The sequence below is a fragment of the Sceloporus occidentalis genome, unplaced genomic scaffold (genome assembly GCF_023333645.1).
Source record: "Sceloporus occidentalis isolate IW3139 unplaced genomic scaffold, rSceOcc1.0.p SCAF_131, whole genome shotgun sequence".
NCBI lineage: Eukaryota > Metazoa > Chordata > Lepidosauria > Squamata > Phrynosomatidae > Sceloporus > Sceloporus occidentalis.
The window spans coordinates 2,594,016-2,654,451 of NW_028317111.1; the positions used below are offsets into that span (position 1 = coordinate 2,594,016).

At 40.9% G+C, this 60,436-nt stretch overlaps 6 protein-coding genes across 6 annotated transcripts in view; all 6 read left to right on the plus strand.

The window, feature by feature from the left end:
• Window positions 1-3,482, plus strand: part of LOC149281524 (cathepsin B-like) — a 4,199-nt gene extending 717 nt beyond the window's left edge. The window contains exons 2-9 of the mRNA XM_089499245.1: window positions 977-1,062; window positions 1,352-1,466; window positions 1,557-1,675; window positions 1,966-2,051; window positions 2,372-2,518; window positions 2,777-2,893; window positions 3,036-3,164; window positions 3,406-3,482. Coding sequence (XP_089355371.1) covers window positions 977-1,062; window positions 1,352-1,466; window positions 1,557-1,675; window positions 1,966-2,051; window positions 2,372-2,518; window positions 2,777-2,893; window positions 3,036-3,164; window positions 3,406-3,482 — 876 coding nt within the window. The remainder of the gene's footprint in view (window positions 1-976; window positions 1,063-1,351; window positions 1,467-1,556; window positions 1,676-1,965; window positions 2,052-2,371; window positions 2,519-2,776; window positions 2,894-3,035; window positions 3,165-3,405) is intronic.
• A 3,807-nt stretch (window positions 3,483-7,289) lies between these two features.
• LOC149281525 (tubulin tyrosine ligase 3-like) lies at window positions 7,290-14,204 on the plus strand. Its single transcript, XM_089499238.1, has 15 exons — window positions 7,290-7,304; window positions 8,182-8,361; window positions 8,585-8,713; window positions 8,944-9,058; window positions 9,211-9,291; window positions 9,642-9,795; window positions 10,040-10,188; window positions 10,415-10,658; window positions 10,869-11,304; window positions 11,452-11,607; window positions 12,283-12,400; window positions 12,886-12,966; window positions 13,301-13,454; window positions 13,588-13,736; window positions 14,014-14,204. Exons 1-15 carry the CDS (start codon window positions 7,290-7,292, stop codon window positions 14,202-14,204), a joined length of 2,352 nt encoding a protein of 783 aa, XP_089355364.1.
• A 5,558-nt stretch (window positions 14,205-19,762) lies between these two features.
• On the plus strand, window positions 19,763-22,111 carry LOC149281526 (cathepsin B-like cysteine proteinase 3). The gene is made up of 7 exons (XM_089499239.1): window positions 19,763-20,035; window positions 20,183-20,370; window positions 20,634-20,719; window positions 21,042-21,188; window positions 21,396-21,512; window positions 21,658-21,786; window positions 22,035-22,111. The coding sequence occupies exons 1-7, from the start codon at window positions 19,763-19,765 to the stop codon at window positions 22,109-22,111; spliced, it is 1,017 nt and encodes a 338-aa protein (XP_089355365.1).
• A 6,714-nt stretch (window positions 22,112-28,825) lies between these two features.
• On the plus strand, window positions 28,826-33,189 carry LOC149281527 (tubulin tyrosine ligase 3-like). The gene is made up of 13 exons (XM_089499240.1): window positions 28,826-28,840; window positions 28,986-29,046; window positions 29,233-29,342; window positions 29,717-29,896; window positions 30,120-30,248; window positions 30,455-30,569; window positions 30,721-30,801; window positions 31,150-31,303; window positions 31,437-31,585; window positions 31,863-32,106; window positions 32,317-32,752; window positions 32,900-33,007; window positions 33,106-33,189. The coding sequence occupies exons 1-13, from the start codon at window positions 28,826-28,828 to the stop codon at window positions 33,187-33,189; spliced, it is 1,866 nt and encodes a 621-aa protein (XP_089355366.1).
• An 8,895-nt stretch (window positions 33,190-42,084) lies between these two features.
• Window positions 42,085-43,700, plus strand: LOC149281528 (cathepsin B-like). Its single transcript, XM_089499241.1, has 6 exons — window positions 42,085-42,098; window positions 42,223-42,308; window positions 42,631-42,777; window positions 42,985-43,101; window positions 43,247-43,375; window positions 43,624-43,700. The coding sequence occupies exons 1-6, from the start codon at window positions 42,085-42,087 to the stop codon at window positions 43,698-43,700; spliced, it is 570 nt and encodes a 189-aa protein (XP_089355367.1).
• A 6,694-nt stretch (window positions 43,701-50,394) lies between these two features.
• LOC149281529 (tubulin tyrosine ligase 3-like) lies at window positions 50,395-57,282 on the plus strand. Its single transcript, XM_089499242.1, has 15 exons — window positions 50,395-50,409; window positions 51,287-51,466; window positions 51,690-51,818; window positions 52,049-52,163; window positions 52,316-52,396; window positions 52,747-52,900; window positions 53,145-53,293; window positions 53,520-53,763; window positions 53,974-54,409; window positions 54,557-54,712; window positions 55,361-55,478; window positions 55,964-56,044; window positions 56,379-56,532; window positions 56,666-56,814; window positions 57,092-57,282. The coding sequence occupies exons 1-15, from the start codon at window positions 50,395-50,397 to the stop codon at window positions 57,280-57,282; spliced, it is 2,352 nt and encodes a 783-aa protein (XP_089355368.1).
• The last annotated feature ends 3,154 nt before the right edge of the window (window positions 57,283-60,436 follow it).

Genomic DNA, 60,436 nt, shown 5'->3' on the forward strand with positions numbered 1-60,436 from the left:
GGTGTTTGAGCCGGGAAAGTCACCCAAAATATCACATGACCGCCAGCAACGGCGGCTCCTGGTCTGCGGATAAAAGGCTTGTTTCGTCAATGCCAACCAGCATTGCTGGGGGTGATATATTACAGTATACAGAGCTGGAAGGGGTGCTGTGTTCTGTTATGCTGTGCGGGGGGCTGAGTGTATAAACGGTATGCTGCTCTGGGGCTTATGCTCATAGAAAAAAGTTATGGACTTTGGCTTTAAGGATACACCTGGTTACTTTTGGTAGCCTCTTCTCAAGGCATTACGCACCTCACTTAAACAAGGAATGTATAAGAATCCACTCGGTCATATTCGCTCAGAAGCTGCCCGGCTGAGTGGCACTTAAAGACTGGCCCATCACACATGAGAGCGCCTGATCTGTAGCTGGCTTATGGATTGGATGAGAGCTGCTGCCTGTGGTAGCTGGGGTCCCGACTGGGATGATGAGGGCTCTTACCTCATTACTTAAGGTGGAAGCGTGTCTTCAAAAAAATCAAACAATGACTATTCTATTAACCAAACAGCCCCATCTTATGGTATTTACAGGCTAAATGAAGTGGTGTCCAACAAATCCACCTTGTGCTTATACCATGGGAGCAATCATTTTAACTGGGAAACACCCAGATCCTCGAACCTTTTCAAGCTCTTGTAGAAGCAAAGCTTCTAGTATCTAAGGAGGCTTTTTCCGTGTGACTTTAGAGAATTTGCAGGCATTGAGCTGATGAGTTCTACTCACGGTTCTATAGTCATGGTTGAAAAGGTGTATTCTTGATGGTATTACCTGTAGCCATCTGATGCACTTAGGGAAGTCACCTCTAGAGTCCCCCAAGGCTAAGGTTTCTTTGTTGCCCAAGGCAATTCAATAAGCCACTTCTAACAGTTAAATAAATCTGCCCCAACTTCTGCCCTTGAAGGACTTTAACAGGAACTCGCCCATTTAACTTCTTTCTTCCAGGCCGGGCATAACTTTATTAATGGAGATGTGAGCTACGTGAAGAAACTCTGCGGAACTTTTTTAGGAGGTCCCAAGCTCAAAACGAGGTAGGATATGTGACATCACCCTGCTGACTTCATGTCTGTTCGGTGGAAGTTGATCCGTTCTGGCATTTTTTGTAAGTAGTAGGGATAAGCGTTAGGGTTTCAGAACAAGAAATTGAATGTTAGATTAGTTGCCTTTGCCAGATATCACTGCTTCTCTGGGGCAAAATGGAATGGTCAGTTGGGTTGATCAGAACTTACAGATGGACCTTTAGCATTTTTATATTGCTTGGAGTTGACTTTTTGAAGACCTTGGCAGTTTGTAAATCCTATTCACATCTGCTTCTGAAAGGTACTCCTTTGCTGGAATGATGAAGCTGCCAGAAAGCTTTGACTCCCGGGAAGCTTGGCCAAACTGTCCGACGATCAAGGAAATCCGAGATCAAGGCTCTTGTGGGTCCTGCTGGGTATGTCAAAACATTCTGCGGGTTTCTCAATCGCTTCATTAGTGAAGGTCATCGGGAACGTGGCATCTAAATAAATGCTCCTGCTTTCAGGCGTTTGGGGCGGTGGAAGCGATTTCTGACCGCGCCTGTGTCCACTCCGGTGGAAAAGTAAATATTGAGGTGTCGGCAGAAGACCTCCTATCCTGCTGTGGCTCAGAGTGTGGAATGGGGTAAGAAAAGGTTTTATTGGTAATACTATGGACTGTGCCATTGGATTAGAGGAGCAGCTATTGATTTATATTGTGCTGTATAATGGTTTATAATCCTGGCTTCTATCTTTATTTAGAAAGCATTAACCTTCTGCCCCTAGTAAGACCGCCTTGCCGATTATAAGTCTGACATTAACCGGGGAACTCAATAGGGGCAAATACATGGGGGCTGAAGCAGAAGTGTATGTTACGCAGTTTGTGTACAGTGTGGCTGCGTTTACATTTTGATGTTGGAAATGTTTCTTCCTTAGATGTAATGGGGGATACCCCAGCGGTGCGTGGCAGTACTGGACTGAAGATGGTCTTGTTTCTGGGGGCTTGTACGACTCCCATGTTGGTAGGTAAACCCAATGCGCTCTGATATGTCACGTGGCAATTCCCCACCCGCTGTTACATGGGATCACGCATCGAAACGTTGTTTAGCGAGTACATGTGGATTCGCACTCGCTAAAGACTACTAGGCTAGTCCGGAAAGGCTCAACACTTAATCGGCACTTGGTCTTGCCTTCAAGAACCATATGCCTATCCCATGCACGTCTAAATCCCCCACACTGAATTAACCTCGACCACTTCTGCTGGGAGGCTGCGCCACTCTACCACCCTCCCAGTAAAGTGAAATCCTTTACATGTCTGTTTCCATTCTTGTTCTTTGCGCAGGCTGCAGGCCTTACTCTATCCCTCCCTGCGAGCATCACGTCAATGGCTCCCGTCCTGCCTGCAAAGGAGAGGAGGGCGAGACTCCAAAATGTGTGCGGAAGTGTGAAGATGGTTACTCTCCGTCCTACAAGAGCGACAAGCACTTCGGTGAGTGATTGACTGGGGCTGGGCGTCAACAGGGTTTAACTATAGATAATGCCTATAACCCAATCTAACTGGAAGTAGCAGTAATGAAGCTCAGAGTCCAACTGGAGGACCTCTATGGTCACTGTCCCAGACCCCCCCTCAAGAGTTTTACTGGGGGTTTGCTCCTGATGCAAGGCTAGGGTTACATTATGACGCTTGTCACTTGTAACACTTCTGTCACGGTGTTAACCAGATGTGGTAAATCGACTTGGCTTGCAGGTGTCGACTCCTACAGCGTCCCAAGCAGTCAGGAAGAGATCATGGCAGAGATCTACAAGAATGGGCCTGTGGAAGGAGCGTTCCTGGTCTACGCGGACTTCCCGCTGTACAAATCAGGTGAGTTTCAACTCCTCTTCTTGTCTCAAGCAAAACATATTCATTTTGTTTTAAAGACCACTTTTATTCTAAAGCTCTATGGCTACTATCTGTATATAAAAGTGGTTTCTTCCTCCCCACTCGTTTCCTTGCCTTCTCCCAGGTGTATACCGCCACGTGACAGGAGAGGAGCTCGGTGGACATGCTATTAAGATCCTGGGCTGGGGTGTAGAGGACGGCACCCCCTACTGGCTGTGTGCAAACTCCTGGAACACAGACTGGGGTGCCAATGGTATGTATCGATCGCCACTCTCCATATTCCTAGGCAAACTGATGCAGGAGGAATTGGGGAGTCATTGAATATTCTAGCCCCTGTTTCTAATGAAGATCTAATACAATATCTTGGTGAAAAAGGACCATTGCGACAGCGTTAGTCTATTTTTTTTCCCCCCATACGAGGAAGTGTTTGCCCTTTGCTTTCTTCTACCACCCCCCTGGGAGATCTCTTATCTGTACTCCATGCTGTCTTGCAGGCTTCTTCAAGATACTTCGTGGGGAAGACCACTGTGGAATAGAGTCTGAAGTCGTTGCTGGAGTTCCCAAAAACTAAACCACTCGGGCTGGACTTAAGTTTTCCTGGCTGGCTTTATTTTATTTTAATTTTTTTTTTTTAAGAAAACTTACATTATAGAATATGGTTTTAATTGATGGATTATTTTATTGCTCAATCAGATAATTAGATTATATATACTTTTTTGCCCAGGGAAAGTTATGACTACATCTACTGCTGGGGTCGGTTTGGGGATGTCTGCTTATGAGTGTAGCTGAGGCTGGCTAGCGTTCCATAGGCACCCCTAGGTGCCAATACTGAAGGCAGGCAAAGACTGTAGCTTCACCCAGTTCATGCCCTACCAATGCTTGCCCCTGTCTAGAGTGCCTTATTGGAAATTACCCCCCCTGAGGCAGATAAACGGGGAATGCTCTAAAAATTGGCACAAGGACTCAATTTCTTAGAGCATCCGGCCCTTTCTTGCAAAGCCACGTTAAAAAGTTCAGGGATATTGTGTGTTTTCCGTCTTAAATTGATTTTTTTTTTTTAAAGGTTTTTTTAATAAAACATTTATGTGTTTTTTTTTTTTTCTCCAATGAGGAATTATAAAGCTGCTTTAGGAATTTTTTTATGTACATTGGATTTTTGGTTTGAGAGCCAGGTCCCGTCTAGCTTTTTATCTGAAATATTCTGCGCAAATCTCACGTGGACTGTGGAACCTACTAAACTTGGATGTTGTACAGGCTGGCTTTTATTCTTAAATCCTAAGGAGATGCTACTGGTCTTAATGCAGACATTTAAATCCCGGTTCTGAAGGCTTGTAGCTTCTATTATGTTGTAGATAATGGTACATAACGGCTGCCACATCTGTATGTTCATGGTTTGCGTGTGATCACCAATTTTGTTTTGGATGGTGTCTTAGGTATTTTTATCAATTTGGAATGTTGAAATGTCTTATTTGCCAATAAAATGCCTTGTCTTCCTGTATCGTTTCATTTTTCTTTGCGTTATATACACACCTGCTGTTATCGAAATTAACCCAGCCACAGAAAACATACATAAATACATACAATCAGACGAGCTGCTATGCTATCTGGGATAGAAAACACTTGGCTCTACGCAGTTTTTGAGACAATCTTGGAGACCGTGATGATTATGGTGGAAATGTTACCTCTTCTGGTACGGCTCCCTACTAGTGGCTATCAATCCTATTGTATGCTTATTTCAGTCACTTGTGATGTCACCTATCAGTTTACACCTGCGTCTCAGAGGACTCCTACAGAGCCCTGTGATCACAACTTGAAGCTCCATGACCGCTCTGCCCTAAGGACCCAATCTCTACTGACCTGCATCTCCATTGAATGTCAAGAGTGCTGTCAAATACAATATGCTGTTGAATTTTGGTCCCACCCCAGATTTGTTAAAGACCCACTTACAAGATTCATTAGGGATTGTGTGACAAAATAAAACTTATCTGGACCTTCTCTGTAGGTTTTCATAGGAGCATCTCTCGTATGATGGTCTTTCTCTTCAGAATAGATGGACTCGGAGTCAAACCTCTTAGAATTGGTCTTTTCCCGAAAGTATGCTTGTTCCCCAGAATGTCTCTGTCCCAGGGAATTTGTATCATCCCAAGATACTTTGTTTTATAAGCAGTTCTGGCCACCTGTAGACTTTCTCTTAATTCTGGGTCCAGGATGAAGTTCCATAAACAATGGTGAGTTTCTGCTCATGGATTTTGAACGAAGGAAGCCCGTATCTACTGGAGACTTTAATGTGAAGCAGTCAAATAAGTGTGCGGCCAAATTAATAAATATACATGTAAAACTTTAATAACTATAAATTAACCAATGATTAGCCTGCCTCTGCCGTGTAAAGATTTCCTTTCTATGCTGGCTTATCTGAAGGCTACCTTAGTGCAGACGTTCTGAAAACACGAAGATTCGCTTCGCAGGACGCTCCCTCTTCTGGTTTTGTCTGTGACTCCTTTCCTGCCCCCGTAAATATGGTTAAGGGGGTTATAATACCGTCTGGAGCGTTCCAGTTCTAGCAGATTTGTTTTGTAATTGAACAAAAAAAGTTCTAGAAAGCTAACATAGTGATCCTACTGAATAGCCAAAGCCTTGCTAATACACGGTCGTCGTAGGGTGTGCCGATCTATTTTCGAGGGGGCTTTATGTAACATTTTAGCCACAGGGCCCCACTTGAATTTGATCTGCCCCAACCTTCACCATAACTCACTACACCTTCCTGATTTCAGTAGGCATAAGACTTGTACACGAGGTCCAACATGGATTTTAGATAAAGTTTTTGTATCATTTTTACTAATTTGTTCTTTGGGCAACTAAATTTGTTTCTAGCCCTTTCATTTAGAACTAATAACATTCAAGGCCACTCACCTTCTCCAGCCATACAAGGAACACTTACTTTAATGAGAAGGGGGTGGATATGTGGAACAGCCTCTAAGAGAAGAACTTTGAAGTCCACAGGACCCCCCTAAGATTTCTATTTCATGTAATGTATGGAGGATGTACAGTACCGTAGGGGTGGTGGATATGTGGAACGCTGCCAAAAATGTAAACAGCAGGCAAGCGAATGAACAAATATAACAAATTTTCAGCGGTTTTGCAATTCTTTTTCTTTAGGTTCGTCTAGGATCGCTGTTGTTTTTTTGAAGTTTTGTATGAATGTAGAAGAAGTCTTTAATAAGACATTTACTCAATGAAGACCCAAGCCTTGTGTTAACCTGAAGCCATTATACGTCGTTGGTGGTGTTTAATGCTACTAACCTCCCGTCCCCATCTTTTTTCTGTACCCCCCCTCCAAATTATCTCCTAAAAAAATAAAAACCTTTGATTTGGAAGAAAAGTCATTATGATTTTTTGGTTTATATGGCGCCGTCATGTTGTGCAGTGCTGTACAATGGGTCAGCACGACATAACAAATACGACATAATCATTTCCACCCAGAAAAATGAAAGATAAGGGACCTGCTCAAACAGGCTTACAATCTAGACGCAGTTGGGGAATATTATAGACAAAAACTTTCACTGATAATAATTTATACACTTTGGTTCACTTTGGGAAGAAAGGCTGGAAAATCCAAGACAATATTTATCCGTCGTCATCGATATTTATTATGCATTTACGTATAAATACACATTTATTGGTAGCATGGGCTTGGAATAATTTTTTCACTACGTTCCTAGGGGTATCCATGAGGTGCAGTGAACCCACAGGCAGTAAGACAAGGGGTATAATACTGCTGCATTCAATAGGGCAGGGGTACAATTAAGGGGTATAATAAATAAAAGACAGTAGGAAAGGGGGCACACTAAGGGGGTAGAATAGGCTGTAAGTGAAGGGTACAGTCTGGGGGTACAATCAGTGCACAGATAGTTCCTCCTCAAACCTGCATTATATCTTCACATATCTGCACATCGCGCTGGCACTGCAGGGGTTAAACATCCTGGGAAATGTCCACAAGAAACTGCAGGTGAAATGCTGCTGCCCGTGATGTCACAATGGTCCTGGTTTACCTCAGACTGCAGAGGCAATGTTGCTGATGCAAGAAGAATGTTGCTGTCTGTGATGTCACAATGCACACAAGCCACAATAAAAGGGGCGGCATTCCGCAGAGCCGCCAGTGTCAGTTACAAACTGAACGCGATTGGATAGTGTCTAGTGTTTGTGCAAACAGCTAGTGATCCCCCGAACTTGGGCCAAGCCTGAGTCCGGAACTACCCGTCATACCCACGCAGGTGGGTGTTTTTACCCTGTATCCCGGTGGATTGTGTGTCTCTTTCTAAAAGAACACATATTTGGAGCGTCCAACATACTCCCATTACCGGTTGAGACAGCCGCCACCATGGTGGTGCAGAAGGTACCGTTCACTTTTATTATTTCAAATAATCTATACATTCAATAGTGAAACATTAACCCCTCTCCTCCCTCTGTTTTTCTATTTTATTAATCATCAGGATTTTTTTTGTTTGTTTTAATTTGCTTTCAATTGTTTTTCCCCCAGATTTCTTCTGAATCGCAGAGAGGAAGGGGGAATCCCACTGGGAAAGGAATACCCGTAACAGGTAGGATTCATTTCTATTCACATGATCTGTACTGTATTTACTAAATACTTTACTACCGCTATACATAATAAATACTTATCTACGGATATATTTACACCGACGCGTATACTCATATACAGAATTATTCCACGGAGTGTCATTTAAAAGGCAAAATAGAAATAATTTTATTGTTTTTTGTTTCTCTAGAGATAATAACATCTTCTTCTAATGGGCGTCCGTTGAAAGGAACCCTTCCCTCGAGCGTCAATCCGGATCAACTGAAACAGGCCAAGCTCCTGGCGGATAACGCCATGAAGGTCAGCAGAAGTCACTGTAACTGGTTTAGTTAGATGATGTTATATACAGAAAGTCATCTATAGAAACATTTCCATACATTATGAGGCCCAGGGTGTTGCTGTATGATCTGTGTTCTAAATTAGAACTCTAAGGTCTATGATGTCACAAACTGGTTTCCATGGTGATTTCGCCACATTTCATCCCAACAGTACTTTATTTCTGGATTAATTGATATGTTTCTCGTTTTGTTACAATTTCTAATTTGTTTTGGACTTAAAAAATGTTTCATTTTCATTTATTCTGAGGAAGGCTGATGCTTTTCACATGTATGTAAAATGTAGCGTGTTCAGAGTATGATATTTCAAAGTGCATTAACACCCCCCCCCCTCCGTACAGGAGAGAAAGATCTTCACCATCCACGGCCCGTACCCAGTGATCCGCGCATGTCTTCGGGAGCGAGGATGGGTTGAGCGCGAGCTCCCCAACCTTACAAAGCGTCCCAAGAAAGACAAGGATAAAGGCGTCAGAAGTTGGAACGACGTTGACAGTGATCTGGAGGATTCCCACAAGCTTGCGGTAAATATTTCATTTATATATTAACAGAAATGACAGATTCTTATCTCTACTTTAATCATCTTTGGGGCCCTTTTAAAGACTGAAGGCGGATAAGAATAACTGTATCCGTTATACATTCCCTCTTGTTGTGGCTTTGAGTTCTTTGGGTGCTTTGAATAACCTTTGGTAATATATATGTATATATATGTATGTAACCCGTGGCGTGTTTTTCCTCCCCATGTAGTCATGGCTTGTCCGCGACGAAGACCCCAGTTTTTTGTGGACAGTCAGACGCGACTCGGTGGAGAGTCGTTACCAACAAAAGGATCAGATGATGAACCACTACGCACACGCCGCCGCGATCACAACCAAGGTGAGCCACGCCGGGGAGCTGCCCTGCCCCCACTATATTATTCCTAAATAACCTGTAGGTAATTGTTTGCCCCCCTTGTTCCGGAAACACTCCCTACACAGAAAGATCTGGCGGCTGCTTATTTTTGGGGTGAAACACGCTGAATGTATCTATCTCTGCTCACTCGACTGAGCTAATAATTTAGTCTGGGATGAGAAATGAGAAAATAAAATGAATGACTTTTCTTCTAGGTCGGCTTGTGCGTGAATTTAAGAAATCTACATTGGTTCGCTGCCGCTGATCCCGACGCCTTTTTCCCCCGTTGTTACCGACTCGGGGATGCCGACGAGAAACAAGCATTTATGGGTAAGAATACTTATCGTGATAACCGTGTCTTCTCTGAATTATGATACGTGGGTCAGATCTGGATGTAATTCTAGAGCACCGATACATCGTGTAGATCACAGCCGCGTATATTGCTATTCATTTGTGAAAATCTATTTTTTTTCCCCCATTAGACGACTTTTGGATAACTGCTGCCCAGAGTATCCTAAAGCTGGTTTCAGGAGGTCACCACAGGAGCGCCATCAGTCTGACCGGTAAGTGGGGTTTAATAAAATGTATGTTTGGTGGTATTTGATATTTACAATCATACGATACACCACATCCCAATGAACAGCGGGGTATCAGGGCGACTGATTACCCGCTAGGATGATCCGTCCCTGGCCATCGTAATAAGTTGGACCTTTTATTAGACCAGCATAGCAAAAAAAGTAGTTATAAAAGCTTTCTGGACCTCAGTGGTCTCTTCTTCAATCCACGTGAAAAAGAGAGCACTAATGCGTCGAGAGTCTTTTGATTTTAATGGAATATCTAGAACTATTATACTGATGAAAATGCAAAAAGCTGCAATTAATTAATGTAATTTTGCATTCCTTCTTCTACCCAGAAAACCGCGTCCCGGCTCAGGTTATCGTCACTGCCCTGCAGGCCTGCGAATCGTATCTCGCTACATTGGAACATCGAGATATCGATACAGAGACTCCCGCCGTCACCGAAGCATCGCGGAACGAGTTTTTACGCAGCTACTATCATATCATCCAGTAAGTGACGCCGCACGGCGCCGATCTATTACCTATTATCATAACCATAATAACATAACGAGCGAACATGTATTATCATAACCATAATAACATAATGAGCGAACATGTATTATCATAACCATAATAACATAACGAGCGAACATGTATTATCATAACCATAATAACATAACGAGCGAACATGTAGAGTTAAGACCTGATTCTTGTTTGTTTGTTGACTATGAGCTGTACCCTTTTATTGTTGCAGTGATGGGGCTGCGATTGAAGACTCGGATCTGTTTGTGATTCGGTGCAACGATGTGCTGCAGAAGTTAAAAGCAGTGAATCCGCAGCTGGACATTGATGGCGTCCGAAACATCTGGATCGTGAAACCAGCAGCAAAATCCCGTGGCAGAGGTGAGAAGGTTCAGATTTTACTGATACAGAGACAGAGCCTCAGCTATTGCTGAATTATATCCATAAAAAGGGGGAAAAAGTACCGAAATTCTACGTCCTTCTAGACCGGGGAATTAATTAATGGCCCCCATGGTTTTATGATAGCTCCCCATATAATTGCATCTTTGAAGCCGTGCATGTTTTCCATCTGTGATGATTCTAAAGTCTACTGTTTGTCCCTGCGTAGGTATTGTCTGTATGGATCACTTAGAAGACATTTTGGAGCTGGATCAAGGTGATTCAATGACTGCGAAAGAGGAGAAATGGATCATCCAGAAATACATCGAGAGGCCGCTGCTCATTCACGGCACAAAGTTCGATGTGCGCCAGTGGTTTCTGGTGACCGACTGGAACCCTTTAACAATCTGGTTCTACAAAAAGTGTTACATTCGCTTCTCATCGCAGACATTCTCCCTGGAAAATCTCGACAGGTAAGTTAGCGATGGAATCAACGTTATTTAAGTATTTTATTAACGTATAGTTTCCTTTAAAATAGAGCATTTAAGGCATTTTGCTGTGAATGTTAGAGAAAGGTCGTTTCCAACGTCCCGTAACATACAGCCTAAACCTAAACATGTGTTTTTTCATTGACTTGAGCCTAAAAGCTAAATACCATCAAATGTCTTCTCTTGTTACTACAGCTCCATACACCTCTGCAATAACTCCATACAAAAGAACTACGAGAACTCGAGGAGCCGCCACCCGCAGATACCTGCGAGCAACATGTGGTCCTCCTACGAGTTTCAGAAATATCTGGAGAAAACGGGAGAAGGTCGCGCCTACAAGGAGGTGATTGTGCCAGGGATGAAATCTGCCATCATCCATGCTATTCAAAGTTCCCAGGATCTGGTGGAGCATCGGAAGAACAGCTTTGAGTTATATGGGGCAGATTTCATGTTTGGAGAGGACTTCAAACCCTGGTTAATTGAGATTAACGCCAGTCCAACCATGGAACCATCAACGGCAGTGACCACCAGGCTTTGTCCTGCTGTTCAGGAGGACACTCTGAAGGTGGTGTTAGATCGGAGACGTGATCCAAAAGCGGATGTGGGGTCATTCGAGCTCATCTATAAACAGGTATTGCCCTAACTGAGTATCCTTTCTATGTTTTGGTAACCCAACACTTGGTCTGTGGGTTAATGTGCTTTACAGGACAAACATGTTTTACAACACAAACCCCTTTAACATTCTTTAACCATGTTTTGCTGTGTTTTGTTCTTGTAGGCTCCTGTAGATGTTCCCCATTACAAAGGAAGAAATGTACATGTGGTTGGATCCGCTATTAAGATGCCACGTCCCCCTCCTCAGAGACCTTCCCGTGGCGGCGTTAATGTGGGGATTGCTCAGAGGATAAGACAGAGTTCTCCAGCGATGGTGCAGGCAAGAGTCCCAACAGCTCCTTCTCAGGCCAGGCAAGAACCTCGAATTAGGTCAACGTCAACTGGGTCATCGAACAGGCCAAAGACATCGGTACTCGGGAGAGAAAACAAAACATTAACTCCGACGCCACCTAAAACACCTAGAATGGACCGTAAACATGAGACAGGACAGGTATACGGTGGTAGATTATACAGGAGAGGAGTATCTGCCTCCCATGGTCATTTACCAATTGACCTTAAACTGCCCCAGTCTGAGAAGCCGCTACGCCTGCATCATTCCACCGGACTCAGAGATAGAGGCTGCATGGATGCAAAGAACCCCCGCCTTAACTCTAATGTCTTACCGATCCTTGACAAAAGGGCAACAACAGGTAAGAAGACAGTAGCTTCCGTTATTTGATGCATTTGTATCTAGAAGGCTATTCAAGACGTGTTAGAGAATGCTTTTCAATAGTTCAAGTTTCTTTAAAAGAATGAAGTGCTTTCCTAGAAAACGCTTCCTAGTTGCTACCCCATCGTAACACTTTTTCACGATCTTCACAAACGTCATGTGAAGTGGTCCTGAAATCTTTGGGGTGTAGAGAACAATTTTAGGGCATAATTGTCAAGTATAACCAAATAAAAGTCACATGACTCAAGCTTTTCCTAAAAACATCCTTATTCCTTTTATCCACAGGTCCCGTTTACCAACAAAAGGGTCCACATCCCCCGAAGATCCCGCGTGCATCAGGTCCGAAAAGTGGCAAGCTACCACCTATATCCACCTCTAAAAAGAGCCACGGACGAACACCAGCGTATGCGCGGAATCCAGTGATCCCCGAATCCCTCTTTCTGTAAATGCCATGTTTCCTGATACTGCGGACAAGTTATCTACCGCAGAAAAAATTAGACTTTCCATCATTCATGTTTTCAGGACAAATACCTTATTTTACAGACTTGAATAACTTACTTGGGATATTTTCATGTCAGATACATTTTTATAATCGCTGCCACACAGGTAACCCTGTTATTGATGCCGGTGCTTTAATATCTTCAATGGCAGAGGGACAAAAAACTCAACAATATATACCTCAGGTTTCTAGAAAATCATTTGTTGACCGGATGTCGACGAGAAACAAGCATTTATGGGTAAGAATACTTATCGTGATAACCGTGTCTTCTCTGAATTATGATACGTGGGTCAGATCTGGATGTAATTCTAGAGCACCGATACATCGTGTAGATCACAGCCACGTATATTGCTATTCATTTGTGAAAATTTCTTTTTTTCCCCCATTAGACGACTTTTGGATAACTGCTGCCCAGAGTATCCTAAAGCTGGTTTCAGGAGGTCACCACAGGAGCGCCATCAGTCTGACCGGTAAGTGGGGTTTAATAAAACGTATGTTTGGTGGTATGTGATATTTACAATCATACGATACACCGCATCCCAATGAACAGCGGGGTATCAGGGCGACTGATTTCCCGCTAGGACGATCCGTCCCTGGTCATCTTTTATTAGACCAGCGTAGAAAAAAAGAAGTTATAAAAGCTTTCTGGAACTCAGTGGTCTCTTCTTCAATCCACGTGAAAAAGAGAGCACTTATGCGTCAAGAGTCTTTTGATTTTAATTGAATATCTAGGACTATTATACTGATGAAAATGCAAAAAGCTGCAATTAATTAATGTAATTTTGCATTCCTTCTTCTACCCAGAAAACCGCGTCCCGGCTCAGGTTATCGTCACTGCCCTGCAGGCCTGCGAATCGTATCTCGCTACATTGGAACATCGAGATATTGATACAGAGACTCCCGCCGTCACCGAAGCATCGCGGAACGAGTTTTTACGCAGCTACTTTCATATCATCCAGTAAGTGACGCCGCACGGCGCCGATCTATTACCTATTATCATAACCATAATAACATAACGAGCGAACATGTAGCGTTAAGACCTGATTCTTGTTTGTTTGTTGACTGTGAGCTGTACCCTTTTATTGTTGCAGTGATGGGGCTGCGATTGAAGACTCGGATCTGTTTGTGATTCGGTGCAACGATGTGCTGCAGAAGTTAAAAGCAGTGAATCCGCAGCTGGACATTGATGGCGTCCGGAACATCTGGATCGTGAAACCAGCAGCAAAATCCCGTGGCAGAGGTGAGAAGGTTCAGATTTTACTGATACAGAGACAGAGCCTCAGCTATTGCTGAATTATATCCATAAAAAGGGGATATACGTCCTTCTAGACCAGGGAATTCATTAACGGCCCCCATGGTTTTAGGATAGCTCCCCATATAATTGCATCTGAAATGGAACCCCTGCGCATTTCACACGTTCGGTTACATTGACCAGTGTCTGCTTCTACTGTTACTTTGAAGCCGTGCATGTTTTCCATCTGTGATGATTCTAAAGTCTACTGTTTGTCCCTGCGTAGGTATTGTCTGTATGGATCACTTAGAAGACATTCTAGAGCTGGATCAAGGTGATTCAATGACTGCGAAAGAGGAGAAATGGGTCATCCAGAAATACATCGAGAGGCCGCTGCTCATTCACGGCACAAAGTCCCGTTTACCAATAAAAGGGTCCGCACGCCCCAAAGAACCCGCATGCATCAGGTCCGAATAGTGGCAAGCTACCACCTATATCCACCTCTAAAAAGAGCCACGGACGAACACCAGCGTATGCGGGGAATCCAGTGATCCCCGAATCCCTCTTTCTGTAAATGCCATGTTTCCTGATACTGCGGACAAGTCATCTACCGCAGAATAAATTAGACTTTCCATCATTCATGTTTTCAGGACAAATACCTTATTTTACGGACTTGAATAACTTACTTGGGATATTTTCATGTCAGATACATTTTTATTATCGCTGCCATACAGGTAACCCTGTTATTGATGCCGGTGCTTTAATATCTTCAATGGCAGAGGGACAAAAAATTCAACAATATATACCTCAGGTTTCTAGCGAATCATTTTTACAGCCAACATAATGTGAGTAATTAGTGACATAACTTGTAAAATATACATTTTATAAATGTGTTACGGGAATATGGGTAAAAATCAGACACTAATTGTATGGATAAAATGCAAAAACTTTCTTTCATACCCGACGAGGTGCTGTACACAATGCCTAGAGGTGTGAGGATAAATGTAAAGGAAAAAGCTACAAAAGATGTATAGAAATATATAAAAATATATAAATATAAAGATATTAGAATACACTCTACCACATCAAACGAGAAGATTATAAAACGTTGTAAAGATCAAACTCCGTATTTAACCCTTCTGGTTTCAATGTCCCCAATTCAAACACCCTTTTCATTTCTCGTTGTCCCATATTTTTTATGCAGTTACCACCTCGCCAATATCTCTGTACTTCCTCTATAGCATAAAAAATTAAGCCTTCTGGATTTTTATTATGATGGTCTAAAAAATGTTTCGATACTGAATGTTTTTTTTATATTGCGAAGGTGTTCATTTATTCTACGTGACGTACGGCCTACATGTTGAAGTCCACATGGACAAGCTAATAAATATATCACATTAGTAGAATGACATGTTCGTAATATTTTTAGATCATATTTATTTCCATTACTGTGTGATATAAAATTCTCCACAGGAAATTTTCGTTGTTTCGTTACCTTACATGCATTGCAGCATTTACAGCCGTAGAAACCCACTTTTTTTTTTACTATTGTAGAATGTATTTGAGGAGCTTTTTTTTTTGTGTCTCTTATATGACTTTTAGATAATTTTTGTTTTAAATTTGGAGTACACCTAAAAATAATGACATCACCCATAAATAGAATGTGCCAATGTTTTTTTAATAATTTTCATAACTTCTTTTGACTTTAAAAATTAAAATATAAAATAATTGGGGGGGCATTCAAAATTTATTTCTATTCCAATAAATCTAACCTGTTCACATTTTCTATTTGGAGTCTAGTTCTATCAATATAAATCTTCTTTATAACCTTTTTCTAGAAACCTTTGTTTGAAAATTATAGTTTGTTCCTTGTACGCATCTACCTCAGTACAGTTATGTCTTATACGTAGCAAGTGACCTTTTTGGTACCCCTTTCAACCACGGACTGTAGTGGCGACTCTTTTGATCTATAAAATTATTTGCATCAACTTCCTTGAATTACGTTTTTGTTTTAATATTCTATTCCTCTATATATATTTCTAGGTCCAAAAATTTTATATATTGTGTACTATATACGGAATTTAAAATTATGTTCATTCCATTGTTATTTATATTATTTAAGAAAAGATTAAGATCCTCCTCTTTTCCTTTCCAAATGAAAAACAGATCATGAAAATATCTGTAAAAAGAAATTATATTTGCCCTCCACTTGTGTTTGCTGCAAATAAATTGATCTTCCCATTTCGACATGAAACTTGGCCCCCATAGTTGTGCCTTTTTTCTGCAGGAAGTATTTGTTGTCAAACCAAAAGAAAATGATGTTGCAAATTTTTTTTTTGAAATCGTGTATTACATGTATAATAACCATACATGGTCCCTTGCGGGACGCGGCCAGGACTGCCCACTGACGTCAGCAGAAATTACTTAATATATTAATCATTGTTTTTCTATCATTCAAAATAAAATAATTAACCAATTAAACTGGAGGATTTTCACAGTGTCAAATTAAATATATGCTTTATTTAACTTAATTTAACCACTAGAGGTTGGCCAGGATGCCTCCATATGAAGTACCAGCTAAATTAAAAAACTAAAAAACAATGATTAATATATTAAGCCTGCAATACACTCCTCCATCTTCCCCACAACAACTGAAGCCTAAGCAAACCTCCATACTTTGCTAAAAGCCCTCAAAGCCTGCAATACACTCCTCCATCTTCCCCACAACAACTGAAGCCTAAGCAAACCTCCATACTTTGCTAAAAGGTATACAGACTGGACCAAGAGATCTCCATAATTATCTGTTATTTGTTTTCTGTATTGTTATTATAATTTTCCTGTTTCTATACCCTTTTCTGTCTATCTGTGCTTGATAGCCTAGGAATGCCTATACTGGGAATTGCAGCATTTTTTCACTGATTGTTATTAGTTGGTAAAATTTATGTGATGCCTGTCACTACTTAAGTCTGTTATATTTTACTTTCTATCTTTCTGCTCCACTAACCCCTTATCTACTATATCTGCCCTCTTACTGCCCCCGTCCACTTTAACACTATTTAACACTCTCTATTACAGCCCTCAAAGCCTGCAATACACTCCTCCATCTTCCCCACAACAACTGAATTTTTGCCCGCCCTCCCTGCCCCTCTCCCACCCGCCCCAGTGTTGTCCTAATACAGGGGCGTCCAACCTGCGGCCCTCCAGCTGCTGCAGGACTACATCTCCCATCCTCCTCAGCCAGCCCCTTAGCTGAAAGAGCATTATGGGAGATGTAGTCCTGCAACAGCTGGAGGGCCGCAGGTTGGACGCCCCTGTCCTAATATATAGACAGGTAATTACCAGATCTATTTAAACATGCCAGTAGAGGGCACCAACTCTTTGGATCCCTTTAGTACCCACTTGTCCCCATTAAACCATTCCAAATACCATCCCTCTCCATCTCTCTGCCATGACAGCTATCCCAGTACCTCTACACTAATCTTTATATGTAAAACCTGCCTGTGTTTGCTCTGCTACTTCTGTCCCCCACATATTCCTCCCTATTCCTATCACTCGCAACCACCAAACTTAACCAACATGGTCAACCTAACCAATTTTATTCCTATCATCTCCAACCATAAACTCCCTCCAGTCCTTAACTGTTTCCTAACAAAGGCTCTCCTCCTCACTTATCACCTCTTCCTTTTCCCGTCTACAAGATTTCACTCAAGCTGCCCCCATATCTTATACCCCCCACGCTACCTCTCACCCGTCACTGATACCCCCCGCACTACCTCTCACCCTTTTTCTGTGCCTTATACCCCCCACACTACATCTCACCCGTCACTGATACCCCCCGCACTACCTCTCACCCTTTTTCTGTGCCTTATACCCCCCGCACTACCTCTCACCCTTTCTCTGTGCCTTACGTTTGTCACCCCATTCCCTCAAGATTGTAAGCTTGCGAGCAGGGCTCTCTCCACCTAATGTATCGGTTTGTCTTAGTCTGTCAATTCTCGTCTTGTCATACCCCTTGAACTTATGTATTGTATTAAGCGCTGCGTAAATTGTTGGCGCTATATAAATAAAAGATAATAATAATAATAATAATAATTAATGCCCAGGGCAACCGAATGAAAAGAGATGGATCAAATAGCTGCCAACGGTCTTTACAGTTTTGCTAACTGTAGTGTCTTCTGTGTGTAATATTTAACATGGAGAGCAGCAGCCAGCACTACTTGATAGAAGTTACACAGAGCAGTTCTTTATCCAGCTCAGATGCAAAACATAACATTCAAACTGTCAACTGAACTCAAACTTAAAATGGCTGCCGACCATAGAGTTCCCCACAAACAGTCCAGAGTGTCCTTTCTTAAAGCAACAGTATACCACTGAATATGTCACAGGATGGCTAGGCACTTACAGAGAGCTAATTTTCCTGCAGTTTAGGTCCCTCACTCGATTACTGATGTCCCACAGAGTCTTTGGTTTAAGATGATAACGATCTACTGCGCCAACATCCAACAAAGTCTAACACTCACTAAATCTCCATACACCGTTATAAGCAAGCTGTACACTAACACCCACTAACTGTAACAACGTGCACTAACACCCAACACAGTTTAACACTGACACAACCCAAAAACACACCTACTGACACACATACAGTGGCGTCGCTACAGGGGGCAATTGCCCCCCCAGGTTATTCTAAACAGATAAGTTTTTTCAGTGGTATGATTTAATGGTGGAAATTATTAATGCCCCCCCACCCAGTTTGACAGTGGTATCTTGTGTGCCCCCCCTATATATTGTTTCTAGAGTCGCCACGGTCATACTGCATGTGGTATACAATAGAATGGCTCAGTCTCAATCTCCCAGTCAGGCACTCTGACTAATTAAAGCCAATAGATGGACTTCATTTGCATTATTATAAAGAATAACTCACCAAACTGGACTCTCTGATTAATGAAAGTCTATAAAGGAATGGAATTCATGAGCATCGCCATAAAGCATCAGCTCAGTGGGGTGTTTGAGCCGGGAAAGTCACCCAAAATATCACATGACTGACAGCAACGGCAGCTCCGGGTCTGCAGATAAAGGGAGTTTATTGGAACAAAATAAATTTTCGTCAATGCCAATCAGCATTGCTGGGGGTGATATATTACAGTATACAGAGCTGGAAGGGGTGCTATGTTCATTTAAGCTGTGTGGGGGGCTGAGTGTATATACGGTATGCTGCGTGGGGGGCTGAGTATATATACGGCATGCTGCGCTGGGGAGCTGAGTGTATATACAGTATGCTGCGTGGGGGGCTGAGCGTATAAACGGTATGCTGCGCTGGGGGGCTGAGTGTATAAATAGTATTTTAACTTGCTGTTCTCAGTATCAGCTTCTACGGAGTGAAACGCGCAGCGGGCGGATTTTAAACTTTTAGCGGATGGATTTTAAAACTTCTAACGAATTGGAACAAATATTTATTTATCTTATTAGAGTACGGTCTTTTTCTTCCTTCCTATCACGGAGGTCTGGAGATGTGGAAAGCTGTCCTTTGAAACGGAGCCCGGAGTTCCTGTATCATTTACTGGAGACAAAATCCCCGGAAAAGATCTCTTGAGGAGCCTACTTTGATTATGAAGCATGAGAGTGCAATGGTTGTTTGATCAACATATTGTTTTCTGATTTACTGCACCATTATGTGCTTTTTGTTTTTTCTCTTATTTTAAGATATTATACACCAAGATACCGTTGAGAATCAAAACACACACAGGTTGTGTATATATATAATTTTTATTTTTGTCAATAGATACATGCTAAGCGTACTCTATATACAGTATTTTTTTTATTTTTTTTCTGTTTAAATTTCACATTTGCATGTGTATGGGAAATCACATAAATAAGGTGCTGCTGGGAAGGGGAGAGCGCAGAAACAGTCACTTTTTTTTTCTTTGTGACATTAAACTATAATGCGATGGATATGATGATGGTCTTTGTCTTCCTGTTATTTCTTTGACGTTGGATGAGAAGGTCGCGCCTACAGGAAGGTGATTGTGCCAAAGATGAAATCTTCCATCATCCATGCTATTCAAAGTTCCCAGGATCTGGTGGAGCATCGGAAGAACAGCTTTGAGTTATATGGAGCAGATTTCATGTTTGGAGAGAACTTCAAACCCTGGTTAATTGAGATTAACGCCTGTCCAACCATGGAACCATCAACGGCAGTGACCACCAGGCTTTGTCCTGCTGTTCAGGAGGACACTCTGAAGGTGGTGTTAGATCGGAGACGTGATCCAAAAGCGGATGTGGGGTCATTCGAGCTCATCTATAAACAGGTATTGCCCTAACCGAGCATCCTTTCTATATTTTGTTAACCCAACACTTGGTCTGTGGGTTAATGTGCTTTATAGGACAAACATGTTTTACAACACAAACCCCTTTAACATTCTTTAACCATCTTTTGCTGTATTTTGTTCTTGTAGGCTCCTGTAGATGTTCCCCATTACAAAGGAAGAAATGTACATGTGGTTGGATCCGCTATTAAGATGCCACGTCCCCCTCCTCAGAGACCTTCCCGTGGCGGTGTTAATTTGGGGATTGCTCAGAGGATAAGACAGAGTTCTCCAGCGATGGTGCAGGCAAGAGTCCCAACAGCTCCTTCTCAGGCCAGGCAAGAACCTAGAATGAGGTCACCGTCAACTAGGTCATCGAACAGGCCAAAGACATCGGTACTCGGGAGAGAAAACAAAACATTAACTCCGACGCCACCTAAAACACCTAGAATGGACCGTAAACATGAGACAGGACAGGTATACGGTGGTAGATTGTATAGGAGAGCAAATACATGGGGGCTGAAACAGAAGTGTATTTTAATCAGTTTGTATGCAGTGTGGCTGCGTTTACATTTTGATGTTGGAAACGTTTCTTCCTTAGATGTAATGGGGGATACCCCAGCGGTGCGTGGCAGTACTGGACTGAAGATGGCCTTGTTGCTGGAGGCTTGTATGACTCCCATGTAAGTAGATAAACCCAATGCGCTCTGATATGTCACGCGGCAATTCCCCACCCCGCTGTTACATGGGATCACACATCGAAACATTGTTTAGAGAGTACATGTGGATACGCACTCGCTAAAGACTACTAAGCTAGTCCGGAAAGGCTCAACACTTAATCAGCACTTGATCTTGCCTTCAAGAGCCGTATGCCTATCCCATGCACGTCTAAATCCCCACACTGAATTAACCTCGACCACTTCTGCTGGGAGGCTGCGCCACTCTACCACCCTCCCAGTAAAGTGAAATCCTTGCATGTCTGATAATACCATTCTTGTTCTTTGCGCAGGCTGCAGGCCTTACTCTATCCCTCCCTGCGAGCATCACGTCAATGGCTCCCGTCCTGCCTGCAAAGGAGAGGAGGGGGAGACTCCAAAATGTGTGCGGAAGTGTGAAGATGGTTACTCTCCGTCCTACAAGAGTGACAAGCACTTTGGTGAGTGATTGTATTTGAAGCCCTGTTGACTGCCAGCCCCCCTGCCCTATGAGTCCAACTGAAGGACCTCTATGGTCAGACTGTCCCAGACCCCCTCAAGGGTTACATTATGATGGTTATCCATAGTCTGAATAAGCCCTCCTTTCTCCCCTTGTAACACTTCTGTCACGGTGTTAACCAGATGTGGTAAATCGACTTGGCTTGCAGGTGTCGACTCCTACAGCGTCCCAAGCAGTCAGGAAGAGATCATGGCAGAGATCTACAAGAATGGGCCTGTAGAAAGAGCGTTCCTGGTCTACGCGGACTTCCCGCTGTACAAATCAGGTGAGTTTCAACTCCTCTTCTTGTCTCAAGCAAAACATGTTCATTTTGTTTTAAAGACAACTTTTATTCTAAAGCTCTATGGCTACTATCTGTATATAAAAGTGGTTTCTCCTTCCTCCCCACTCGTTTCCTTGCCTTCTCCCAGGTGTATACCGCCACGTGACAGGAGAGGAGCTCGGTGGACATGCTATTAAGATCCTGGGCTGGGGTGTAGAGGATGGCACCCCCTACTGGCTGTGTGCAAACTCCTTGAACACAGACTGGGGTGCCAATGGTACGTATCGATCACCACTCTCCATATTCCTAGGCAAACTGATGCAGGAGGAATTGGGGAGTCATTGAATATTCTAGCCCCTGTTTCTAATGAAGATCTAATAGAACATCTTGGTGAAAAAGGACCATTGTGACAGCGTTAGTCTCCTTTTTTTCCCCATAAGAGGAAGTGTTTGCCCTAGTGTGACTTTGCTTTCTTCTAATACCCCCCCGGGAGATCTCTTATCTGTACTTAATGCTGTCTTGCAGGCTTCTTCAAGATACTTCGTGGGGAAGACCACTGTGGAATAGAGTCTGAAGTCGTTGCTGGAGTTCCCAAAAACTAAACCACTCGGGCTGGGCTTACATTTTCCTGGCTGGATTTAATTTTTTTTTTTTTATTTCTTAAGAAAACTTACATTATAGAATATGGTTTTAATTGATGGATTATTTTATTACTCAATCACAGATAATTAGATTATATATAATTTTTTGCCAAGGGAAAGTACCGACTACATCTACTGCTGGGGTCGGTTGGGGATGTCTGCTTATGAGTGTAGCCGGGGCTGGCTAGCGTTTCATAGGCACCCCTAGGCACCAATACTGAAGGCAGACAAAGACTGTAGCTTCACCCAGTTCATGCCCTACCAATGTTTGCCCCTGTCTAGAGTGCCTTATTGGAAATTACCCCCCCTGAGGCAGATAAACGGGGAATGCTCTAAAAATTGGCACAAGGACTCCAGTTCTTAGAGCATCCGGCCCTTTCTTGCAAAGCCACGTTAAAAAGTTCAGGGATATTGTGTGTTTTCAGTCTTGATTTTTTTAAAAGTTTTTTTTTATTTTAATAAAACATGTTATGTTTGTTTTTCTCCAATGAGGAATTAAAAAGCTGCTTTAAGAATTTTTTTATGTACATTGGATTTTGGGTTTGACAGCCAGGTTCCGTCTAGCTTTTTATCTGAAATATTCTGCACAAATCTCACGTGGACTGTGGAACCTACTAAACTTGGATGTTGTACAGGCTGGCTTTTATTCTTAAACTCTAAAGAGATGCTACTGGTCTTAATGCAGACATTTAAATCCAGGTTCTGAAGGCTTGTAGCTTCTATTATGTTGTAGATAATGGTACATAACGGCTGCCACATCTGTATGTTCATGGTATTTTTATCAATTTGGAATGTTGAAATGTCTTATTTGCCAATAAAATGCCTTGTCTTCCTGTATCGTTTTTCATTTTTGTTTGCGTTATATACACACCTGCTGTTCTTTATCATGGAAATTAACCCAGCCACGGAAAATATATACATACATACACACATACAATCAGACGAGCTGCTATGCTATCTGGGGTAGAAAAGACTTAGCTCTCAGCAGTTTTTGAGACAATCTTGGAGACCGTGATGATTATGGTGGAAATGTTACCTCTTCTGGTACGGCTCCCAACTGCACCCTTGAGTGGCTGTACAGTGCATAGCACCAATCATATTGTATGCTTATTTTAGTGACATGTGATGTCACTTCTGACATCACCTATTCTTTTACACCTGCGTCTCAGAGGACTCCTACAGAGAGCCCTGTGCTCGCAGTTTGAAGCTCCATGACCGCTCTGCCCTAAGGACCGCAGCGCATACCCTCACAACCTGTGATCAGTCAGTGAGATACTGTCAGGGGACCCAATCTCTACTGACCCGCATCCGTCAAGTTCAGTATGATGATTTTTTCCACCTTAGATGTGTTAAATATTGTAAAAAAAGAAAAAAACCCACTTACAAGATTTGTTCGTTAGGGATTGTGTGACGAAAACATTTACCTGGACCTTCTCTACAGAACTTCAGTGTAGGTTTTCATAGGAGCGTCTCTTAGGATCGTCTTTCTCTTCAGAATAGATGGACTCTCAGAATAAAACATCCTAAAATTGGTCTTTTCCCGAAAGTATGCTTGTTCCCCAGAATGTCTCTGTCCCAGGGAATTTCTATTATCCCAAGATACTTTGTTTTATAAGCAGGTCTGGCCACCTGTAGTCTTTCTCTTAATTCTGGGTCCAGGATGAAGTTCCATCATAAACAAGAAAGGTGAGTTTCTGCTCATGGATCTTGAACTAAGGAAGCCCGTTTTTCTTTTTTATATATATATTTTCACAAGTTTTTTATTTGTGCCACAAGACACTTTACACATTATTATAAAATATTTAAAAGAAGCTAAAAAAGTCTTGTTGGGTATTTTATAGTTTATACAGTCACCCTATGAGGTTGTTATTAAATACCTGACTGTCAAGTGCATATCTAGTACATATACTAATATAAAATATCTAGAAGAAGCTAAAAATGTTTTGTTGGGTTTCCTATAGGTATCACAGTCATTGCTATGAGGCAGTTATTAAATAATGTATAGTTAAGTGCACTTTACTCACGACACAATTTTTTATAAAAGAAAAGAGAAAGGAAAAGAAACCCAAGAAATTGGTTTTTTTTAATTTTTTTTATTTTTTATTTTTTTTTCCCCTTTTTTTATATATATATATTTACACAAGTTTTCTATTTGTGTCATAAGACACTTTACATATTATTATAGAATATTTAAAAGAAGCTAAAAAAAAGCCTTGCTGGGTATTTTATAGTGTATACAGTCACCCTATGAGGTTGTTATTAAATACCTGACTCTTAAGTGCATATCACTACACATTATAAAACGGGCTGGCTATTGCCTTTATCACATTAAAAAAAAAAGTGTTTTTATTTAATTATTATATTTATTATATATTAATATAAAATATTTAGAAGAAGCTAAAAATGTCTTGATGGGTTTCCTATAGGTATCACAGTCACTGTTACGAGGCAGTTATTAAATAATGCATAGTTAAGTGCACTTCACTCAGGACACATTATAAAATGAGCTGTTTATTGTCTTTATTACACACAATTATTGTTTTTATTTAATTATGTTTTTGTTTTGTTTTTTTTGTTTTTTTTTCCTCTGGCAAAGGATGGGGACATAACTTTATGCTGCAATCGTAGTATATACTATAATGTAGATACGTAATATTATTATCATTAAAATTTCGGCCCAATCCAAAATACTGTTATTAACGATAACGTTTTTGAATCTTATTGAGTAAATATAGCCTAATAGGGGAGTATTGGTTATGTTTTGCTATTACTGTTATGTAACAATTTATTATTAAACCTTGATTATTGCATAACAAAATTATATGATAAGAGTTTTTTGGTTTTTTTTGTTTGTTTTTTTTCGAATGAGCATCTCCATGTCTGAACAGTCTATATTTTTTACCATCTATTGCCACAACCCTAAGAAAAAACTCACCAGCCATGAGTTCTATATTTAGACCTCAGGACCGAATTTACTGATCTTTATTCAGTAAATTATCGTAGAGCTATGACTAACATAGGAAGAGTCAGGCCAAATGTGTTGGAAAGAACCATTGAGTGTATATTCAAAGTTCTTGTTTTTAAATGTTGTGTTTTTATGTCTTTTGTTATATGGAAGTGGTCAGTAGAGTGCGGGAAGGCTATGGATAAGAGAGATCAAGAAAAAAATTTCCTTTATACATCTTACAAGAGATGATTAAAGGCGTATCAGTAAACGTTCAGGGTTTGAACACATCATTTAAAAGAAATAGAATATATGCTTTTTTGAAAAAAGAAAAACTAGACATTGCTTTCCTACAGGAAACTCACTGGTTAGATAACGACAATAGAAATTGGGGAAGCAGACCTTTTACAAGATTTGTTCATGCCTCTTTGACACAAAAAAAAAGGGGAGTAGCAATTATTTTTTCTGATGCGTTAAATATAGATATTCAATACCAGGAGAAAGATAAAGAGGGTAGATATATTATCTTAATAGTAAACATAAATGAAACAATGTTTACATTTGTAAATCTATATCTACCTAATAAGGCTCCATCTAATCTTTTCTCCAAAATAATGACGAAAATAGACAAAATTAAAAAAGGCAATCTTTTGATAACAGGGGATTTCAATTGTGTTCAAGACGCAGATCTGGATAAAAAACTAATGGGATCAAACACAGTAGATACAAGATTAAAAAAAGAAGCAAGGACACTGACTAATGAAATTAGAAAAAATAATTTGTATGATCTATGGAGACTATCGCATCCAGATGTTAGAGAGTATACACATTTTTCTAAAGTACACTGTTCCTATTCCAGAATTGACCTAATTTTAGGTGACCTCTCTACACAAAAATGAATAGAAAAAACGTATATCAAAGAGAATGTATGGTCTGACCATAGCCAAATATTTTTTGAGCTTAACGGTAAAAATATACATACATCAAAAACAACCTGGCGCTTAGAGGACTCTATGTTGTATAGTGAGGCCAATAAAGAATATATCTCAAATACAACTAAAACTGTTTTCCAATAAAACCTAACAGAAGATATTTCTGTACAAACTGTTTGGTGCGCATACAAGGCTGTCATCAGAGGACACTTTATCAAATTAAAAAAAAATCAGCAAAAACAAAACAAAGCCTTAGCAGATCTTTATATAAATCTATATAAATTAACGAGAGATAATAAGGAAAATCCTACAAAAGGAAGCCCGTATCTACTGAATGCTTTAATGCAGAGCATTAAAATAAGCAAATTAATAAATATGCATGTAAAACTTTAATAACTGTGTTCTGTTCTATAAATTATCCAATGATTAGCCTGTCTCTGCTCCTATAACATAAGTAAAGATTTTCTTTCTATGCCGGCTTATCTGAAGGCCACCTTGGTTATGTTTAGACATCCTGAAAACACTAAGATTTGCTTCGCCTGATGCTTCCTCTAGCTTTGTCTGTGGCTCCTTTCCTGCCCCCGTAAATATGATTAAGGGGGTTATAATACTGTCTGGAGCTTTACAGTTCTAGCAGATTTGTTTTGTAATTGAACAAAAAAGTTCTAGAAAGCTAACATAGTGATCCTACTGAATAGCCAATGCCTTGCTAATACACTGTCATCGTAGGGTGTAACAATGTTGCCACAGGGCCCCACTTGAATTTGATCTGCCCCAACCTTCACCATAACTCACTACACCTTCCTGATTTCAGTAGGCATAAGACTTGTACACGAGGTCCAACATGGATTTTCGAAAATAACATTTAAGGCCAAAAACACATCTGTCCCATGGTACTGTCTGTGCCCCTGCACCCTCTCTCTACTTTGTATTTACCCTCCCAACACTTGGCCACTCACCTTCACCAGCCGTTTTCTCATCTCCACTGATTTCTCTGATGTAGAGGCCATGATGGGGGGGGGGGGGTCAGTATGTGAGACAATGTCCTGCTGCATAGAAAAAAAACCACAGGTAAAGGGTAGAGGCATGTAGTGCGCACACAGTGCCTGCAATACAAGCTGCTCTAAATGATAATATACTCCTTGCTTGGCTGTAGAGATACATTAATGCATAGCTTTTCTTACAGACACTGAGATGGTTACAGAATTATTATGCTCCTCTTGAGATTTTTATTTAATTTAATAAGGTTTTACTTTATATAAGGATGACTTACTTTAATGAGAAGGTGGTGGATATGTGGAACAGCCTCTAAGAGAAGAACCTTGAAGTCCACAGGACCCCCAAGATTTCTGTTTCATGTAATGTATGGAAGATGTACAGTACCGTAGTGGATATGTGGAATGCTGCCAAAAAATGCTAAACATCTTATTTAAGCCTGTATGACCCCAGAAAAAGCAACAACTTGTAATTACTAGCAAGCATCCCAGAAAATGTGAGAGGGAGAGATGCCTCATCTCTAGCGGGCAAGCGAATTAACAAATATAACACATTTTCAGCGGTTTTGCAATTCCTTTTCTTTAGGTTCGTCTAGGATCGCTGTTGTTTTTTGAAGTTTTGTATGAATGTAGAAGAAGTCTTTAATAAGACATTTACTCAATGAAGACCCAAGCCTTGTGTTAACCTGAAGCCATTATACTTCGTCGGTGGTGTTTAATGCTACTAACCTCCAATTCCTATCTTTTCTCTGTACCCCCCCCCATATTATCTCTTAAAAAAATAAAAACCTGTGATTTGGAAGAAAAGTCATTATGATTTTATGGTTTATATGGCGCCGTCATGTTATGCAGTGCTGTACAATGGGTAAACAAGACATAACAAATACGACATAATCATTCCCTCCCAGAAAAATAAAAGATAAGGGACCTGCTCAAACAGGCTTACAATCTAGACGCAGTTGGGGAATATTCTAGACAAAAACTTTCACTGATAATAATTTATACACTTTGGTTCACTTTGGGAAGAAAGGCTGGAAAATCCAAGACAATATTTATCCGTCATCATCGATATTTATTATGCATTTACGTATAAATACACATTTATTGGTAGCATGGTCTTGGAATACTTTTTCCACTACGTTCCTAGGGGTATCCATGAGGTGCAGTGAACCCACAGGCAGTAAGACAAGGGGTATAATACTGCTGCATTCAATAGGGCAGGGGTACAATTAAGGGGTATAATAAATAAAAGACAGTAGGAAAGGGGGCACAGTAAGGGGGTAGAATAGGCTGTAAGTAAAGGGTAGAGTCTGGGGGTACAATCAGTGCACAGATAGTTCCTCCTCAAACCTGCATTATATCTTCACATATCTGCACATCGCGCTGGCACTGCAGGGGTTAAACATCCTGGGAAATGTCCACAAGAGACTGCAGGCGAAAATGCTGCTGCCCGTGATGTCACAATGGTCTTGGTTTACCTCAGACTGCAGAGGCAATGTTGCAAAAAAGAATGTTGCTGTCTGTGATGTCACAATGCACACAAGCCACAATAAAAGGGGCGGCATTCCGCAGAGCCGCCAGTGTCAGTTACAAACTGAACGCGATTGGATAGTGTCTAGTGTTTGTGCAAAAACAGCTAGTGATCCCCCGAACTTGGGCCAAGCCTGAGTCCGGAACTACCCGTCATACCCACGCAGGTGGGTGTTTTTACCCTGTATCCCGGTGGATTGTGTGTCTCTTTCTAAAAGAACACATATTTGGAGCGTCCAACATACTCCCATTACCGGTTGAGACAGCCGCCACCATGGTGGTGCAGAAGGTACCGTTCACTTTTATTATTTCAAATAATCTATACATTCAATAGTGAAACATTAACCCCTCCCCTCCCTCTGTTTTTCTATTTTATTAATCATCAGGATTTTTGTTTTTTTTGTTTTAATTTTCTTTAAATTTTTTCCCCCTAGATTTCTTCTGAATCGCAGAGAGGAAGGGGGAATCCCACTGGGAAACGAATACCCGTAACAGGTAGGATTCATTTTTATTCACATGATCTGTACTGTATTTACTAAATACTTTACTACCGCTATACATAATAAATACTTATCTACGGATATATTTACACCGACGCGTATACTCATATACAGAATTATTCCACGGAGTGTCATTTAAAAGGCAAAATAGAAATAATGTTATTGTTTTTTGTTTCTCTAGAGATAATAACATCTTCTTCTAATGGGCGTCCGTTAAAAGGAACCCTTCCCTCGAGCGTCAATCCGGATCAACTGAAACAGGCCAAGCTCCTGGCGGATAACGCCATGAAGGTCAGCAGAAGTCACTGTTACTGGTTTAGTTAGATGATGTTATATACAGAAAGTCATCTATAGAAACATTTCCATACATTATGAGGCCCAGGGTGTTACTGTATGATCTGTGTTCTAAATTAGAACTCTAAGGTCTATGATGTCACAAACTGGGTTCCATGGTGATTTCGCCACATTTCATCCCAACAGTACTTTATTTCTGGATTAATTGATATGTTTCTCATTTTGTTACAATTTCTAATTTGTTTTGGACTTAAAAAATGTTTCATTTTCATTTATTCTGAGGAAGGCTGATGCTTTTCACATGTATGTAAAATGTAGCGTGTTCAGAGTATGATATTTCAAAGTGCATTAACACCCCCCCCTCCGTACAGGAGAGAAAGATCTTCACCATCCACGGCCCGTACCCAGTGATCCGCGCATGTCTTCGGGAGCGAGGATGGGTTGAGCGCGAGCTCCCCAACCTTACAAAGCGTCCCAAAAAAGACAAGGATAAAGGCGTCAGAAGTTGGAACGACGTTGACAGTGATCTGGAGGATTCCCACAAGCTTGCGGTAAATATTTCATTTATATATTAACAGAAATGACAGATTCTTATCTCTACTTTAATCATCTTTGGGGCCCTTTTAAAGACTGAAGGCGGATAAGAATAACTTTATCCGTTATACGTTCCCTCTTGTTGTGGCTTTGAGTTCTTTGGGTGCTTTGAATAACCTTTTTTAATATATATCTATATATATGTATGTAACCCGTGGCGTGTTTTTCCTCCCCATGCAGTCATGGCTTGTCCGCGACGAAGATCCCAGTTTTTTGTGGACAGTCAGACGCGACTCGGTGGAGAGTCGTTACCAACAAAAGGATCAGATGATGAACCACTACGCACACGCCGCCGCGATCACAACCAAGGTGAGCCACTATATTATTCCTAAATAACCTGTAGGTAATTGTTTGCCCCCCTTGTTCCGGAAACACTCCCTACACAGAAAGATCTGGCGGCTGCTTATTTTTGGGGTGAAACACGCTGAATGTATCTATCTCTGCTGCCTCGACTGAGCTAATAATTTAGTCTCGGATGAGAAATGAGAAAATAAAATTAATGACTTTTCTTCTAGGTCGGCTTGTGCGTGAATTTAAGAAATCTACATTGGTTCGCTGCCGCTGATCCCGACGCCTTTTTCCCCCGTTGTTACCGACTCGGGGATGCCGACGAGAAACAAGCATTTATGGGTAAGAATACTTATCGTGATAACCGTGTCTTCTCTGAATTATGATACGTGGGTCAGATCTGGATGTAATTCTAGAGCACCGATACATCGTGTAGATCGCAGCCGCGTATATTGCTATTAATTTGTGAAAATCTATTTTTTTCCCCCATTAGACGAGTTTTGGATAACTGCTGCCCAGAGTATCCTAAAGCTGGTTTCAGGAGGTCACCACAGGAGCGCCATCAGTCTGACCGGTAAGTGGGGTTTAATAAAATGTATGTTTGGTGGTATGTGATATTTACAATCATACGATACACCGCATCCCAATGAACAGCGGGGTATCAGGGCGACTGATTACCCGCTAGGACGATCCGTCCCTGGCCATCATAATAAGTTGGACCTTTTATTAGACCAGCATAGAAAAAAGTAGTTATAAAAGCTTTCTGGAACTCAGTGGTCTCTTCTTCAATCCATGTGAAAAAGAGAGCACTAATGCGTCGAGAGTCTTTTGATTTTAATTGAATATCTAGGACTATTATACTGATGAAAATGCAAAAATCTCCAATTAATTCATTTAATTTTGCATTCCTTCTTCTACCCAGAAAACCGCGTCCCGGCTCAGGTTATCGTCACTGCCCTGCAGGCCTGCGAATCGTATCTCGCTACATTGGAACATCGAGATATTGATACAGAGACTCCCGCCGTCACCGAAGCATCGCGGAACGAGTTTTTACGCAGCTACTATCATATCATCCAGTAAGTGACGCCGCACGGCGCCGATCTATTACCTATTATCATAACCATAATAACATAACGAGCGAACATGTAGAGTTAAGACCTGATTCTTGTTTGTTTGTTGACTATGAGCTGTACCCTTTTATTGTTGCAGTGATGGGGCTGCGATTGAAGACTCGGATCTGTTTGTGATTCGGTGCAACGATGTGCTGCAGAAGTTAAAAGCAGTGAATCCGCAGCTGGACATTGATGGCGTCCGAAACATCTGGATCGTGAAACCAGCAGCAAAATCCCGTGGCAGAGGTGAGAAGGTTCAGATTTTACTGATACAGAGACAGAGCCTCAGCTATTGCTGAATTATATCCATAAAAAGGGGATATACGTCCCTCTAGACCAGGGAATTCATTAACGGCCCCCATGGTTTTAGGATAGCTCCCCATATAATTGCATCTGAAATGGAACCCCTGCGCATTTCACACGTTCGGTTACATTGACCAGTGTCTGCTTCTACTGTTACTTTGAAGCCGTGCATGTTTCCCATCTGTGATGATTCTAAAGTCTACTGTTTGTCCCTGCGTAGGTATTGTCTGTATGGATCACTTAGAAGACATTCTAGAGCTGGATCAAGGTGATTCAATGACTGCGAAAGAGGAGAAATGGATCATCCAGAAATACATCGAGAGGCCGCTGCTCATTCACGGCACAAAGTTCGATGTGCGCCAGTGGTTTCTGGTGACCGACTGGAACCCTTTAACAATCTGGTTCTACAAAAAGTGTTACATTCGCTTCTCATCGCAGACATTCTCCCTGGAAAATCTCGACAGGTAAGTTAGCGATGGAATCAACGTTATTTAAGTATTTTATTAACGTATAGTTTCTTATAAAATAGAGCATTTAAGGCATTTTGCTGTGAATGTTAGAGAAAGGTCGTTTCCAACGTCCCGTAACATACAGCCTAAACCTAAACATGTGTTTTTTCATTGACTTGAGCCTAAAAGCTAAATACCATCAAATGTCTTCTCTTGTTACTACAGCTCCATACACCTCTGCAATAACTCCATACAAAAGAACTACGAGAACTCGAGGAGCCGCCACCCGCAGATACCTGCGAACAACATGTGGTCCTCCTACGAGTTTCAGAAATATCTGGAGAAAACGGGAGAAGGTCGCGCCTACAAGGAGGTGATTGTGCCAGGGATGAAATCTGCCATCATCCATGCTATTCAAAGTTCCCAGGATCTGGTGGAGCATCGGAAGAACAGCTTTGAGTTATATGGGGCAGATTTCATGTTTGGAGAGGACTTCAAACCCTGGTTAATTGAGATTAACGCCAGTCCAACCATGGAACCATCAACGGCAGTGACCACCAGGCTTTGTCCTGCTGTTCAGGAGGACACTCTGAAGGTGGTGTTAGATCGGAGACGTGATCCAAAAGCAGATGTGGGGTCATTCGAGCTCATCTATAAACAGGTATTGCCCTAACTGAGTATCCTTTCTATGTTTTGTTAACCCAACACTTGGTCTGTGGGTTAATGTGCTTTACAGGACAAACATGTTTTACAACACAAACCCCTTTCACATTCTTTAACCATGTTTTGCTGTGTTTTGTTCTTGTAGGCTCCTGTAGATGTTCCCCATTACAAAGGAAGAAATGTACATGTGGTTGGATCCGCTATTAAGATGCCACGTCCCCCTCCTCAGAGACCTTCCCGTGGCGGCGTTAATGTGGGGATTGCTCAGAGGATAAGACAGAGTTCTCCAGCGATGGTGCAGGCAAGAGTCCCAACAGCTCCTTCTCAGGCCAGGCAAGAACCTCGAATTAGGTCAACGTCAACTGGGTCATCGAACAGGCCAAAGACATCGGTACTCGGGAGAGAAAACAAAACATTAACTCCGACGCCACCTAAAACACCTAGAATGGACCGTAAACATGAGACAGGACAGGTATACGGTGGTAGATTATACAGGAGAAGAGTATCTGCCTCCCATGGTCATTTACCAATTGACCTTAAACTGCCCCAGTCTGAGAAGCCGCTACGCCTGCATCATTCCACCGGACTCAGAGATAGAGGCTGCATGGATGCAAAGAACCCCCGCCTTAACTCTAATGTCTTACAGATCCTTGACAAAAGGGCAACAACAGGTAAGAAGACAGTAGCTTCCGTTATTTGATGCATTTGTATCTAGAAGGCTATTCAAGACGTGTTAGAGAATGCTTTTCAATAGTTCAAGTTTCTTTAAAAGAATGAAGTCTTTTCCTAGAAAACGCTTCCTAGTTGCTACCCCATCGTAACACTTTTTCATGATCTTCATCTTTGGGGTGTAGAGAACAACTTTAGGGCATAATTGTCAAGTATAACCAAATAAAAGTCACATGACTCAAGCTTTTGCTAAAAACATCCTTATTCCTTTTATCCACAGGTCCCGTTTACCAACAAAAGGCTCCACATCCCCCGAAGATCCCGCGTGCATCAGGTCCGAAAAGTGGCAAGCTACCACCTATATCCACCTCTAAAAAGAGCCACGGACGAACACCAGCGTATGCGCGGAATCCAGTGATCCCCGAATCCCTCTTTCTGTAAATGCCATGTTTCCTGATACTGCGGACAAGTTATCTACCGCAGAAAAAATTAGACTTTCCATCATTCATGTTTTCAGGACAAATACCTTATTTTACGGACTTGAATAACTTACTTGGGATATTTTCATGTCAGATACATTTTTATAATCGCTGCCACACAGGTAACCCTGTTATTGATGCCGGTGCTTTAATATCTTCAATGGCAGAGGGACAAAAAACTCAACAATATATACCTCAGGTTTCTAGAAAATCATTTGTTGACCGGATGTCGACGAGAAACAAGCATTTATGGGTAAGAATACTTATCGTGATAACCGTGTCTTCTCTGAATGATACGTGGGTATGATACGTGGGTCAGATCTGGATGTAATTCTAGAGCACCGATACATCGTGTAGATCACAGCCACGTATATTGCTATTCATTTGTGAAAATTTCTTTTTTTCCCCCATTAGACGACTTTTGGATAACTGCTGCCCAGAGTATCCTAAAGCTGGTTTCAGGAGGTCACCACAGGAGCGCCATCAGTCTGACCGGTAAGTGGGGTTTAATAAAACGTATGTTTGGTGGTATGTGATATTTACAATCATACGATACACCGCATCCCAATGAACAGCGGGGTATCAGGGCGACTGATTTCCCGCTAGGACGATCCGTCCCTGGTCATCTTTTATTAGACCAGCGTAGAAAAAAAGAAGTTATAAAAGCTTTCTGGAACTCAGTGGTCTCTTCTTCAATCCACGTGAAAAAGAGAGCACTTATGCGTCAAGAGTCTTTTGATTTTAATTGAATATCTAGGACTATTATACTGATGAAAATGCAAAAAGCTGCAATTAATTAATGTAATTTTGCATTCCTTCTTCTACCCAGAAAACCGCGTCCCGGCTCAGGTTATCGTCACTGCCCTGCAGGCCTGCGAATCGTATCTCGCTACATTGGAACATCGAGATATTGATACAGAGACTCCCGCCGTCACCGAAGCATCGCGGAACGAGTTTTTACGCAGCTACTTTCATATCATCCAGTAAGTGACGCCGCACGGCGCCGATCTATTACCTATTATCATAACCATAATAACATAACGAGCGAACATGTAGAGTTAAGACCTGATTCTTGTTTGTTTGTTGACTGTGAGCTGTACCCTTTTATTGTTGCAGTGATGGGGCTGCGATTGAAGACTCGGATCTGTTTGTGATTCGGTGCAACGATGTGCTGCAGAAGTTAAAAGCAGTGAATCCGCAGCTGGACATTGATGGCGTCCGAAACATCTGGATCGTGAAACCAGCAGCAAAATCCCGTGGCAAAGGTGAGAAGGTTCAGATTTTACTGATACAGAGACAGAGCCTCAGCTATTGCTGAATTATATCCATAAAAAGGGGATATACGTCCTTCTAGACCAGGGAATTCATTAACGGCCCCCATGGTTTTAGGATAGCTCCCCATATAATTGCATCTGAAATGGAACCCCTGCGCATTTCACACGTTCGGTTACATTGACCAGTGTCTGCTTCTACTGTTACTTTGAAGCCGTGCATGTTTTCCATCTGTGATGATTCTAAAGTCTACTGTTTGTCCCTGCGTAGGTATTGTCTGTATGGATCACTTAGAAGACATTCTAGAGCTGGATCAAGGTGATTCAATGACTGCGAAAGAGGAGAAATGGGTCATCCAGAAATACATCGAGAGGCCGCTGCTCATTCACGGCACAAAGTCCCGTTTACCAATAAAAGGGTCCGCACGCCCCAAAGAACCCGCATGCATCAGGTCCGAATAGTGGCAAGCTACCACCTATATCCACCTCTAAAAAGAGCCACGGACGAACACCAGCGTATGCGGGGAATCCAGTGATCCCCGAATCCCTCTTTCTGTAAATGCCATGTTTCCTGATACTGCGGACAAGTCATCTACCGCAGAATAAATTAGACTTTCCATCATTCATGTTTTCAGGACAAATACCTTATTTTACGGACTTGAATAACTTACTTGGGATATTTTCATGTCAGATACATTTTTATTATCGCTGCCATACAGGTAACCCTGTTATCGATGCCGGTGCTTTAATATCTTCAATGGCAGAGGGACAAAAAATTCAACAATATATACCTCAGGTTTCTAGCGAATCATTTTTACAGCCAACATAATGTGAGTAATTAGTGACATAACTTGTAAAATATACATTTTATAAATGTGTTACGGGAATATGGGTAAAAATCAGACACTAATTGTATGGATAAAATGCAAAAACTTTCTTTCATACCCGACGAGGTGCTGTACACAATGCCTAGAGGTGTGAGGATAAATGTAAAGGAAAAAGCTACAAAAGATGTATAGAAATATATAAAAATATATAAATATAAAGATATTAGAATACACTCTACCACATCAAACGAGAAGATTATAAAACGTTGTAAAGATCAAACTCCGTATTTAACCCTTCTGGTTTCAATGTCCCCAATTCAAACACCCTTTTCATTTCTCGTTGTCCCATATTTTTTATGCAGTTACCACCTCGCCAATATCTCTGTACTTCCTCTATAGCATAAAAAATTAAGCCTTCTGGATTTTTATTATGATGGTCTAAAAAATGTTTCGATACTGAATGTTTTTTTTATATTGCGAAGGTGTTCATTTATTCTACGTGACGTACGGCCTACATGTTGAAGTCCACATGGACAAGCTAATAAATATATCACATTAGTAGAATGACATGTTCGTAATATTTTTAGATCATATTTATTTCCATTACTGTGTGATATAAAATTCTCCACAGGAAATTTTCGTTGTTTCGTTACCTTACATGCATTGCAGCATTTACAGCCGTAGAAACCCACTTTTTTTTTTACTATTGTAGAATGTATTTGAGGAGCTTTTTTTTTTGTGTCTCTTATATGACTTTTAGATAATTTTTGTTTTAAATTTGGAGTACACCTAAAAATAATGACATCACCCATAAATAGAATGTGCCAATGTTTTTTTAATAATTTTCATAACTTCTTTTGACTTTAAAAATTAAAATATAAAATAATTGGGGGGGCATTCAAAATTTATTTCTATTCCAATAAATCTAACCTGTTCACATTTTCTATTTGGAGTCTAGTTCTATCAATATAAATCTTCTTTATAACCTTTTTCTAGAAACCTTTGTTTGAAAATTATAGTTTGTTCCTTGTACGCATCTACCTCAGTACAGTTATGTCTTATACGTAGCAAGTGACCTTTTTGGTACCCCTTTCAACCACGGACTGTAGTGGCGACTCTTTTGATCTATAAAATTATTTGCATCAACTTCCTTGAATTACGTTTTTGTTTTAATATTCTATTCCTCTATATATATTTCTAGGTCCAAAAATTTTATATATTGTGTACTATATACGGAATTTAAAATTATGTTCATTCCATTGTTATTTATATTATTTAAGAAAAGATTAAGATCCTCCTCTTTTCCTTTCCAAATGAAAAACAGATCATGAAAATATCTGTAAAAAGAAATTATATTTGCCCTCCACTTGTGTTTGCTGCAAATAAATTGATCTTCCCATTTCGACATGAAACTTGGCCCCCATAGTTGTGCCTTTTTTCTGCAGGAAGTATTTGTTGTCAAACCAAAAGAAAATGATGTTGCAAATTTTTTTTTTGAAATCGTGTATTACATGTATAATAACCATACATGGTCCCTTGCGGGACGCGGCCAGGACTGCCCACTGACGTCAGCAGAAATTACTTAATATATTAATCATTGTTTTTCTATCATTCAAAATAAAATAATTAACCAATTAAACTGGAGGATTTTCACAGTGTCAAATTAAATATATGCTTTATTTAACTTAATTTAACCACTAGAGGTTGGCCAGGATGCCTCCATATGAAGTACCAGCTAAATTAAAAAACTAAAAAACAATGATTAATATATTAAGCCTGCAATACACTCCTCCATCTTCCCCACAACAACTGAAGCCTAAGCAAACCTCCATACTTTGCTAAAAGCCCTCAAAGCCTGCAATACACTCCTCCATCTTCCCCACAACAACTGAAGCCTAAGCAAACCTCCATACTTTGCTAAAAGCCCTCAAAGCCTGCAATACACTCCTCCATCTTCCCCACAACAACTGAAGCCTAAGCAAACCTCCATACTTTGCTAAAAGCCCTCAAAGCCTGCAATATACTCCTCCATCTTCCCCACAACAACTGAAGCCTAAGCAAACCTCCATACTTTGCTAAAAGGTATACAGACTGGACCAAGAGATCTCCATAATTATCTGTTATTTGTTTTCTGTATTGTTATTATAATTTTCCTGTTTCTATACCCTTTTCTGTCTATCTGTGCTTGATAGCCTAGGAATGCCCATACTGGGAATTGCAGCATTTTTTCACTGATTGTTATTAGTTGGTAAAATTTATGTGATGCCTGTCACTACTTAAGTCTGTTATATTTTACTTTCTATCTTTCTGCTCCACTAACCCCTTATCTACTATATCTGCCCTCTTACTGCCCCCGTCCACTTTAACACTATTTAACACTCTCTATTACAGCCCTCAAAGCCTGCAATACACTCCTCCATCTTCCCCACAACAACTGAATTTTTGCCCGCCCTCCCTGCCCCTCTCCCACCCGCCCCAGTGTTGTCCTAATACAGGGGCGTCCAACCTGCGGCCCTCCAGCTGCTGCAGGACTACATCTCCCATCCTCCTCAGCCAGCCCCTTAGCTGAAAGAGCATTATGGGAGATGTAGTCCTGCAACAGCTGGAGGGCCGCAGGTTGGACGCCCCTGTCCTAATATATAGACAGGTAATTACCAGATCTATTTAAACATGCCAGTAGAGGGCACCAACTCTTTGGATCCCTTTAGTACCCACTTGTCCCCATTAAACCATTCCAAATACCATCCCTCTCCATCTCTCTGCCATGACAGCTATCCCAGTACCTCTACACTAATCTTTATATGTAAAACCTGCCTGTGTTTGCTCTGCTACTTCTGTCCCCCACATATTCCTCCCTATTCCTATCACTCGCAACCACCAAACTTAACCAACATGGTCAACCTAACCAATTTTATTCCTATCATCTCCAACCATAAACTCCCTCCAGTCCTTAACTGTTTCCTAACAAAGGCTCTCCTCCTCACTTATCACCTCTTCCTTTTCCCGTCTACAAGATTTCACTCAAGCTGCCCCCATATCTTATACCCCCCACGCTACCTCTCACCCGTCACTGATACCCCCCGCACTACCTCTCACCCTTTTTCTGTGCCTTATACCCCCCACACTACATCTCACCCGTCACTGATACCCCCCGCACTACCTCTCACCCTTTTTCTGTGCCTTATACCCCCCGCACTACCTCTCACCCTTTCTCTGTGCCTTACGTTTGTCACCCCATTCCCTCAAGATTGTAAGCTTGCGAGCAGGGCTCTCTCCACCTAATGTATCGGTTTGTCTTAGTCTGTCAATTCTCGTCTTGTCATACCCCTTGAACTTATGTATTGTATTAAGCGCTGCGTAAATTGTTGGCGCTATATAAATAAAAGATAATAATAATAATAATAATAATTAATGCCCAGGGCAACCGAATGAAAAGAGATGGATCAAATAGCTGCCAACGGTCTTTACAGTTTTGCTAACTGTAGTGTCTTCTGTGTGTAATATTTAACATGGAGAGCAGCAGCCAGCACTACTTGATAGAAGTTACACAGAGCAGTTCTTTATCCAGCTCAGATGCAAAACATAACATTCAAACTGTCAACTGAACTCAAACTTAAAATGGCTGCCGACCATAGAGTTCCCCACAAACAGTCCAGAGTGTCCTTTCTTAAAGCAACAGTATACCACTGAATATGTCACAGGATGGCTAGGCACTTACAGAGAGCTAATTTTCCTGCAGTTTAGGTCCCTCACTCGATTACTGATGTCCCACAGAGTCTTTGGTTTAAGATGATAACGATCTACTGCGCCAACATCCAACAAAGTCTAACACTCACTAAATCTCCATACACCGTTATAAGCAAGCTGTACACTAACACCCACTAACTGTAACAACGTGCACTAACACCCAACACAGTTTAACACTGACACAACCCAAAAACACACCTACTGACACACATACAGTGGCGTCGCTACAGGGGGCAATTGCCCCCCCAGGTTATTCTAAACAGATAAGTTTTTTCAGTGGTATGATTTAATGGTGGAAATTATTAATGCCCCCCCACCCAGTTTGACAGTGGTATCTTGTGTGCCCCCCCTATATATTGTTTCTAGAGTCGCCACGGTCATACTGCATGTGGTATACAATAGAATGGCTCAGTCTCAATCTCCCAGTCAGGCACTCTGACTAATTAAAGCCAATAGATGGACTTCATTTGCATTATTATAAAGAATAACTCACCAAACTGGACTCTCTGATTAATGAAAGTCTATAAAGGAATGGAATTCATGAGCATCGCCATAAAGCATCAGCTCAGTGGGGTGTTTGAGCCGGGAAAGTCACCCAAAATATCACATGACTGACAGCAACGGCAGCTCCGGGTCTGCAGATAAAGGGAGTTTATTGGAACAAAATAAATTTTCGTCAATGCCAATCAGCATTGCTGGGGGTGATATATTACAGTATACAGAGCTGGAAGGGGTGCTATGTTCATTTAAGCTGTGTGGGGGGCTGAGTGTATATACGGTATGCTGCGTGGGGGGCTGAGTATATATACGGCATGCTGCGCTGGGGAGCTGAGTGTATATACAGTATGCTGCGTGGGGGGCTGAGCGTATAAACGGTATGCTGCGCTGGGGGGCTGAGTGTATAAATAGTATTTTAACTTGCTGTTCTCAGTATCAGCTTCTACGGAGTGAAACGCGCAGCGGGCGGATTTTAAACTTTTAGCGGATGGATTTTAAAACTTCTAACGAATTGGAACAAATATTTATTTATCTTATTAGAGTACGGTCTTTTTCTTCCTTCCTATCACGGAGGTCTGGAGATGTGGAAAGCTGTCCTTTGAAACGGAGCCCGGAGTTCCTGTATCATTTACTGGAGACAAAATCCCCGGAAAAGATCTCTTGAGGAGCCTACTTTGATTATGAAGCATGAGAGTGCAATGGTTGTTTGATCAACATATTGTTTTCTGATTTACTGCACCATTATGTGCTTTTTGTTTTTTCTCTTATTTTAAGATATTATACACCAAGATACCGTTGAGAATCAAAACACACACAGGTTGTGTATATATATAATTTTTATTTTTGTCAATAGATACATGCTAAGCGTACTCTATATACAGTATTTTTTTTATTTTTTTTCTGTTTAAATTTCACATTTGCATGTGTATGGGAAATCACATAAATAAGGTGCTGCTGGGAAGGGGAGAGCGCAGAAACAGTCACTTTTTTTTTCTTTGTGACATTAAACTATAATGCGATGGATATGATGATGGTCTTTGTCTTCCTGTTATTTCTTTGACGTTGGATGAGAAGGTCGCGCCTACAGGAAGGTGATTGTGCCAAAGATGAAATCTTCCATCATCCATGCTATTCAAAGTTCCCAGGATCTGGTGGAGCATCGGAAGAACAGCTTTGAGTTATATGGAGCAGATTTCATGTTTGGAGAGAACTTCAAACCCTGGTTAATTGAGATTAACGCCTGTCCAACCATGGAACCATCAACGGCAGTGACCACCAGGCTTTGTCCTGCTGTTCAGGAGGACACTCTGAAGGTGGTGTTAGATCGGAGACGTGATCCAAAAGCGGATGTGGGGTCATTCGAGCTCATCTATAAACAGGTATTGCCCTAACCGAGCATCCTTTCTATATTTTGTTAACCCAACACTTGGTCTGTGGGTTAATGTGCTTTATAGGACAAACATGTTTTACAACACAAACCCCTTTAACATTCTTTAACCATCTTTTGCTGTATTTTGTTCTTGTAGGCTCCTGTAGATGTTCCCCATTACAAAGGAAGAAATGTACATGTGGTTGGATCCGCTATTAAGATGCCACGTCCCCCTCCTCAGAGACCTTCCCGTGGCGGTGTTAATTTGGGGATTGCTCAGAGGATAAGACAGAGTTCTCCAGCGATGGTGCAGGCAAGAGTCCCAACAGCTCCTTCTCAGGCCAGGCAAGAACCTAGAATGAGGTCACCGTCAACTAGGTCATCGAACAGGCCAAAGACATCGGTACTCGGGAGAGAAAACAAAACATTAACTCCGACGCCACCTAAAACACCTAGAATGGACCGTAAACATGAGACAGGACAGGTATACGGTGGTAGATTGTATAGGAGAGCAAATACATGGGGGCTGAAACAGAAGTGTATTTTAATCAGTTTGTATGCAGTGTGGCTGCGTTTACATTTTGATGTTGGAAACGTTTCTTCCTTAGATGTAATGGGGGATACCCCAGCGGTGCGTGGCAGTACTGGACTGAAGATGGCCTTGTTGCTGGAGGCTTGTATGACTCCCATGTAAGTAGATAAACCCAATGCGCTCTGATATGTCACGCGGCAATTCCCCACCCCGCTGTTACATGGGATCACACATCGAAACATTGTTTAGAGAGTACATGTGGATACGCACTCGCTAAAGACTACTAAGCTAGTCCGGAAAGGCTCAACACTTAATCAGCACTTGATCTTGCCTTCAAGAGCCGTATGCCTATCCCATGCACGTCTAAATCCCCACACTGAATTAACCTCGACCACTTCTGCTGGGAGGCTGCGCCACTCTACCACCCTCCCAGTAAAGTGAAATCCTTGCATGTCTGATAATACCATTCTTGTTCTTTGCGCAGGCTGCAGGCCTTACTCTATCCCTCCCTGCGAGCATCACGTCAATGGCTCCCGTCCTGCCTGCAAAGGAGAGGAGGGGGAGACTCCAAAATGTGTGCGGAAGTGTGAAGATGGTTACTCTCCGTCCTACAAGAGTGACAAGCACTTTGGTGAGTGATTGTATTTGAAGCCCTGTTGACTGCCAGCCCCCCTGCCCTATGAGTCCAACTGAAGGACCTCTATGGTCAGACTGTCCCAGACCCCCTCAAGGGTTACATTATGATGGTTATCCATAGTCTGAATAAGCCCTCCTTTCTCCCCTTGTAACACTTCTGTCACGGTGTTAACCAGATGTGGTAAATCGACTTGGCTTGCAGGTGTCGACTCCTACAGCGTCCCAAGCAGTCAGGAAGAGATCATGGCAGAGATCTACAAGAATGGGCCTGTGGAAGGAGCGTTCCTGGTCTACGCGGACTTCCCGCTGTACAAATCAGGTGAGTTTCAACTCCTCTTCTTGTCTCAAGCAAAACATGTTCATTTTGTTTTAAAGACCACTTTTATTCTAAAGCTCTATGGCTACTATCTGTATATAAAAGTGGTTTCTCCTTCCTCCCCACTCGTTTCCTTGCCTTCTCCCAGGTGTATACCGCCACGTGACAGGAGAGGAGCTCGGTGGACATGCTATTAAGATCCTGGGCTGGGGTGTAGAGGATGGCACCCCCTACTGGCTGTGTGCAAACTCCTTGAACACAGACTGGGGTGCCAATGGTACGTATCGATCACCACTCTCCATATTCCTAGGCAAACTGATGCAGGAGGAATTGGGGAGTCATTGAATATTCTAGCCCCTGTTTCTAATGAAGATCTAATAGAACATCTTGGTGAAAAAGGACCATTGTGACAGCGTTAGTCTCCTTTTTTTCCCCATAAGAGGAAGTGTTTGCCCTAGTGTGACTTTGCTTTCTTCTAATACCCCCCCGGGAGATCTCTTATCTGTACTTAATGCTGTCTTGCAGGCTTCTTCAAGATACTTCGTGGGGAAGACCACTGTGGAATAGAGTCTGAAGTCGTTGCTGGAGTTCCCAAAAACTAAACCACTCGGGCTGGGCTTACATTTTCCTGGCTGGATTTAATTTTTTTTTTTTTATTTCTTAAGAAAACTTACATTATAGAATATGGTTTTAATTGATGGATTATTTTATTACTCAATCACAGATAATTAGATTATATATAATTTTTTGCCAAGGGAAAGTACCGACTACATCTACTGCTGGGGTCGGTTGGGGATGTCTGCTTATGAGTGTAGCCGGGGCTGGCTAGCGTTTCATAGGCACCCCTAGGCACCAATACTGAAGGCAGACAAAGACTGTAGCTTCACCCAGTTCATGCCCTACCAATGTTTGCCCCTGTCTAGAGTGCCTTATTGGAAATTACCCCCCCTGAGGCAGATAAACGGGGAATGCTCTAAAAATTGGCACAAGGACTCCAGTTCTTAGAGCATCCGGCCCTTTCTTGCAAAGCCACGTTAAAAAGTTCAGGGATATTGTGTGTTTTCAGTCTTGATTTTTTTAAAAGTTTTTTTTTATTTTAATAAAACATGTTATGTTTGTTTTTCTCCAATGAGGAATTAAAAAGCTGCTTTAAGAATTTTTTTATGTACATTGGATTTTGGGTTTGACAGCCAGGTTCCGTCTAGCTTTTTATCTGAAATATTCTGCACAAATCTCACGTGGACTGTGGAACCTACTAAACTTGGATGTTGTACAGGCTGGCTTTTATTCTTAAACTCTAAAGAGATGCTACTGGTCTTAATGCAGACATTTAAATCCAGGTTCTGAAGGCTTGTAGCTTCTATTATGTTGTAGATAATGGTACATAACGGCTGCCACATCTGTATGTTCATGGTATTTTTATCAATTTGGAATGTTGAAATGTCTTATTTGCCAATAAAATGCCTTGTCTTCCTGTATCGTTTTTCATTTTTGTTTGCGTTATATACACACCTGCTGTTCTTTATCATGGAAATTAACCCAGCCACGGAAAATATATACATACATACACACATACAATCAGACGAGCTGCTATGCTATCTGGGGTAGAAAAGACTTAGCTCTCAGCAGTTTTTGAGACAATCTTGGAGACCGTGATGATTATGGTGGAAATGTTACCTCTTCTGGTACGGCTCCCAACTGCACCCTTGAGTGGCTGTACAGTGCATAGCACCAATCATATTGTATGCTTATTTTAGTGACATGTGATGTCACTTCTGACATCACCTATTCTTTTACACCTGCGTCTCAGAGGACTCCTACAGAGAGCCCTGTGCTCGCAGTTTGAAGCTCCATGACCGCTCTGCCCTAAGGACCGCAGCGCATACCCTCACAACCTGTGATCAGTCAGTGAGATACTGTCAGGGGACCCAATCTCTACTGACCCGCATCCGTCAAGTTCAGTATGATGATTTTTTCCACCTTAGATGTGTTAAATATTGTAAAAAAAGAAAAAAACCCACTTACAAGATTTGTTCGTTAGGGATTGTGTGACGAAAACATTTACCTGGACCTTCTCTACAGAACTTCAGTGTAGGTTTTCATAGGAGCGTCTCTTAGGATCGTCTTTCTCTTCAGAATAGATGGACTCTCAGAATAAAACATCCTAAAATTGGTCTTTTCCCGAAAGTATGCTTGTTCCCCAGAATGTCTCTGTCCCAGGGAATTTCTATTATCCCAAGATACTTTGTTTTATAAGCAGGTCTGGCCACCTGTAGTCTTTCTCTTAATTCTGGGTCCAGGATGAAGTTCCATCATAAACAAGAAAGGTGAGTTTCTGCTCATGGATCTTGAACTAAGGAAGCCCGTTTTTCTTTTTTATATATATATTTTCACAAGTTTTTTATTTGTGCCACAAGACACTTTACACATTATTATAAAATATTTAAAAGAAGCTAAAAAAGTCTTGTTGGGTATTTTATAGTTTATACAGTCACCCTATGAGGTTGTTATTAAATACCTGACTGTCAAGTGCATATCTAGTACATATACTAATATAAAATATCTAGAAGAAGCTAAAAATGTTTTGTTGGGTTTCCTATAGGTATCACAGTCATTGCTATGAGGCAGTTATTAAATAATGTATAGTTAAGTGCACTTTACTCACGACACAATTTTTTATAAAAGAAAAGAGAAAGGAAAAGAAACCCAAGAAATTTTTTTTTTATTATTTATTTTTTTTTCCCTTTTTTTATATATATATTTACACAAGTTTTCTATTTGTGTCATAAGACACTTTACATATTATTATAGAATATTTAAAAGAAGCTAAAAAAAAGCCTTGCTGGGTATTTTATAGTGTATACAGTCACCCTATGAGGTTGTTATTAAATACCTGACTCTTAAGTGCATATCACTACACATTATAAAACGGGCTGGCTATTGCCTTTATCACATTAAAAAAAAAAGTGTTTTTATTTAATTATTATATTTATTATATATTAATATAAAATATTTAGAAGAAGCTAGAAATGTCTTGATGGGTTTCCTATAGGTATCACAGTCACTGTTACGAGGCAGTTATTAAATAATGCATAGTTAAGTGCACTTCACTCAGGACACATTATAAAATGAGCTGTTTATTGTCTTTATTACACACAATTATTGCTTTTATTTAATTATGTTTTTGTTTTGTTTTTTTTTGTTTTTTTTTCCTCTGGCAAAGGATGGGGACATAACTTTATGCTGCAATCGTAGTATATACTATAATGTAGATACGTAATATTATTATCATTAAAATTTCAGCCCAATCCAAAATACTATTAATAACGTTTTTGAATCTTATTGAGTAAATATAGCCTAATAGGGGAGTATTGGTTATGTTTTGCTATTACTGTTATGTAACAATTTATTATTAAACCTTGATTATTGCATAACAAAATTATATGATAAGAGTTTTTGTTTTGTTTTGTTTTTGTTTTTCGAATGAGCATCTCCATGTCTGAACAGTCTATATTTTTTACCATCTATTGCCACAACCCTAAGAAAAAACTCCCCAGCCATGAGTTCTATATTTAGACCTCAGGACCGAATTTACTGATCTTTATTCAGTAAATTATCGCAGAGCTATGACTAACATAGGAAGAGTCAGGCCAAATGTGTTGGAAAGAACCATTGAGTGTATATTCAAAGTTCTTGTTTTTAAATGTTGTGTTTTTATGTCTTTTGTTATATGGAAGTGGTCAGTAGAGTGCGGGAAGGCTATGGATAAGAGAGATCAAGAAAAAAATTTCCTTTATACATCTTACAAGAGATGATTAAAGGCGTATCAGTAAACGTTCAGGGTTTGAACACATCATTTAAAAGAAATAGAATATATGCTTTTTTGAAAAAAGAAAAACTAGACATTGCTTTCCTACAGGAAACTCACTGGTTAGATAACGACAATAGAAATTGGGGAAGCAGACCTTTTACAAGATTTGTTCATGCCTCTTTGACACAAAAAAAAAGGGGAGTAGCAATTATTTTTTCTGATGCGTTAAATATAGATATTCAATACCAGGAGAAAAATAAAGAGGGTAGATATATTATCTTAATAGTAAACATAAATGAAACAATGTTTACATTTGTAAATCTATATCTACCTAATAAGGCTCCATCTAATCTTTTCTCCAAAATAATGACGAAAATAGACAAAATTAAAAAAGGCAATCTTTTGATAACAGGGGATTTCAATTGTGTTCAAGACGCAGATCTGGATAAAAAACTAATGGGATCAAACACAGTAGATACAAGATTAAAAAAAGAAGCAAGGACACTGACTAATGAAATTAGAAAAAATAATTTGTATGATCTATGGAGACTATCGCATCCAGATGTTAGAGAGTATACACATTTTTCTAAAGTACACTGTTCCTATTCCAGAATTGACCTAATTTTAGGTGACCTCTCTACACAAAAATTAATAGAAAAAACGTATATCAAAGAGAATGTATGGTCTGACCATAGCCAAATATTTTTTGAGCTTAACGGTAAAAATATACATACATCAAAAACAACCTGGTGCTTAGAGGACTCTATGTTGTATAGTGAGGCCAATAAAGAATATATCTCAAATACAACTAAAACTGTTTTCCAAGAAAACCTAACAGAAGATATTCCTGTACAAACTATTTGGTGCGCATACAAGGCTGTCATCAGAGGACACTTTATCAAATTAAAAAAAAATCAGCAAAAACAAAACAAAGCCTTAGCAGATCTTTATATAAATCTATATAAATTAACGAGAGATAATAAGGAAAATCCTACAAAAGGAAGCCCGTATCTACTGAATGCTTTAATGCAGAGCATTAAAATAAGCAAATTAATAAATATGCATGTAAAACTTTAATAACTGTGTTCTGTTCTATAAATTATCCAATGATTAGCCTGTCTCTGCTCCTATAACATAAGTAAAGATTTTCTTTCTATGCTGGCTTATCTGAAGGCCACCTTGGTTATGTTTAGACATCCTGAAAACACTAAGATTTGCTTCGCCTGATGCTTCCTCTAGCTTTGTCTGTGGCTCCTTTCCTGCCCCCGTAAATATGATTAAGGGGGTTATAATACTGTCTGGAGCTTTACAGTTCTAGCAGATTTGTTTTGTAATTGAACAAAAAAGTTCTAGAAAGCTAACATAGTGATCCTACTGAATAGCCAATGCCTTGCTAATACACTGTCATCGTAGGGTGTAACAATGTTGCCACAGGGCCCCACTTGAATTTGATCTGCCCCAACCTTCACCATAACTCACTACACCTTCCTGATTTCAGTAGGCATAAGACTTGTACACGAGGTCCAACATGGATTTTAGAAAATAACATTTAAGGCCAAAAACACGTCTGTCCCATGGTACTGTCTGTGCCCCTGCACCCTCTCTCTACTTTGTATTTACCCTCCCAACACTTGGCCACTCACCTTCACCAGCCGTTTTCTCATCTCCACTGATTTCTCTGATGTAGAGGCCACGATGGGGGGGGGGGTCAGTATGTGAGACAATGTCCTGCTGCATAGAAAAAAAACCACAGGTAAAGGGTAGAGGCATGTAGTGCGCACACAGTGCCTGCAATACAAGCTGCTCTAAATGATAATATACTCCTTGCTTGGCTGTAGAGATACATTAATGCATAGCTTTTCTTACAGACACTGAGATGGTTACAGAATTATTATGCTCCTCTTGAGATTTTTATTTAATTTAATAAGGTTTTACTTTATATAAGGATGACTTACTTTAATGAGAAGGTGGTGGATATGTGGAACAGCCTCTAAGAGAAGAACCTTGAAGTCCACAGGACCCCCAAGATTTCTGTTTCATGTAATGTATGGAAGATGTACAGTACCGTAGTGGATATGTGGAATGCTGCCAAAAAATGCTAAACATCTTATTTAAGCCTGTATGACCCCAGAAAAAGCAACAACTTGTAATTACTAGCAAGCATCCCAGAAAATGTGAGAGGGAGAGATGCCTCATCTCTAGCGGGCAAGCGAATTAACAAATATAACACATTTTCAGCGGTTTTGCAATTCCTTTTCTTTAGGTTCGTCTAGGATCGCTGTTGTTTTTTGAAGTTTTGTATGAATGTAGAAGAAGTCTTTAATAAGACATTTACTCAATGAAGACCCAAGCCTTGTGTTAACCTGAAGCCATTATACTTCGTCGGTGGTGTTTAATGCTACTAACCTCCAATTCCTATCTTTTCTCTGTACCCCCCCCATATTATCTCTTAAAAAAATAAAAACCTGTGATTTGGAAGAAAAGTCATTATGATTTTATGGTTTATATGGCGCCGTCATGTTGTGCAGTGCTGTACAATGGGTAAACAAGTTATAACAAATACGACATAATCATTTCCACCCAGAAAAATGAAAGATAAGGGACCTGCTCAAACAGGCTTACAATCTAGACGCAGTTGGGGAATATTATAGACAAAAACTTTCACTGATAATAATTTATACACTTTGGTTCACTTTGGGAAGAAAGGCTGGAAAATCCAAGACAATATTTATCCGTCATCATCTAGATTTATTATGCATTTAGGTATAAATACACATTTATTGGTAGCATGGGCTTGGAATAATTTTTCCACTACGTTCCTAGGGGTATCCATGAGGTGCAGAGAATCCACAGGCAGTAAGACAAGGGGTATAATACTGCTGCATTCAATAGGGCAGGGGTACAATTAAGGGGGTATAATAAATAAAAGACAGTAGGAAAGGGGGCACAGTAAGGGGGTAGAATAGGCTGTAAGTAAAGGGTAGAGTTTGGGGGTACAATCAGTGCACAGATAGTTCCTCCTCAAACCTGCATTATATCTTCACATATCTGCACATCACGCTGGCACTGAAGGGGTTAAACATCCTGGGAAATGTCCACAAGAAACTGCAGGTGAAATGCTGCTGCCCGTGATGTCACAATGGTCCTGGTTTACCTCAGACTGCAGGGGCAATGTTGCTGATGCAAGAAGAATGTTGCTGTCTGTGATGTCACAATGCACACAAGCCACAATAAAAGGGGCGGCATTCCGCAGAGCCGCCAGTGTCAGTTACAAACTGAACGCGATTGGATAGTGTCTAGTGTTTGTGCAAAAACAGCTAGTGATCCCCCGAACTTGGGCCAAGCCTGAGTCCGGAACTACCCGTCATACCCACGCAGGTGGGTGTTTTTACCCTGTATCCCGGTGGATTGTGTGTCTCTTTCTAAAAGAACACATATTTGGAGCGTCCAACATACTCCCATTACCGGTTGAGACAGCCGCCACCATGGTGGTGCAGAAGGTACCGTTCACTTTTATTATTTCAAATAATCTATACATTCAATAGTGAAACATTAACCCCTCCCCTCCCTCTGTTTTTCTATTTTATTAATCATCAGGATTTTTTTTGTTTGTTTTAATTTGCTTTCAATTGTTTTTCCCCCAGATTTCTTCTGAATCGCAGAGAGGAAGGGGGAATCCCACTGGGAAAGGAATACCCGTAACAGGTAGGATTCATTTCTATTCACATGATCTGTACTGTATTTACTAAATACTTTACTACCGCTATACATAATAAATACTTATCTACGGATATATTTACACCGACGCGTATACTCATATACAGAATTATTCCACGGAGTGTCATTTAAAAGGCAAAATAGAAATAATTTTATTGTTTTTTGTTTCTCTAGAGATAATAACATCTTCTTCTAATGGGCGTCCGTTGAAAGGAACCCTTCCCTCGAGCGTCAATCCGGATCAACTGAAACAGGCCAAGCTCCTGGCGGATAACGCCATGAAGGTCAGCAGAAGTCACTGTAACTGGTTTAGTTAGATGATGTTATATACAGAAAGTCATCTATAGAAACATTTCCATACATTATGAGGCCCAGGGTGTTGCTGTATGATCTGTGTTCTAAATTAGAACTCTAAGGTCTATGATGTCACAAACTGGTTTCCATGGTGATTTCGCCACATTTCATCCCAACAGTACTTTATTTCTGGATTAATTGATATGTTTCTCGTTTTGTTACAATTTCTAATTTGTTTTGGACTTAAAAAATGTTTCATTTTCATTTATTCTGAGGAAGGCTGATGCTTTTCACATGTATGTAAAATGTAGCGTGTTCAGAGTATGATATTTCAAAGTGCATTAACACCCCCCCCCCTCCGTACAGGAGAGAAAGATCTTCACCATCCACGGCCCGTACCCAGTGATCCGCGCATGTCTTCGGGAGCGAGGATGGGTTGAGCGCGAGCTCCCCAACCTTACAAAGCGTCCCAAGAAAGACAAGGATAAAGGCGTCAGAAGTTGGAACGACGTTGACAGTGATCTGGAGGATTCCCACAAGCTTGCGGTAAATATTTCATTTATATATTAACAGAAATGACAGATTCTTATCTCTACTTTAATCATCTTTGGGGCCCTTTTAAAGACTGAAGGCGGATAAGAATAACTGTATCCGTTATACATTCCCTCTTGTTGTGGCTTTGAGTTCTTTGGGTGCTTTGAATAACCTTTGGTAATATATATGTATATATATGTATGTAACCCGTGGCGTGTTTTTCCTCCCCATGTAGTCATGGCTTGTCCGCGACGAAGACCCCAGTTTTTTGTGGACAGTCAGACGCGACTCGGTGGAGAGTCGTTACCAACAAAAGGATCAGATGATGAACCACTACGCACACGCCGCCGCGATCACAACCAAGGTGAGCCACGCCGGGGAGCTGCCCTGCCCCCACTATATTATTCCTAAATAACCTGTAGGTAATTGTTTGCCCCCCTTGTTCCGGAAACACTCCCTACACAGAAAGATCTGGCGGCTGCTTATTTTTGGGGTGAAACACGCTGAATGTATCTATCTCTGCTCACTCGACTGAGCTAATAATTTAGTCTCGGATGAGAAATGAGAAAATAAAATGAATGACTTTTCTTCTAGGTCGGCTTGTGCGTGAATTTAAGAAATCTACATTGGTTCGCTGCCGCTGATCCCGACGCCTTTTTCCCCCGTTGTTACCGACTCGGGGATGCCGACGAGAAACAAGCATTTATGGGTAAGAATACTTATCGTGATAACCGTGTCTTCTCTGAATTATGATACGTGGGTCAGATCTGGATGTAATTCTAGAGCACCGATACATCGTGTAGATCACAGCCGCGTATATTGCTATTCATTTGTGAAAATCTATTTTTTTCCCCCCATTAGACGACTTTTGGATAACTGCTGCCCAGAGTATCCTAAAGCTGGTTTCAGGAGGTCACCACAGGAGCGCCATCAGTCTGACCGGTAAGTGGGGTTTAATAAAATGTATGTTTGGTGGTATGTGATATTTACAATCATACGATACACCACATCCCAATGAACAGCGGGGTATCAGGGCGACTGATTACCCGCTAGGATGATCCGTCCCTGGCCATCGTAATAAGTTGGACCTTTTATTAGACCAGCATAGCAAAAAAAGTAGTTATAAAAGCTTTCTGGACCTCAGTGGTCTCTTCTTCAATCCACGTGAAAAAGAGAGCACTAATGCGTCGAGAGTCTTTTGATTTTAATGGAATATCTAGAACTATTATACTGATGAAAATGCAAAAAGCTGCAATTAATTAATGTAATTTTGCATTCCTTCTTCTACCCAGAAAACCGCGTCCCGGCTCAGGTTATCGTCACTGCCCTGCAGGCCTGCGAATCGTATCTCGCTACATTGGAACATCGAGATATTGATACAGAGACTCCCGCCGTCACCGAAGCATCGCGGAACGAGTTTTTACGCAGCTACTATCATATCATCCAGTAAGTGACGCCGCACGGCGCCGATCTATTACCTATTATCATAACCATAATAACATAACGAGCGAACATGTATTATCATAACCATAATAACATAACGAGCGAACATGTATTATCATAACCATAATAACATAACGAGCGAACATGTATTATCATAACCATAATAACATAACGAGCGAACATGTAGAGTTAAGACCTGATTCTTGTTTGTTTGTTGACTGTGAGCTGTACCCTTTTATTGTTGCAGTGATGGGGCTGCGATTGAAGACTCGGATCTGTTTGTGATTCGGTGCAACGATGTGCTGCAGAAGTTAAAAGCAGTGAATCCGCAGCTGGACATTGATGGCGTCCGGAACATCTGGATCGTGAAACCAGCAGCAAAATCCCGTGGCAGAGGTGAGAAGGTTCAGATTTTACTGATACAGAGACAGAGCCTCAGCTATTGCTGAATTATATCCATAAAAAGGGGGAAAAAGTACCGAAATTCTACGTCCTTCTAGACCGGGGAATTAATTAATGGCCCCCATGGTTTTATGATAGCTCCCCATATAATTGCATCTTTGAAGCCGTGCATGTTTTCCATCTGTGATGATTCTAAAGTCTACTGTTTGTCCCTGCGTAGGTATTGTCTGTATGGATCACTTGGAAGACATTCTAGAGCTGGATCAAGGTGATTCAATGACTGCGAAAGAGGAGAAATGGATCATCCAGAAATACATCGAGAGGCCGCTGCTCATTCACGGCACAAAGTTCGATGTGCGCCAGTGGTTTCTGGTGACCGACTGGAACCCTTTAACAATCTGGTTCTACAAAAAGTGTTACATTCGCTTCTCATCGCAGACATTCTCCCTGGAAAATCTCGACAGGTAAGTTAGCGATGGAATCAACGTTATTTAAGTATTTTATTAACGTATAGTTTCTTATAAAATAGAGCATTTAAGGCATTTTGCTGTGAATGTTAGAGAAAGGTCGTTTCCAACGTCCCGTAACATACAGCCTAAACCTAAACATGTGTTTTTTCATTGACTTGAGCCTAAAAGCTAAATACCATCAAATGTCTTCTCTTGTTACTACAGCTCCATACACCTCTGCAATAACTCCATACAAAAGAACTACGAGAACTCGAGGAGCCGCCACCCGCAGATACCTGCGAACAACATGTGGTCCTCCTACGAGTTTCAGAAATATCTGGAGAAAACGGGAGAAGGTCGCGCCTACAAGGAGGTGATTGTGCCAGGGATGAAATCTGCCATCATCCATGCTATTCAAAGTTCCCAGGATCTGGTGGAGCATCGGAAGAACAGCTTTGAGTTATATGGGGCAGATTTCATGTTTGGAGAGGACTTCAAACCCTGGTTAATTGAGATTAACGCCAGTCCAACCATGGAACCATCAACGGCAGTGACCACCAGGCTTTGTCCTGCTGTTCAGGAGGACACTCTGAAGGTGGTGTTAGATCGGAGACGTGATCCAAAAGCGGATGTGGGGTCATTCGAGCTCATCTATAAACAGGTATTGCCCTAACTGAGTATCCTTTCTATGTTTTGTTAACCCAACACTTGGTCTGTGGGTTAATGTGCTTTACAGGACAAACATGTTTTACAACACAAACCCCTTTCACATTCTTTAACCATGTTTTGCTGTGTTTTGTTCTTGTAGGCTCCTGTAGATGTTCCCCATTACAAAGGAAGAAATGTACATGTGGTTGGATCCGCTATTAAGATGCCACGTCCCCCTCCTCAGAGACCTTCCCGTGGCGGCGTTAATGTGGGGATTGCTCAGAGGATAAGACAGAGTTCTCCAGCGATGGTGCAGGCAAGAGTCCCAACAGCTCCTTCTCAGGCCAGGCAAGAACCTCGAATTAGGTCAACGTCAACTGGGTCATCGAACAGGCCAAAGACATCGGTACTCGGGAGAGAAAACAAAACATTAACTCCGACGCCACCTAAAACACCTAGAATGGACCGTAAACATGAGACAGGACAGGTATACGGTGGTAGATTATACAGGAGAGGAGTATCTGCCTCCCATGGTCATTTACCAATTGACCTTAAACTGCCCCAGTCTGAGAAGCCGCTACGCCTGCATCATTCCACCGGACTCAGAGATAGAGGCTGCATGGATGCAAAGAACCCCCGCCTTAACTCTAATGTCTTACAGATCCTTGACAAAAGGGCAACAACAGGTAAGAAGACAGTAGCTTCCGTTATTTGATGCATTTGTATCTAGAAGGCTATTCAAGACGTGTTAGAGAATGCTTTTCAATAGTTCAAGTTTCTTTAAAAGAATGAAGTCTTTTCCTAGAAAACGCTTCCTAGTTGCTACCCCATCGTAACACTTTTTCATGATCTTCATCTTTGGGGTGTAGAGAACAACTTTAGGGCATAATTGTCAAGTATAACCAAATAAAAGTCACATGACTCAAGCTTTTGCTAAAAACATCCTTATTCCTTTTATCCACAGGTCCCGTTTACCAACAAAAGGCTCCACATCCCCCGAAGATCCCGCGTGCATCAGGTCCGAAAAGTGGCAAGCTACCACCTATATCCACCTCTAAAAAGAGCCACGGACGAACACCAGCGTATGCGCGGAATCCAGTGATCCCCGAATCCCTCTTTCTGTAAATGCCATGTTTCCTGATACTGCGGACAAGTTATCTACCGCAGAAAAAATTAGACTTTCCATCATTCATGTTTTCAGGACAAATACCTTATTTTACGGACTTGAATAACTTACTTGGGATATTTTCATGTCAGATACATTTTTATAATCGCTGCCACACAGGTAACCCTGTTATTGATGCCGGTGCTTTAATATCTTCAATGGCAGAGGGACAAAAAACTCAACAATATATACCTCAGGTTTCTAGAAAATCATTTGTTGACCGGATGTCGACGAGAAACAAGCATTTATGGGTAAGAATACTTATCGTGATAACCGTGTCTTCTCTGAATTATGATACGTGGGTCAGATCTGGATGTAATTCTAGAGCACCGATACATCGTGTAGATCGCAGCCGCGTATATTGCTATTCATTTGTGAAAATTTCTTTTTTTCCCCCATTAGACGACTTTTGGATAACTGCTGCCCAGAGTATCCTAAAGCTGGTTTCAGGAGGTCACCACAGGAGCGCCATCAGTCTGACCGGTAAGTGGGGTTTAATAAAACGTATGTTTGGTGGTATGTGATATTTACAATCATACGATACACCGCATCCCAATGAACAGCGGGGTATCAGGGCGACTGATTTCCCGCTAGGACGATCCGTCCCTGGTCATCTTTTATTAGACCAGCGTAGAAAAAAAGAAGTTATAAAAGCTTTCTGGAACTCAGTGGTCTCTTCTTCAATCCACGTGAAAAAGAGAGCACTTATGCGTCAAGAGTCTTTTGATTTTAATTGAATATCTAGGACTATTATACTGATGAAAATGCAAAAAGCTGCAATTAATTAATGTAATTTTGCATTCCTTCTTCTACCCAGAAAACCGCGTCCCGGCTCAGGTTATCGTCACTGCCCTGCAGGCCTGCGAATCGTATCTCGCTACATTGGAACATCGAGATATTGATACAGAGACTCCCGCCGTCACCGAAGCATCGCGGAACGAGTTTTTACGCAGCTACTTTCATATCATCCAGTAAGTGACGCCGCACGGCGCCGATCTATTACCTATTATCATAACCATAATAACATAACGAGCGAACATGTAGCGTTAAGACCTGATTCTTGTTTGTTTGTTGACTGTGAGCTGTACCCTTTTATTGTTGCAGTGATGGGGCTGCGATTGAAGACTCGGATCTGTTTGTGATTCGGTGCAACGATGTGCTGCAGAAGTTAAAAGCAGTGAATCCGCAGCTGGACATTGATGGCGTCCGGAACATCTGGATCGTGAAACCAGCAGCAAAATCCCGTGGCAGAGGTGAGAAGGTTCAGATTTTACTGATACAGAGACAGAGCCTCAGCTATTGCTGAATTATATCCATAAAAAGGGGATATACGTCCTTCTAGACCAGGGAATTCATTAACGGCCCCCATGGTTTTAGGATAGCTCCCCATATAATTGCATCTGAAATGGAACCCCTGCGCATTTCACACGTTCGGTTACATTGACCAGTGTCTGCTTCTACTGTTACTTTGAAGCCGTGCATGTTTTCCATCTGTGATGATTCTAAAGTCTACTGTTTGTCCCTGCGTAGGTATTGTCTGTATGGATCACTTAGAAGACATTCTAGAGCTGGATCAAGGTGATTCAATGACTGCGAAAGAGGAGAAATGGGTCATCCAGAAATACATCGAGAGGCCGCTGCTCATTCACGGCACAAAGTCCCGTTTACCAATAAAAGGGTCCGCACGCCCCAAAGAACCCGCATGCATCAGGTCCGAATAGTGGCAAGCTACCACCTATATCCACCTCTAAAAAGAGCCACGGACGAACACCAGCGTATGCGGGGAATCCAGTGATCCCCGAATCCCTCTTTCTGTAAATGCCATGTTTCCTGATACTGCGGACAAGTCATCTACCGCAGAATAAATTAGACTTTCCATCATTCATGTTTTCAGGACAAATACCTTATTTTACGGACTTGAATAACTTACTTGGGATATTTTCATGTCAGATACATTTTTATTATCGCTGCCATACAGGTAACCCTGTTATCGATGCCGGTGCTTTAATATCTTCAATGGCAGAGGGACAAAAAATTCAACAATATATACCTCAGGTTTCTAGCGAATCATTTTTACAGCCAACATAATGTGAGTAATTAGTGACATAACTTGTAAAATATACATTTTATAAATGTGTTACGGGAATATGGGTAAAAATCAGACACTAATTGTATGGATAAAATGCAAAAACTTTCTTTCATACCCGACGAGGTGCTGTACACAATGCCTAGAGGTGTGAGGATAAATGTAAAGGAAAAAGCTACAAAAGATGTATAGAAATATATAAAAATATATAAATATAAAGATATTAGAATACACTCTACCACATCAAACGAGAAGATTATAAAACGTTGTAAAGATCAAACTCCGTATTTAACCCTTCTGGTTTCAATGTCCCCAATTCAAACACCCTTTTCATTTCTCGTTGTCCCATATTTTTTATGCAGTTACCACCTCGCCAATATCTCTGTACTTCCTCTATAGCATAAAAAATTAAGCCTTCTGGATTTTTATTATGATGGTCTAAAAAATGTTTCGATACTGAATGTTTTTTTTATATTGCGAAGGTGTTCATTTATTCTACGTGACGTACGGCCTACATGTTGAAGTCCACATGGACAAGCTAATAAATATATCACATTAGTAGAATGACATGTTCGTAATATTTTTAGATCATATTTATTTCCATTACTGTGTGATATAAAATTCTCCACAGGAAATTTTCGTTGTTTCGTTACCTTACATGCATTGCAGCATTTACAGCCGTAGAAACCCACTTTTTTTTTTACTATTGTAGAATGTATTTGAGGAGCTTTTTTTTTTGTGTCTCTTATATGACTTTTAGATAATTTTTGTTTTAAATTTGGAGTACACCTAAAAATAATGACATCACCCATAAATAGAATGTGCCAATGTTTTTTTAATAATTTTCATAACTTCTTTTGACTTTAAAAATTAAAATATAAAATAATTGGGGGGGCATTCAAAATTTATTTCTATTCCAATAAATCTAACCTGTTCACATTTTCTATTTGGAGTCTAGTTCTATCAATATAAATCTTCTTTATAACCTTTTTCTAGAAACCTTTGTTTGAAAATTATAGTTTGTTCCTTGTACGCATCTACCTCAGTACAGTTATGTCTTATACGTAGCAAGTGACCTTTTTGGTACCCCTTTCAACCACGGACTGTAGTGGCGACTCTTTTGATCTATAAAATTATTTGCATCAACTTCCTTGAATTACGTTTTTGTTTTAATATTCTATTCCTCTATATATATTTCTAGGTCCAAAAATTTTATATATTGTGTACTATATACGGAATTTAAAATTATGTTCATTCCATTGTTATTTATATTATTTAAGAAAAGATTAAGATCCTCCTCTTTTCCTTTCCAAATGAAAAACAGATCATGAAAATATCTGTAAAAAGAAATTATATTTGCCCTCCACTTGTGTTTGCTGCAAATAAATTGATCTTCCCATTTCGACATGAAACTTGGCCCCCATAGTTGTGCCTTTTTTCTGCAGGAAGTATTTGTTGTCAAACCAAAAGAAAATGATGTTGCAAATTTTTTTTTTGAAATCGTGTATTACATGTATAATAACCATACATGGTCCCTTGCGGGACGCGGCCAGGACTGCCCACTGACGTCAGCAGAAATTACTTAATATATTAATCATTGTTTTTCTATCATTCAAAATAAAATAATTAACCAATTAAACTGGAGGATTTTCACAGTGTCAAATTAAATATATGCTTTATTTAACTTAATTTAACCACTAGAGGTTGGCCAGGATGCCTCCATATGAAGTACCAGCTAAATTAAAAAACTAAAAAACAATGATTAATATATTAAGCCTGCAATACACTCCTCCATCTTCCCCACAACAACTGAAGCCTAAGCAAACCTCCATACTTTGCTAAAAGCCCTCAAAGCCTGCAATACACTCCTCCATCTTCCCCACAACAACTGAAGCCTAAGCAAACCTCCATACTTTGCTAAAAGCCCTCAAAGCCTGCAATACACTCTTCCATCTTCCCCACAACAACTGAAGCCTAAGCAAACCTCCATACTTTGCTAAAAGCCCTCAAAGCCTGCAATACACTCCTCCATCTTCCCCACAACAACTGAAGCCTAAGCAAACCTCCATACTTTGCTAAAAGCCCTCAAAGCCTGCAATATACTCCTCCATCTTCCCCACAACAACTGAAGCCTAAGCAAACCTCCATACTTTGCTAAAAGGTATACAGACTGGACCAAGAGATCTCCATAATTATCTGTTATTTGTTTTCTGTATTGTTATTATAATTTTCCTGTTTCTATACCCTTTTCTGTCTATCTGTGCTTGATAGCCTAGGAATGCCCATACTGGGAATTGCAGCATTTTTTCACTGATTGTTATTAGTTGGTAAAATTTATGTGATGCCTGTCACTACTTAAGTCTGTTATATTTTACTTTCTATCTTTCTGCTCCACTAACCCCTTATCTACTATATCTGCCCTCTTACTGCCCCCGTCCACTTTAACACTATTTAACACTCTCTATTACAGCCCTCAAAGCCTGCAATACACTCCTCCATCTTCCCCACAACAACTGAATTTTTGCCCGCCCTCCCTGCCCCTCTCCCACCCGCCCCAGTGTTGTCCTAATACAGGGGCGTCCAACCTGCGGCCCTCCAGCTGCTGCAGGACTACATCTCCCATCCTCCTCAGCCAGCCCCTTAGCTGAAAGAGCATTATGGGAGATGTAGTCCTGCAACAGCTGGAGGGCCGCAGGTTGGACGCCCCTGTCCTAATATATAGACAGGTAATTACCAGATCTATTTAAACATGCCAGTAGAGGGCACCAACTCTTTGGATCCCTTTAGTA

Coding starts and splice junctions, on each gene's coding strand:
- LOC149281525 (XM_089499238.1), top strand. Junction 9,059..9,210: donor CGAGAAACAAGCATTTATGG/GTAAGAATACTT, acceptor TTCCCCCATTAG/ACGACTTTTGGATAACTGCT. Junction 13,737..14,013: donor AGCAAAATCCCGTGGCAGAG/GTGAGAAGGTTC, acceptor GTCCCTGCGTAG/GTATTGTCTGTATGGATCAC.
- LOC149281529 (XM_089499242.1), top strand. Junction 51,819..52,048: donor CCGCCGCGATCACAACCAAG/GTGAGCCACGCC, acceptor CTTTTCTTCTAG/GTCGGCTTGTGCGTGAATTT. Junction 56,815..57,091: donor AGCAAAATCCCGTGGCAGAG/GTGAGAAGGTTC, acceptor GTCCCTGCGTAG/GTATTGTCTGTATGGATCAC.
- LOC149281527 (XM_089499240.1), top strand. Junction 29,047..29,232: donor GAAACGAATACCCGTAACAG/GTAGGATTCATT, acceptor TTGTTTCTCTAG/AGATAATAACATCTTCTTCT. Junction 31,304..31,436: donor AGCTACTATCATATCATCCA/GTAAGTGACGCC, acceptor TTATTGTTGCAG/TGATGGGGCTGCGATTGAAG.
- LOC149281526 (XM_089499239.1), top strand. CDS start 19,763: ATGAAATCTTCCATCATCCATGCTATTCAAAGTTCCCAGGATCTGGTG. Junction 20,371..20,633: donor ACAGCTCCTTCTCAGGCCAG/GCAAGAACCTAG, acceptor TTTCTTCCTTAG/ATGTAATGGGGGATACCCCA. Junction 20,720..21,041: donor CTTGTATGACTCCCATGTAA/GTAGATAAACCC, acceptor TTCTTTGCGCAG/GCTGCAGGCCTTACTCTATC.
- LOC149281528 (XM_089499241.1), top strand. Junction 43,102..43,246: donor CTTCCCGCTGTACAAATCAG/GTGAGTTTCAAC, acceptor GCCTTCTCCCAG/GTGTATACCGCCACGTGACA. Junction 43,376..43,623: donor CACAGACTGGGGTGCCAATG/GTACGTATCGAT, acceptor GCTGTCTTGCAG/GCTTCTTCAAGATACTTCGT.